The sequence below is a fragment of the Triticum aestivum genome, chromosome 6B (assembly GCF_018294505.1).
Source record: "Triticum aestivum cultivar Chinese Spring chromosome 6B, IWGSC CS RefSeq v2.1, whole genome shotgun sequence".
NCBI classification, from domain to species: Eukaryota; Viridiplantae; Streptophyta; class Magnoliopsida; order Poales; family Poaceae; genus Triticum; species Triticum aestivum.
In genome coordinates this window covers 23,813,397-23,884,567 of record NC_057810.1, presented here as the reverse complement: position 1 = coordinate 23,884,567, position 71,171 = coordinate 23,813,397, and the positions used below count along the sequence as shown (strand labels likewise).

The window sequence follows — 71,171 nt, the reverse complement described above, 5'->3', positions numbered from 1 at the left end:
ATCGGTGGAACCTGTCTCACGTAAGAGTACGTGTAAGGTCGGTCCGGGCCGCTTCATCCCACGATGCCGCCGAATCAAGATTGGACTAGTAACGGTAAGCATATTGAACAACATCAACGCCCACAACTACTTTGTGTTCTACTCGTGCAAAGAATCTACGCAATAGACCTAGCTCATGATGCCACTGTTGGGGAACGTAGCAGAAATTCAAAATTTTCCTACGTGTCACCAAGATCTATCTATGGAGAAACCAGAAACGAGGGGAAGGAGAGTGCATCTACATACCCTTGTAGATCGCTAAGCGAAAGCGTTCAAGAGAACGGGGTTGAAGGAGTCGTACTCGTCGTGATCCAAATCACCGGAGATCCTAGTGCCGAACGGACGACACCTCCGCGTTCAACACATGTACAGCCCAGTGACGTCTCCCATGTCTTGATCCAGCAAGGAGAGAGGGAGAGGTTGAGGAAGATTCTGTCCAGCAGCAGCATAACGGCGTGGTGGTGGTGGAGGAGCGTGGCAATCCTGCAGGGCTTCGCCAAGCACCGGAAGAGAGGAGAAGGGAGAGAGGTAGGGCTGCGCCAGGGAGAGGTCAAAACTCATGTCTTGGCAGCCCTCAAGACCTCAACTATATATAGGGGAGAGGGAGGGGGTGCGCCCCCTTTAGGGTTTCCACCCCAAGGGGTGCGGCAGCCCCAATCCCATCTAAGGGTGGAGGCCAAGGGGGGGAAGAGGGGAAACTTGCCCCCCAAGTTAGGTGGAAGCACCCCCTCCCCAAACCCTAGGCGCCTTGGGCCCTTGTGGGGGGAGCACCAGCCCACCTGGGGCTGGTCCCCTCCCACACTTGGCCCATGTAGCCCTCCGGGGTTGGTGGCCCCACTTGGTGGACCCCCCGGGACCCTCCCGGTGGTCCCGGTACGTTACCGATAAAACCCGAAACTTTTCCGGTGACCAAAACAAGACTTCCCATATATAAATCTTTACCTCCGGACCATTCCGGAACTCCTCGTGACGTCCGGGATCTCATCTGGGACTCCTAACAACATTCGGTAACCACATACAAACTTCCTTTATAACCCTAGCGTCATCGAACCTTAAGTGTGTAGACCCTACGGGTTCGGGAACCATGCAGACATGACCGAGACGTTCTCCGGTCAATAACCAACAGCGGGATCTGGATACCCATGTTGGCTCCCACATGTTCCACGATGATCTCATCGTATGAACCATGATGTCAAGGACTCAATCGATCCCGTATACAATTCCCTTTGTCTAACGGTATTGTACTTGCCGAGATTCGATCGTCGGTATACCGATACCTTGTTCAATCTCGTTACCGGCAAGTCTCTTTACTCGTTCCATAACACATCATCCCGTGATCAACCCCTTGGTCACATTGTGCACATTATGATGATGTCCTACCGAGTGGGCCCAGAGATACCTCTCCGTTTACACGGAGTGACAAATCCCAGTCTCGATTCGTGCCAACCCAACAGACACTTTCGGAGATACCTGTAGTGCACCTTTATAGCCACCCAGTTACGTTGTGACGTTTGGTACACCCAAAGAATTCCTACGGTATCCGGGAGTTGCACAATCTCATGGTCTAAGGAAATGATACTTGACATTAGAAAAGCTTTAGCATACGAACTACGATCTTTGTGCTAGGCTTAGGATTGGGTCTTGTCCATCACATCATTCTGCTAATGATGTGATCCCGTTATCAACGACATCCAATTTCCATGGTCAGGAAACCATAACCATCTATTGATCAACAAGCTAGTCAACTACAGGCTTACTAGGGACATGGTGTTGTCTATGTACCCACACATGTATCTGAGTTTCCTATCAATACAATTATAGCATGGATAATAAACGATTATCATGAACAAGCAAATATAATAATAACTAATTTATTATTGTCTCTAGGGCATATGTCCAATAGCCAAACGTTACAACGTAACTGGGTGGCTATAAAGGTGCACTACGGGTATCTCCGAAAGTGTCTGTTGGGTTGACACGAATCGAGACTGGGATTTGTCACTCCGTATGACGGAGAGGTATCTTTGGGCCCACTCGGTATTGCATCATCATAATGAGCTCAATGTGACTAAGTAGTTAGTCACGGGATCATGCATTACGGAACGAGTAAAGTGACTTGCCGGTAACGAGATTGAACGAGGTATTGGGATACCGACGATCGAATCTCGGGCAAGTAACATGCCGATTGACAAAGGGAGTTGTATACAAGGATTGCTTGAATCCTCGACATTGTTGTTCATCCGATGAGATCATCGTGGAACATGTGGGAGCCAACATGGGTATCCAGTCCCGCTATTGGTTATTGGCCGGAGAGATGTCTCGGTCATCTCTGCATGGTTCCCGAACCCGTAGGGTCTACACACTTAAGGTTCGGTGACGCTAGAGTTGTTATGGGAAATAGTATGTGGTTACCGAAGGTAGTTCGGAGTCCCGGATGTGATCCCGGACGTCACGAGGAGTTCCGGAATGGTCCGACGATGAAGATCGATATATTGGACGAAGGGTATTGGAGTCCGGAAGTGTTCCGGGGGTACCAGACTATGGCCAGCATGACCAGAAGGTGTTTCAGGAGCCCCGACAAGTGTTGGAGGGCCTCATGGGCCAAAGGGGAAGGGGCAAACCAGCCCACTAAGGGGTGGTGCGCCCCCCACACCCTTTCCCACATTATTTGGGGAGGTGGGGCGCCTCCACCTGGCTTGGGAGGCAATGCTCCACCTGCTTGGCTTGGGGGGCAAGTCTCCCTAGGATTTTCCCTAGGGAGATCCAATCTGCTTGGCCGCCGCCCCCTAGGGGAAACCCTAGGGCTCCTCCCCCTCTCCCCTTGCCCCTATATATAGTGGAGGGGTGGGAGGGCAGCCGCACCCTTCCCCTGGCGCAGCCCTCTCCCTCCTCCAACACCTCCTCCTCCTCCGTAGTGCTTGGCGAAGCCCTGCCGAAGAACCACGAGCTCCATCACCACCATGCCATCGTGTTGTAGGAGTTCTCCCTCAACTTCTCATCTCCCCTTGCTGGATCAAGAAGGAGGAGACGTCCCCGGGCTGTACGTGTGCTGAACGCGGAGGCACCGTTGTTCGGCGCTTAGATCGGAATCAACCGCGATCTGAATCGCTACGAGTACGACTCCTTCATCCGCATTCTTGTAACGCTTCCGCATCGTGATCTTCAAGGGTATGAATATGCACTCCCCTCTCTCTCGTTGCTAGTCTCTCCATAGATTGATCTTGGTGATGCGTAGAAAATTTTGAATTTCTGCTACGTTCCCCAACAAATAGTGCTTCCCCCGGACGCGCAACAGCTGCTCACTCTCAAACAAATCCTCCTTCAGTTCTCCGAGATCACATGCCTCACCATCAACTTCCACAAGAGCACTTTCACGCCTATTCACGTGGACAAGAAGCTCTCTGATAGCCTGGCAGCTATCCTAGGATGCCAGGTCGCTTCCTTCCCACAATCCTACCTAGGTTTGCCCCTTTCCACTCATAAGATTAACCTATCGGATTTCTTCTTCATCATCGACTAGGTCGACAAACGTCTAGCCGGATGGAGGGGATTGCTTCTATCTTTGACTGGTAGGGCGGTTTTGGTTCGCTCTGTGCTTCGCGCCCTGCCCATCTATGCTATGAGTGTCCTCTTGATCCCCGCCAGGACTCTCCAGGAAATCGAAAAACGATGTAGAGCCTTCTTTTGGGCTGGCCAAGATTCGGTTGCAGGCGGTAAATACAAAGTTGCTTGGGATCAAGTATGTGCGCCTTTCACCAATGGGGGACTTGGGTTCCTATCTCTAAAGCAAATGAATCTTTGCCTGCTTCTTAAGCACATCTCTAAACTCCACGACGACCAGGCATCCACAGAATCTTCTTACATTGTCTCCCGTTACGGTTGGTCGCCATCACGCGAGGTTGGCCCCCCTGACCCCATGCATTCCCCTATATGGCGGGACATCATCAAAGGGCTCGATTTCTTCCGTTCGATCACTAGGGTACATGTTGGCAACGGGACCACCACATCCTTCTGGCACAATCTTTGGTTACCAAACGCCATTGAAACCCTAGCGCAGCAGTTCCCGACGTTGTTCACCCACTCCGACAGGGTTCACACTTCGGTGGCACGTGCAATGGCCTCGAACAACCTTACCCCTAGGCTCTCCTACACGGCCGAGAGAGAGCTCAATGATCTGCGATCTCTGTTGGCTACGGTTAACCTGAATTTGCAGGCTGCTGACCGACGATCGATGAGGGAGGCTGGGCACCCTCTAACCACTAAGCGGGCATATGAGGCAGTTTGGAGGCACCGGCCTACAGACCCTTTCGCACCGGCTCTTTGGAGAAACTACGCCCCCAACAAATGCAGAATCTTCGCCTGGCTTGCCCACAAGGACCGCCTGTTCACCAATGAGCGGCGTTTTTGCCGGGGCATCACTACTTCGGCTAAGTGCCCCTTCTGCACTCAAGATGAAACCATCGACCACCTGCTCTTCACCTGCAGGAGGCTGGCCCCCCTCTGGGCCGACCTAAACGGCCTATGCCACTCTCCTCAGGGGCTGCTTCAGGCCTGGGAAGGAGATCTAAACAATAAAACCAGGTCCCCGGTTCTTCTGGCCACCCTCTGGAATATCTGGAAAAGACGCAACGCCAAGGTTTTCAGGAACGAGCACCAACAGCTACATCAAATTGCTAGCTGCGCTGCTGACGACCTTCGCCTCTGGTCCTACAGATGCAAAAACATTCAGAAGCAAATCAGTCTTCGGGACTGGGGCTCCATGTTGTTTCACCTTGCTGGGAGATTGTAAACCCTCCACCTATATGTAATCTTGCTTTTTTCCTTTCCTTCCTTAACCCCCCTGTATCTCTGCTACTTGTACTTGTGCTGTTGGTTTTGACAATAAAAGTTCAGGCAGGCGTAAGCCCGCCGTTGACGAGTCAAAAAAAAAAATGTTTCAGCCTTTTTTTTCCAAGAAATCCCTTTGTTATCAGCTTCTCAAGTTTCAGTCATAACCATCTTTTCATGCTTTTTCTGACACATATATTATTCCCATGCTTATATGACTGAATTGACAAAGTTTCTGTAATTTGGTACCTGGATGTTTCAGAGTTTCAGTCGTGAGAAGTTTGGTGCTCTTTTCTCTCACTGAAATGCTACTTTGCCTATTGCTGCTGGGATGACCCGGCTTCGAGGATTCAGAGTCAAAGGAAGTTTGTGAATTGTGAAGTTAATAAACATATTTGCTCATCTTTTTTGTGCCTGCAGTTGCCGAAAATACAAAGGTGAACATGGGTGCGCGAGCACCCACGTGAATAGTAAATTTATAAAAAATACCAGGAAATTTTTAAATTTTCTGAAATTTCTCCGTATGAAACTTAGTCGACCATTCTACTCACGTGTGAAGTTTCATGATGTATTAACAGTTTGACACCCATGGTATTCTTAGTGAAGAAAATACAAATGCGACCATACTATTCATTAAACAATGTTTTTACTATAACTTCGATTTTGTCATTTTTTCTCAGATTACCACGGATGTGATTTCTTCGTGAAACTTCATATGCGAGTATACCGGTTGATTATGTATATTACAAAAATTAATTCAGATTTTTTTGATTTTTTTCTAGCATAATTTTGAATTTACTATTAATAAAATAGAGCGTGAGGAATTGCTGACGCAGCCATTGAGACACCCAAGCAGAGTCTTAAGCAGTCGTACCCATATAATGCCTCTCTTACGACTAATCTCAAAGCATCCCCTGAAGCTGCCGCTTGTGGGAAGGAGATGGATTCTCAGCTCCTGTGCTATCCAGATGAAGTTTCCCATTTTTGGCTTCAGGTAGAATCTGATTCCAGCTGCAGCGTCTAGGCATGGTGCCATATCACATTCCATGATATTACCACAAGCCAACACACAGGCCAAAGCCCACAAGGCTGACAGGACAACAAAGGAAGTGATACCTCTACTGAACCACTACTGTCCCGCTATATTCAGCGGAGTGACATGCATAACTTACTTTATGATTTCATTAAAAATAAATTACTTACAAAAAGGGAAAAAAAATGTCAGCTCACAGGTCTGTAAATGTAAAACTGGGAGCTGCCACTTTAGTAATTCACGGCGACTTTACTGAACCGATGTCTGAATAATTCGACTCTGCCATTGTTTGTTGCAGCCCGTCCACCTTCTGGCTTCAGTTAGCAGACCACAAAAGCCAACCCAGCATCCATTTCCAGCTGCATGTCCCGTGATACCGCAACGGAAAGCAATGAACAATGCTAGCTGAACTTGACAACTTCATTTGATACGATGATGTGCTAAATGCAGTGGGTTCCAAAAACGAAAAACGCCTATTGCTGGTGATAAACCTGGGAGTTACCACTAGATAAACAGTTGTCAAATTAAATTCACGCTCGAGAACAAAGATACATACTAGTATTATTTTTTTGACGCGTCAACGGCGGGCTTACGCCGGCCTGAACATATATTATCACAGCATCAACTAGTTACAAAGAATAGCACTTAGTTACGAGGTGAGTTGAGAGTTTGGGAAGCAAGAAAAAACAAAAAAGGCGATGTGTCCAGGTTAATATGTCCAGGTTGTTGGTGATGTGTCGAACCTCTCCTTTTTCTTTGCATGTCATACATGTCTACGTAGTCCATCCTCTTCCTCCTTAACAGGCAATTGCACCAAGACTCAGTCATGATGCATATCTTAAGGGTAAAAAATAGGAACAAGTCTGTGAGGATGACATCTCTACTGGTTATATCATCAAGATCAATAAGGCACATCTTTAAGATTCATCACTGTTATGCCTTTCTTTTGCACTCCAGTTCCTGCTGCCAAGCTAAATCTCTAAGGAGTACTTCAGGGTTAAAAGGTCACAATGCCGTGGCCCAAGCATGCTTCCAGCCATCATGTAGCCGCTGCAGTGCTCCACGGCATGAGCTGTGCTACAGCTACATTCAGTGCTTCACCAAATCGCAATGACTGTACCGTACTTACCTATGGAAGAAACACCGTGATCACAGATGACACTGTAAGGCCCAATCGAGCTCCGTCTCAGCTCTAAATTGGTTTTTTAGAGGAAAGGCATACGCTCGACTTTATAAATAAAGCCACCAGGCAGAGTCAAAACAGCTCTAAATTGTGAGAGTAGCAGTGCCAGTTTTGGCGGTTGGCACATATGTTAGACTGCTGAACTCACAAGCCTGCCTGAACATGTATGCTACATGTTCTATAGGCCCTGTACCGTTGAATAGAGGGCTATCTGCTCTAACCAGGATGAACGGATTCTTGAACGGTGATGATTGGTGTTTTCCGGACTTGTGAGATGTGGTACTGACAGCAAACAATGTTTGTTACGTTTAACTCTCAATTGAAACAAGCCGAGATGTGGTACTGACAGCAAACAATGTTTGTTACGTTTAACTCTCAATTGAAACAAGCCGAGATGTGGTACTGACAGCAAACAATGTTTGTTACGTTTAACTCTCAATTGAAACAAGCCGAGATGTGGTACTGACAGCAAACAATGTTTGTTACGTTTAACTCTCAATTGAAACAAGCCGAGATGTGGTACTGACAGCAAACAATGTTTGTTACGTTTAACTCTCAATTGAAACAAGCCGAGATGTGGTACTGACAGCAAACAATGTTTGTTACGTTTAACTCTCAATTGAAACAAGCCAAGATGTGGTACTGACGGCAAACAATGTTTGTTACGTTTAACTCTCAATTGAAACAAGCCGACTCAACTTGTTCAGGCCCTGTTTGGAATGTCGTTTCTACTTTGAATACACTTGTAAAAGTTACAGGCCACCGGCCGTCGTTTTCGTTTCCACCTGCAAATCACTACTGGCCGGTAAGATACACTCGTAAGAAAAATACACCTGTATTTATTTACACCGATTCCAAGCGCGGCCTCAGTGTCTTTATGTTTAGCATTCTAATCTAAGTCCGTACAGTTCAGTGGCCTAACCAACCAAAACCACTAATCAGATCACTCAAATCATGGTGCTCTGAATAAATGGACTCTGTCATTCTTTGTTGCTGAAGCCTACCTCAACATGTTCAGTGTCCTTTTTTTTCAGTTAGCAATGCGTGTGTACTGTATGTTCGATGGTACTGCAACACAAAGCAATAAATACTACTCCTAACTAAACTTGACAACCGCATTCAGTTCCAAAAAAAAAACGCACAAAGTCAGCATATCAGATTTGTAAACCTGGAAGCTACAACCCGAGAAATTGTTCTGAAAATTCAGCTCAGTGGGGAGCTGCTGAATTCAGTGTGGGAGAACAAGCAATGAGTTATTCTGCCATCGCGGTATCTACTACTACTACTACTACTAGATCCTTGGGCTCCGAAGGGAATCTATATATGCATACATAGAAAGTTTAGTCCACAATATTCAGTCTGACATGCCTCATATGCTCGGCTACCTGCCTCTGCACCTCTTCCTTCACACTTCCATTGAGAGAAGTAAACCGAATTTCATCGAGGTTGGTGAGGGATGGTAGACACGAGATGTCTTTCAGCTCTGAGCAAAGACCAACTTGTAACAGCTTGAGCTGAGGCATCGTGCCTGCATGAAAAAACACCAACTGGAGGCCTCTTAGTCCAACAAGCTGCAGCACCATGAGACTCGGGAAAGATGAGCTCTGAAAATGGAGCTCTGTACCCGTGAATGAATCAATCATCAGGTGTAGAACTACAAGATTTGGTAGACACCCAAGGGCTTGTATGGCATCATCATCTTGCTTCAACAGGGTATGCTCTAGCTTCAACTTGGAGAGATTCTGAAGCTTATGCAGCGACTGGAAGCTTGCAGGTCGTAACAAACCCTCACCAAAACAACCATCTAACTCATTCCCTTTCACTGACAGAGATCGAAGTTGACTGTGACCAGAGATGGCAGACCATAACTCATTACTGTCTTCCCCGCTGATACCAGCCACTCTAAGCTTACGCAGCTGAGTAAGATATCCGAACTGTTTAATAGTGGAACTTCCGTTTCTCCCAGAAACATTGACGAAACCTAGTGTGTCAAGGGCCTTCAACCTGCCAATCCCTCTAGGAAGGATAACATTTTCTGAACACTCCTTCGAGAAGCAGTGTAGACTGAATAAATCATACCTGTTCAAACAAGCATCTAAAACTTGTGGTCTCAAGAAAAGATCATCTGCATGAAGGCACTGCAGCTCCAGAAAATTGGTGATTGTTGTTGGCAACTCATGTATAAGTGTACCTCTAACGTCCAGTGTTTCAAGGTGCCTCAAATTCCCCAAAGAGTTAGGCAGGGATAAAATGTCATGACATCCTCGTAGAGAAAGGTACTTGAGGTGACGGTGCTTCCCAATTTGATCAAGATGATGATCCCTTAACCCTATTGCATCTTCTAAGTCGAGCACTCGGAGGAACCTCATATTATCGGAGATGAAAAACGATCTCCATTCTCCGAACACGGTCAATGACCGCACATGTGACAAGTCTAGCTTGCTCTCCAGCACATCTTTATCCCTTTTCCAGCTGCGGCGTATGACAAGATGCCTTATTGCATCTTGTGGGTCGCTTAAACAGCATCCTTCCTCCAGTGTGGAAACAAGGTTGTCCTCCCTAGCCTTTGGGATGCATATTGCACGGATCATATCATGAAGCTGCCAAGAGCTGATTTTCTCATGGTAATGGTTTGTCCCTTCCCATGGAAGGATCATACCCCTATCCAGGAGCTCGTCAAAATACATCTGACAAACTTCAACTGCAGTCATGGAACGCATATCCTTTGAGTAACCCTCTGCAATCCACCGCCTCACCAAGCGACCCCACCTCATTCTCCAGTCTTTTGGAAATATGGATAGGTACAAGAAAGGAGACTTGAGATGATATGGCAAACCATCATAGCTCCTCATAAGGATTGTCTTTATTGTAGTAAGTTCTGGATCTGTATCAAATTCAGTGCTAATACAATCATTCATCTTCCTCCATTCAATAGCAGTTTTTGGCCTAGTGGCTAGGAATCCACCAATTGTCAATATTGCAAGGGTATGTCCATGACATTTCTGTACAGTAATTTTTGCTTGCTCCATCATTGCTGGGGTTAAATAATTTTTTTCAGTATTGTTCTTGAATACCTGCAAAGGACACAATTTGACAAAGTCAAGTATTTGGAATAAATAATTATTATTTTTCCTAGCTTCCAGGTGTGGCTTCTCGAAGCCATAGCCCTTATACCATGAAAAATTTCTCTCCTACTTTGATCTAACACTTCTGTTAGAATTCCCATTTTGTTATGATTACTTAGGGATAAGAACTTGAAAGTCTCTGCATATGGAAAATTCACCAAACATTGGAATTTCCTTGTATCTTGGATGTGCACTAAACATTGTCCAGGATACTGCTACAATTCAAACTTGCACCTGGGAGCCTGGGTGTGATAATTCAAATATGGACACAAGAGCACATGTTCCAGATAAAAAAACCATTCTGTACTTTCAAACAAATCTGAAAAAATAGCGAGTACATATTTTCATGTACTTCGCACAATGACCATTTTTTGTTATCGTTGCAAACTTGACTTATGAAATAAAAATATTGAGAACGGAAAAAAAATTGAGAACAGAAAGGTTGCTACTTTAGCTCTTGAAGTTTATACGCATTAGCCAGCTGGTAACATACTGATGGCAGGTTGACAATTTTTCATTAATTTCATGAAAAGATTCACTCAAAACGATACATGCAAAAATAAGACACTTTTATTCCCTATGCAAATAAAAGTATTTTAGCTACTTCACCAGCTTTCCTTAAACAGACAAGTACCACTCCGCGAGTATGGTGAGAGCGAGCAAAAAAGAATGTTAGTTGATTGTTAGGACCAACCTAATTACAATCATAACAAAAATAAGTTGCATTTCTGTGGCATGTGGAAAACAATTGAGGGCACAAAAATGTTACTTTAACTACCAACACAGAATAAATATACTAAACTACTAACCATGGTCGAGAACGTAGATATCACAACACCACACAAAGCCACACTCTACATCTATCGCAACTAACTCCTGAGCTACAAAATGCCATGCGCCCGCCGCCTCATGATGCAGACAATCAAAGCTAGCCAAAGCATGGTCATCGTCCATACACCGCCGACTAGTGGAAGGGATGGCACAAGTTTCTTCATGTTCTGCTCCATTGCCACGTGAAACCACAATACCTACGCACCATAGGTGCTATCATGAACCTGGGAGCTAGATGATGCCCCGCAGATCTAGCGAGCGCCAGCCATGGCTCACATAGCTAGGTGCATCAACATGTTTGCTACAGCCCCCGGCCTCCTCTGGATCTACAGCAACACCACTGGCATAGTCCCAGCAGATTCCACAAACTGCCAGTCCTTGGACATCGCTGGCCCACGACCCCGTGGAGGCCCCAACACGCCGCACATCAGGAGGCTCCACTCACAGTGTCCAAGTCCACTACCCAGTCACACGAACCCACCACCGTGCCTGCCCGGAATTCAGCAGGCCAGTCCAGATCCCATATTTTCCAACATCTATTGGTAGACATTCTCCAAGATCCAATATTTTGGTAGAACTATTAGAGTTTAAACATTTTTTCAAAGAAGACATCAGTTTATATACTTCTAAATTTTGTATCAAGAGAAATGTCAAGCTTACGAATATAATCTTGCGTAAGGCAAAACTTCCATATGAAGAGAAGAAAGGGTACTTGTTATAGAAGTACCTTTTCTATGAAGAGGTCAAGTGCACCATCAGCCATCAGACCTTGAAGACAGTAGATGTTCTTGTCGTCTCGAGAACAATGTTTGGCAATATATCCTTCTCTTGTCGTGACTATGATCTTTCCAGCATTATGTAAACCCTGTTTGACCAAATCCCATTCAGAAGTGAACCATATATCATCAACAACAACAAGGCACCTTTGCCTTATTAGTACCCGAGCTAGCTCCTCCTCCAACTCTTGAAGTTTCATCTCTGATATTATTTTCTTTTGTTCTCCAGTTGCTGTTGATCCAGCACGATCTTCTGGAATAGCATTCCGAAGCTGCAAAGCCAAATCTCTAAGGAGTGCTTCAGGGTTAAAAGGGTGTGATACAGTGACCCAAGCACGCTTCCAGCCACCAAGCTCTTGGCTTCGGTAGACACTTCGGACAAGAGTTGTTTTTCCAAGATAGCCCTTTCCCCAAACTGAGATCACATTAGAGCCTCGATTGCTGTATGGTTGGCCAACTAGTCTGATAACAAAAGATTTGTCTGTTTCTCGCCCACAGAGCACTTCATCAGCCAGTGCCAGTGTCCTGCTGCGATCAAACATCTTTCTAGCAATTCTGCCCAGGACGACCTGCTCCTCTGAATTCTGCACGGCCAAAAAAGAAAAACTGATCTATAAGAATTTATGTATTTGTATCAGACACATTTTCACATTTAATCTTCGTGCATGTCTCTTCAAATATCGAGGATTTCCAGTGCACGGTTTTACTTACAGCAGTATGCCCAACAAATTATCTAAGTGCTATATATCCTCATTTCAACTCCAAAGCACAAGTGTAAATTTTACTAAGAGGCATGTCTTGACATGTCTCGACTATATTTCCCTAAAATTAAACTTAATTAAATATGTTTGTGTACCAGGATTAGCTAATTCATACACCGATATTTAACGCTTTTACAGTATTATCTAAGTTTGTATATATATCCTTGGTTCAACTTCAGAGCACAATGTGTTTTACAGTAGCGTAAATTCTACTAGGAGGCCTGTCTCAGTTTTATTCACCTCAAATTTTAAAGTTTGTTTAATATGTTTGAGCACCAGGAATAGCCAGACCATACGAAATCGTTTAAGCTAGCTAGCTAGATTGCTTGGTTGCACACATGTGTTTGTGTGCATGTGTGTGTGGATAAAAAAACACATTACCAAACATTTATGCAACCCAAATATAATCCATGCATGGACACGGAATTCAGGATTCGAATTTTGATCAGCTGTCGGAGTCCCACATTCAGTTTCTCCTTCTTTACTGCAGCAACCTTCGCTTCGCCGTTGTTGTTGTGGAACATATTTCTAACAAAAATAATACAAGAAAAAGATTTTACCTTCTTGTGGAACAAATAAATAGTTTGATCACATGTCAGCTGCTTGAACTCTGAAACTTGACACGGTTTCTCTATGCACAATCTTGCAATTTCAACTTGTTGTGCGGAAACAATGATTCTACTTTGTTTCTTGTTGTCGGGAAAATACTTCTTAATGCAATGCCACTGCACTATTGTTGATAAGTCATCAATCACAATCAGGTAGCTATTGCTACACAACTGCACATTAAACTCACGAATTAAATCACTTTGATCCATCTTCCTCATCATGGCCAAAACATTAGCCCCGACACTTGTCTCTTGTTCTGCCTCTCCAACCTCATCATGTGAATTTTCATAAAATTGCTTTAACAAACTCTTGAGGAACTCTTGTGGATTGAAAGGATGCATCAACCTAATCCAAGCACGGAATCCAAACCGTTGCAATACCTCATGGTCATCATAAACCTCCTGGATGGCGGTCGTCTTCCCGAGATCACTACAAGTTCCCCACAAGGCAATCACCCTAAGGTCCACATCGTTGCTGGTAATCAGCTGATGGAGGCCCACCTCTGATGAATTTTCAAGCCTCGTCTCGTTGATGCCAAACATTGCCGAAGTGGCAATGCTTGCCTGCTCCCTTGCCGCAGTAGGCTTGGAGCCTGAGCTTTCATTGATGAGGCGGTAGCGCAGGTTCCTGTTGCTCACGTCCTCCACTTTGGCCCTCAGCTCCTTCACCTCCTTGGCGATGCGGCGTCGATCACCCGGATTGCGGGGGATGCACCCCAAAAATGGCTTTTTCTCTGAGTGGAGGCCAAAATCCATGAGGCTGTCCTCCACCTTGTAGGCCAGGACCCCGATCTGTTTCACCCAGGTGGTGAGCACCTTGTTCTGGCTTTGCTCCTCATCCGCCGTCATCAGGAATGACTGCATCATCTGCAGCTCATCCTTGATGAAGTCCACATCGCGCTCGACGCCGAGCTGCAACGCGATTTCCTCCGCCGCCTTCGACTTGGCGTAGCCCAGCGCACCATCAAGCACGGCTTTGCCCACGCTAACCGCCGTTGCCTCCATTATTCTCGGTGTTTTCGTGTTGTGATGAGAGGCGTTGGTGCTATGCTAGATCAGGAGATATTGATCTTTGCCAGTATTCTGTTGCTTTCTCTGCAGAGCTTAACCTTTGAGTACACTGCACTCATTTTAGGTCGCGTGGAGTACGAGAGAGAGCATCTGATGCTTTGCAGAAAGCAGCAAGGAGATAAGATTCGGAGCTTGTGCATCAATGGTCCTTGCAGGCCAGGCAAAGCATCTACTGTTGTCCAAAACAGCATCATTCCACTTCTTTTCCTGCCAAGGCTGTTTTCCCAAAGTGATTTCAAATGATACGAACCAAAGATTATAGCTGGAAACGACGCCAAGTGCTGAACGGATAAAGTAGTATTCCTTTCTTCTTCTTCTTCTTTTGGCTTTTGTTGGTAATAAAGTAGCATCCAGCGTATGCATGATTCGAGCTGCAGTGTATATATGGAGAGCAATGAGTAATACTTAACTTGAGAAGTGCAGAGAGCATTAGATTCAGTAATGTGCTAACTTCAGTGAGGGGATAGACGTGGAGCTGTTGGTTGCAGGCCGGGTAATGCATCTCCAAAGGTCCTTCGAGCTGTGCTAATTTCAGCGAGGGACAGACTTATGTTTGAAAACCCCTTTTCCTTTTTACTTTCGACGAATTGCTTCTCGACAAATACAGGACACTGATCTTGATCACGCTACTCTCCTGCATTAACAAGGTGAGGATCCAGCAAGTACAAGCTGATCAAGTAGATTCCACTATGCTGGCAGGTCAGAACTTAGACGACAACGGCAACTCGATTCAGGCTATAGAACATGCTGCATGTAAGCTACACAACAGACTCCCCGGCACATTGATGGGATGGCAATTAAGCCACAGATCCACTATGGTGCCCGTGAATATGGGCACTTCAGTAAGGCAATTTAAATTACTCTGTATTCTTACTGTCTACAGAGTACAGACCACTGGGAGTTAGTAATTCAGAATCTGAAGGAACCAATTTTTTGACTTGCTTAAAATCACTTGATGAATGGCGCGTGTTCTCCTTTGACACTAGTAGGAGTAATTACCAGACAAATCTAAAAGTTCACTTCTAAATTGACAACCCTACTTTTTAAATTGCAGCTGATGATGAAGAGGAATGAGTTACCGAGGCACTGCAGTGGAGGTTGGACTGAAGCAGAGCAGTGAGTACCTCTGCTTCGTTCAGACGTTCACACCTCTTCTTCGCAATAAGCCATGAGCCCATGAGCGAGGCGGCGTGGGCGTCCGCTCCCGCAAGCCCACTGTCTTGCTGGTCGGGCCGCCGCCACAACCCGGCCCCCGCTGCCGGCGGCGCCCCGTCTCCATCGCACCGACGATGCCGCCGGAATCGAACGCGCCAGGCAGGCCCCGTCGTCGGGCCAAGCTTGGCCGCCGGAAAACCTGACGGGCGTCGCCACCGGCGGATGAAGCCAATCCAGGGGCCGATTTCTGATTTGGCGGTGGGTGATTTCGATGCTAGAGTGAAGCGAAGCGTACTTGGGGCTGGTTGCTTACGCTTCCAGGATCTAAAAGCGTATTCCTCCTCTTTCACTTAGTGACATGCATAACCCAGTTTGTGTTTCTATTATTAACAAATATACTCATAGTATATTAGAGTTGACTGAAGCCAAATTTATAGAAATGAATATAAATATTTAGCATAACCAATCTATATGACGTGGAAGTACATTCAACAATGAATCTAATGGTATTGATTTGTTATTGTATATGTTAATATTTTTGTCTATAAACTTTGTCAAAGTTTGTAAAGCTTGACTTTGACCAAAACTAATATGGATAGTAAATAAAAACGGAAGGAGTACATCAGCTAGTAGTTCTGCAATGCCTGATCACTCACAGAAAAGAAACAAAAAGAAAAAGTTCAGTAACAGATTTGCAAAGCCACGAGTCAATAATGTTCAGTATGTACTTCATATGCTCCGCTACCTGCCTCCCCGCCTCTTCCTTCACACTTTCTTGGAGATGACTATCCAACCGAATTTCCTTGAGTCTTGTGAGGACTGACAGCCGGGAGAATGCATTCACCTCTGCGTCGTGCCCAAATATGTTGCACCTACCAACCTGTAGCACCTCAAGCTTAGGCATTGCATCTTCTTCAAACAACACCGAATAGAGTGTTAATTCAGAGACCTCCAGCAGACCAGCACAATCAGACTCGGGAAAGGTGACCCCTGGAAATGAAGCCATGCCCCACCAAATGGATTAACCCTCAGCCAAGAACTGCAAGATTCGGTAGCACCCCAAGGCTTCTATGGCACCATCATCTTGCCGCAATACCTGCAATGGACATAATTTGACAAATTTAACTATTTGGACATATAATTATTGTTTAAGAATATGAAATAATATGAACTTGTTGTCCTAGCTTCAAGCTGTGGATTCTGGAAGGAAAGCCCTCACCTTAAGGGTAAGCCTGCTATCAAAATTTTGTCTCCGGGTTTGATTTTAGTTTTATTGAAATCCATGTTTTGCTATTGTTACGTAGGCAGGACATGGACATGAAATTCCCTTTATACCGAGAATTCACCAGCAGAAGGGAAGTCTTACGCAGCGGAAAAGTTGTTAACTTGTGACCATGAGGTCATGGGTTCGAGTCTTGGAAACATCCTATTGCAGAAATACAGAGAAAGATTGCATACAAAAGACCCAAAGTGGTCGGATCCTTCTCTGGACCTTAGATACTGCACCTAGGAGCGCGAGTGCGAGATTTTAAATATGTACCTATGGACACATGCTCAGGCTAAAAAGACTATTTATGTACTTTAAAAGGATTCTATTTTTGCTCATAAAATGTAAAAAGAAATGAGGACAAAAAGTTCCCTACTGTAGTTTAGCTCTTGAAATTTATCTCCAACACAAGGTGATCGAGCCTCAAAATTCATGTCAGCAACATAAGTTTATGGCTACCAAAAGGAAACACAGGCTCTTGCAATGCAAAGACATAAAAAAAGACAGGGAAATTCAAGGTTTCATCACCTAGCTGACCTTGACCATGCACTCCCAGTTTTAAAAAAGAAACACCTCAAGTCTCCAAAAAACAAGACTAGATGTACCTTTGGGAATAATATGTGAACAAACAAATGGGGAACACTGAGGTTGATGCTACATTTGCTTCGCCCTTCTGTTTTTCATAGCACACAATGCTACATTTTTTGTGAAAATTCCATGTGTACGACTATCACTTGCAAATACACTGCCTAAAAATACAGTCTACTGGTTAATTTCTAGGGAGAAGGCCATATTCCAGTGGCTAATCAGAAGAACAAAGTCTGAATCTTCTACTCCCTCCGATCCAAATTAATTGCCGCAGCTTTGGTACGACCGTGACAATTAATTTGGATAGGAGGGAGTAGTATAACTGTTCTTCACAGCACAAAGGTTCTGAACCCATGAACTTGCAAGTGATATTATAATGAATTGTACCATGTTGAGTCATACAACCTATGAAGGAATGACCTATGAAGAAATGATATTACAATGACCTACGAAGAAAAATACAAGAAAATTTGAAGTTAATAAATCATTCAAGTCTTGTACATGCCTATTATAACAAAACCTTCCCTAATCTGTTTGGAAACTTCGGAGAAAAGCTCATGAGGGCACATATTGTAATGGGAACAAATTTGACAATTTCAAGCTTACAACAACCAATTTACACGAGTTACTCCTTCTGTCCTGGTTTATTAGACCCCCTCTTATTTTGGGCTAAAATTTGACCTATAAATTTAACTAACAAAATGCAAACTATATGTCACAAAAATCATATTGCCGGGAAGCTCTTTCAAATACAAATCTAGCAGTATAATTTTTTTATAGCATATACTTTATATTTTAGTAGTCTATGGATGGTCAAAGTTTGGCCCAAAATATGAAGGGTCCCAATAAATCCGGATGAAGGTAGTAGAATGTTGTGCCACAAAGTTGGCATTTCTGATGTACCATTTGTGGCAAGAACAAGTCCGTGTATCCACTGCCAGTGAAACGGCTTTGGATATTTCTGTAGTATAATGCTAGTACCATTCAAAAACCCCTCTCCCCTTCAGCTTGACTGACTTGGTGGAGTCTGAGTCTTTGTTACCAACTAGAGATCAGGACAGCAGGGGTAACTTTCTTATTTATTGTGTCCAAAGCCATTCAGTGGCAGGCAGAGAATACACGGACTTGTTCTTGCCACAAGTACTACGTGTTACATCAGAAATGCCAACCTTGTGGCACAACATTCTAACCCGTGGTAGGGGGTACTGAACAGTTCAAAGGCCTTCCCTGCCTTACAAAACCAAGTTTGGAAAATGATACTGCATGCATTTATGGTGGCGTGCTGGTGGTGTTTCTTTTTTTCTCCACAACAGCGATGTAACGTGTAATTCTGTTTAAAAATTGAAGTACGAGAGTGTAATTCCATTTAGCAGAGTGATATTGCTCATGTATATATATGCAAGACAGCCAACGCTGGAAGCTAAATCAGCCAGACGTCCCTCAATACACCATTTCCCCTCGGATACTATGATGATGAAAACGAGGCTCCTCTGCTTGCTCGCTCTGCTGTTGCTATGGACGGCAATGGTGCGAGCATCCGCTGGCGTGCAAGGAAGCCAGGCCGGGAACAGGAGTGCTCTTCCCTCCCTGGCCGGCTGCCAGAAGAACTGTGGCAACCTGAGTTTCGACTACCCGTTCGGCATAGGGGCAGGCTGCTTCCGGCTGCCGCAGCGAGACTTTGAGCTCATCTGCAACAACACCCACGGTGCCTCACAGCAGCCCAGACTCTTCCTGCACGACGGCATCACCGAGGTTGTCAATGACATCAGACCCGGCGACACATCAGGTATTGATGTATCGTTTTCCCAATCCGTCTCCGTGAGACCTGAGGTGGATGCATACAACATCTCCTGGAACCCTGGGAGATCTCTCAGTATCGATGGCGTATTACTAAACTTCACTGGTTGCGACTTCAACATGTATGTGCTCCAGCACGACATAAACAAGATGGTGGGTCAGTGCAGTTCTACATGCCCTGACGAAGATATCACAGATACAATGGCCAGGCAGGACTGCAACGGTACAGGATGTTGCACTGCCGTAGGTTACTCTGAGTTTGGTGTCGGCTTGGACATCAAGTTTGTCCGCCACAAGATTGGAAAGCGGAAGTTCCAAGCGCAGAGTAACCGAAGCTCCATATGGGATACAATTAATGTAGTAACCTCTCATCAAGCGTATATTAGCTGGGCGATCGCCGTTGATGAACCTGGCACAGATTATGCATGTCTCAGCAACCATAGCAGTGGGCGATTCGATTCATCTAACGTCACTTATGTTTGTTACTGTGACCGTGGTTACCGAGGCAATCCATACATAACCAATGGCTGCTCCCGTGACAAAGGTAATCACTGAGATATAAAGCATAGTTTTTTAGTGTAAGAAACAAGAGCCTAGTTTTGTCTTAATATGTACTTCTTTTGTTACAATATGTATGTACAGCAAATTTTCTTCAACAATATTCCCCCCATCCTAAAATTTGCCGTTTTAAAAACTTTTTTATTTTACTGTTCACACATGAGCATATAAGTTCAAGCTTTGTTTCAAATTTGTGCTATCTTAGGCTCCTTTATTTCGTACTCCCTCCGTTTCCTTTTAGTCTGCATATAAGGTTTGGTCAAAGTCAAGCTTTGCTTAATTTGACTAACTTTATATTAAAAAATATCAACATTCACAATATGAAATCAACATTTTTAGATGCACCGTGAAATGTATTTTCATATTATATAGTTTAAGTATTGTAGATGTTCATATTTTTTAATATAAATTTGGTCAAATTTTGTGTAGTTTGACTTTGACCAAAACTTATACGCGGAGTAAAAAGAAACGGAGGGAGTAAGTTGTAGGATTATTCTACCATTTTTATGGTGCGACCTCCGATTTCACCCAGGGTCTTATGACTAGTTTTAACATGCTCCCTTTTACCCTTTTTTTTACATGGGAGGTAAGAAGGTAAGAGTTAATTTGACCACTACTTAATCAAATCAATGACTCAGATCTATTATAAACTCTTACCTCTCATGTGAAAAGGGGAGGTAAGAGGTGCTGACTAAATAGGCTATTTTTTGATTAAATTAATCCAAGAATAAATCATGAGCATGACATAAACAGCAGTAAGCACATACTGATACTTGAACATATTATCGCGTACTAGACATAGAGTAGAAACATCTACACAAACCACTAGTACGTCTAAAACAGTAATAAACAGGAGCGAGATAATCGTGTTATACCCTCCAGTTGGCTAGTTGGCCGTAGCAACAGCATTGGCGGCGGCCCCCTCGACCGCCTTTTGGTCAGCGGCAGCCTTCTCGGCGGCAGCTTTCTCGGCGTCGGATGACATGATGACGATGAAGACGTTGTAGACGTGGGCGATTTAGAGGAAGCAGACGAACGGTGGCAAGCAGTCGCATAGGATGCGCTCGCCAAAAACCTAATCGCCTCTCTCGCACAGGATCCGGAGAGGCGGGGTTTCGAAAGCCTGCTCTCCCGTCGACCGTGTATGCGGAGGATAGGATGGGATCACTGGTGGCAGCAGCGGCAGAAGAACGACAATGGGCATGAGGCAGATCTCCCGTACAGGATCCGAAGAGGCCGGGTTTCGAAGACCTGCTCTCCCGTCAACCGCGTACGCGGTGGATGGGATGGGATCACAAGCGGCAGCAGCAGAGGAATGACAATGGGAGTGAGGCCGGCGGCAGCAGCACCAGAGGAACCACAATGGGCGTAAGGCAGATGTAATCTGTTTCACGTGATGGTAGGGTTGGCAGAAGCCTCACATATATAGGCACGACCGCGTGGGCTGGACCCATGCCCGAGTCGGTAACAGCCCATGATCTGACGTAATCGGGCGGGCGACGAAGGAGGAGGAGCGCGCGGGAACCATTTCTCTTCTCAAACTCTAACAGTATGTGAAAGAGAATCCCTTATAAGGAGGACCAACTCCTCTCCAACTCAATATGAGACTAAACTTTCCACCACACCTAGTGTCATATAACCTACATGGGTCTTAGAGATTCTCTGAAATTGTTAGATGGGCCCTAGGCCCACCCTAATATTTCAACTATTCGGAGCATAGTAAAATTTGCGAGGGCCTTATGGAAAGAGTTGTATCTATGATAAGATACAAATATAGTACATATCTCTCCTTATTTTACAAAGATGTCTCTTAGAGTTTTGTCTGTCTGGCCAGACTAAAAGCATGTACACTTTGAGATGGGCATTGATTTCAAGAAAGCTCACAAGACAATGTTGGTTGGGAGTGCTTGGAGAGGCCTGCCCGTTATCATCAGGACATAAACCATTAGTACCAACGTAACTACTTGTTCATCTAAAAATATATTCTTTTAAAGGATAATCTCCGGCCTCTACATAGATCGATACACGCAGCCACATATTATTTACTGTTAAAATCAATGACAATCAATGCCAAATATTGAAACCGAAAAAATCGGCTTACAGAAAGAAAAAAAATCATGTTCTCAAGGCAGGTTCAGGAAAAACACTCTCCCCTCCATGTCGCCTCCTCCGAGGTGACCCGGAGGCCAACCCTAACCATCGCCCCCCCTCCCTTGCCGCCGCCAAGGGGCTCGGCCGGGCAAAGCCCTGCCATCGCTGGCGGCGGCGGTGCCCTTGTGTCTTCCTGCTCGGGCCGTGCTGGCGCGGGCTGGCACCCCGGGCTGGAACTTGGCACTGTGGCCAGGCTCTATGGTGGCGCGGCGGGATGTTGCGGCGCCTGACGTCTCTGCCTTCCGGTGGCTGGCGGCTAGGTGGGTGGCACGCCTGCGTTGCCTGAGACAACGGCGGCTTGGCCCGGTGCGGCCAGATCTGGCTCGAGGCGGGGTGGCCTGTGGGTGGCTCGGGCTGGTGGTGACCGCCTCTGTCGTGGTCGTGACAGGTGGTGGTGGCGTTGCGGCAATAGGTGGTGGTGGTGCGGGCTAGTGGTTCGAGACGGCAGCCACATCGGCTCTTCTAGATCTGACCTCGCGTCGGCGCGGCCACGGGAGGCTTGGGTTGCAGGCGGCTACCCTGACCGGGGCCCCATCGGCTGGTCGGGGTGGCGGCGCAGTGACGGTAGTTTGACCCCCTCCTTCCGATTCATGGGGCATTAGACTCTTTTGTTGGTGGCGCGTCCGACGAGTGGAGCATGGCGGGTTAGTGCTTCTCCCCTTTGGCTGGCCTCGGTGGCAGGGGCGCTCCGGGTGGTCAGCAGGGGTGCCTCACTTGGCCCCTGTTCGAGAAATGGCGCGGCAGCTACGACGTGGCCGGCAGCTGCCAGTGGCCTCCCCAGCCCTACTCCAGCCGGCGGGGTGCCAGTCTTACCAAAAGGGCCTGCTTTTCCTGCCACTTCGTCGATGGTCCATGTTGATGTGGGTGGGGCAGTCTTGGATGCCAGAGCGGCGACTATGGTGGTGGGAGCGCGATGCTCGTGGGTGGAGCTCATGCTCAGGTGCTGCTCGGTGGCCATGGACATCTGGGCGGTGTGTCGCCAGGGTGTGACGATCGGTGGCCGAGGTGCGGCATTCTTATCTATGTCGGGGGCGATGAGTGTGGGCCGGGATGAAAATTTATTCTGTCTTCGGGCAGGCCGACTGCGGGAATGTTCTTACCCTTCTTGAAGGCGTCGCCGCGGTCCTCATTGCCTGTCATGTTGCTTCAGGGGAAACCCTGATCGTCAGATTGGGTGGTAGCGGCGCTCTGGCATCGTGTCCTTCCTGAAGGCATCGCTTTGGAACTTACGGGTCATCATATGTAGATTCATCTCTTCGCGTTGGCGTGTTCATGATTGAGGACCCCGGTAGCTCTTGTGGTGGTAGGGGTGGTGTTGCTGCGCTCAGCACTGGTGTATCCGCCTTGGGTGTGTGCGTGTGTTGGGGTGGCATGAGTTTGCATTGAGCTCTTAATGATTGTTGCTTTATATAAAAAGCAGGGCGAAAACCTTTTCGGTAAAGAAGAAAATCAAGGCCATCCACATTGAACCTGCTTCACGGCAGCATCTGTGCAGTCCTATCATAAAACCGATGACCATGGACCATAATCAACCAGTATCATAAAACCTATGACCATGGACCATAATCCACCAGTCAAGCCACATGTGACCAAACAAAGGGCGCAAGGCTCGAAGACAACGCCTTCAAGAGGGCTCGCAAGACAATGTTGGTTATCACTCACCCCCAAGTAAAACTTCAAGCCAACAGGTTCAACAAGGAAAGGAGATGCGGAAGTCTGATGCTGCATGATCTAGCTCATATACATTTGGCATACGGTTCTTTCCTAGTACTATCTGGTTAATAAAGCTATAATTCCCTTGAATAGAAACTGACTGTGTTGGTCGTGACATTAATTTGTTGGGATCTTTAGGAGTTGATAACGTGACCCTCTTGTATTGGGTATGATTTTCTTCTTGTTTGAGAGGTAATATTAAAATAGATGTGCTGACCTTTTTATGAAATCAGGGTACCATCCGATACAACGGAAGACCAACTGCTCTAGATGGTGTGGAGAAATCAGTGTCCCTTTCCCATTTGGCCTAGAGGATGGTTGTTCTGCAAGGATGTCATTTCAGCTCAATTGTACAAATTCTTCTTTGTCTACCCTCCAGTTTCTTGACGGGTTCGATGATACAGAATACTCCAGCAATTATGTACAGTATATAAATATCTCAGGGGGGCTAGTGAATGTTAAATACAACATATATGAAGCAGAGAGCCTTTCGGTGCATGTATTTCAAGATCCAGGCCTCTATGTTGCCTCCGGGGGTGTGGTACTACAGCAGTGGGCCGTAGCCAATTTAACGTGCCACGAGGCACAGCAGAATAAGTCCGGATATGCATGTGTCAGCATGAATAGCATATGCTTGAGTGTCAACTCCGAACAAGAATATATCGGTTACCGTTGCAAATGTTCGGCCGGCTTTGACGGGAATCCATATATCGCAGATGACTGCAACGGTACGCACTCCTAAATCATACTAATATGCACAATGTCTCTTTGTTAGGTAAATACCATAATATAAATGGGTGCTCGCACACCTTTTCGAGAAGTGATACTTATATATCTCAAAATAATCTCAAAGTCAAAAAGAACAAGCATAAATGTGCAAAAACGTGCTCAAGCTCGAACTCTATATCTACTTTAAGCACATGGTAACCTGTAAATAAGTTGTCTATGCACAAAAACATGTATGAGTTCATTCTATAATTTCTGTCGTGCCCCTAGTGATTAAATTACCTAAAGCTCAAAATAACCTATGCTAGTATTATGTGCAGGCACTAATGGGTAACTTAATTACAATACTTATGTATTTTAATCTCACAATATACTTATTGTTGCAGATGTTGACGAGTGCAAGACACCAGGCACATGTTATGGGATCTGTCATAACACTGAAGGAGGTCACTATTGCACGGAATGTCCTAGTGATACAGTGTATGATACTACAATAAAGATGTGCACATCAGCCAAAAAACAAAATCTGGTACTAGGTGAGTTCTATGGTACAACCAATTCGACATAATGAGCTACATAAAATCCTGAACAGTGATGACAAGTATAATAATTACAGGTATCGCCATTGGGATCAGCGTTGGTTTTGGAATTCTACTTCTCATATCAATTATAATATTGTTCGTTCGTAGATGTAAAAAAGGCATCAAGAAGAAACTACGAAGAAAGCATTTTCGGCAGAACCAAGGTCTACTCCTCGAACAATTGGTATCATCAGATGAAAATGCAAGTGACAACACTAAGATTTTCTCACTATCAGAGTTAGAGAAGGCAACCAATAACTTCGATCCAACACGTATCGTTGGCCGTGGAGGGCATGGCATGGTTTATAAAGGCATCTTATCCGACCAACGGGTAGTGGCCATAAAGAAATATAAAGTCATTGAGCAAGTTGAGATAAGCCAGTTTATCAATGAGGTTGCTGTCCTCTCCCAGGTAAATCACCGGAATATCGTGAAGCTCTTTGGTTGTTGTCTTGAGACCGAAGTCCCACTGCTAGTGTATGACTTCATCCCTAATGGTTCATTATTTGGAATCCTTCACGCCACTACCACTAGCGGCCTTGTCTTGTCCTGGGATAATTGTTTGAAAATTGCTGCAGAAGCTGCTGGAGCACTCTATTACCTCCACTCAGCTGCTTCAGTATCGATATTTCATCGTGATGTGAAGTCCACTAACATACTCTTAGATGGAAATTACACTGCAAAGGTATCAGATTTTGGCGCTTCAAGGTTGGTTCCTATTGACCAAACTCATGTCATTACAAATATACAAGGCACATTTGGATACTTGGATCCGGAATATTACCACACTGGTATGTTGAATGAGAAGAGTGATGTCTATAGTTTTGGTGTAGTACTTGTAGAGTTGCTGCTCAGGAAGAAGCCTATTTTTACAAGTGACTCTGGGCTAACGCAAAACTTGTCCAACTACTTCTTGTGGGAGATGAGGGAGAAACCACTTGCAGAAATAGTAGCTACACAAGTTCTTGAGGAAGCAACAAATGAAGAGATTAATGATGTCGCCAATCTTGCGCAGACTTGCTTGCAACTACGAGGTGAAGAGGGACCTACAATGAAAGAAGTGGAGATGAAACTACAGTATGTGCGATCTAAAAGGTTGAGATCATGTCAGGTTGTTGTAAGAAATGAAGACATGCAACCCTTGTTAAGTGGACAAAGCCAAGACACTCTTCCAATGTTGACTACTCCGAGTGGTATAGCAGACAGTGTTAATATAGCTTCTCAAAGGAACCAAAATTGCTACAGCTTGGAGCAAGAGTTAATGGCATCGGCGACTCTTCCACGCTAGTCCATTGTGTTCTTAGCATTAATGTTTTGTTGTCTACTTTTCCTATTGAAGTGCTATATCATTTGCCCCTGTGATGGAGAGGGTAAAGTATACGCTACACCATATAGTCCACTAAATAATGGGCGCTTTATACTGTCCAGATTGGAAAGTTTCATTCTTATTCTTGTCTTAACAAAAATTGTAATTGGGCTACAGATGTACCATATTATTATTATTATTATTATTATTATTATTATTATTATTATGTCCTGGATGCATTGTGAATTGTAGCATCCTGATTTTCATGCGTTAAAATAAATAAAAGCAAAGGATGTCACAACATGTTCAAATGAGTAATGTATTTTATTTGGAGTTGCCCAAATAAATCCAAAAAAGTCAATGTATTAATGCAGTGCTACTCCACTTCTAATTATGGTATCTTGTTCTAGCTTTTGGACATCATCAGGGGAGATTCCAAAAAATTACCTTATGAAGCTCCAGAGGAACTCTTGTAGATTGAAAGGATCCATCAACCCTAATCTAAGCACAGAACCCAAACCGTTTCAATACCTTTGGCTCATCAAACCTCCTGGATTGCAGACGTCTTCCGGAGATCAACACAGCGATCATTCTAAGATCCACATAGTTGCTGGTAATCAGCTGGTGGAGGTTCATATATGATGTTTTTCCATGCACCAAGGACCTTGACGCAAAACATTGTTAACTATTCAGAAGACTACAGAACATGCAACATGTGAGCCGTAGTACAAAACAGGCTCGCCAGCACAAATTGATGTGATGGAATGGAAATTAAGGCACGGGTTAACTATTATGGTGTCTGGGGATCAATTCTACTCGACCATTAGGAATAGGATTGAGTAATTCAAAACCAAAATCTACCAATTTGATTTAAAATCACTTGATAAATGAATGGCGCTACGACTACGAGTAATTATAGTGCAATGAGGGGCACTCTGGTACCTTTTGAAGGTTCAACGCGTTGCGACTCATGCATGTGAACGTTGTCCATCCTCTTCCTCCTAAACATGCAACTGGAAAGGATAGTAAGAGCATGTACTACATAGATAGATGCAGCCATGACATTCAAGATATTCAGTCATTGGTTGTGGAGTTGTTTGTAGTTTGGAGTACTATGATGATGCTTACCTTGTTAAGAAAAAGAAAGGAACTTGAATGTTTTAGACTTTTGTTGATGATATGTCTGGGCTGTGATAATGCTTACCTCTGGGCTGTGCCTGTGAGGATGATGATATGTCTGCTGCTTGCTCTACTTGAATGTTTTAGACTTTTGTTGGCTGTCAGCTCCTCAAGGTTCAGTCGGGAAGGAAAACAGAGCAAGGGGCTGGGAATTCAGATCTATTCGCTTTCACTTTTCAACATGAAGGCCCACACGCAGTGGCTCAACACACTGAGGCATTCATTCTTCGGCATGCCAAAAGCTGAGCTGTTACACCGTGGCAGGCAGCCACCTGGTGTATGGAACGTGCTTCAACACTTCAACTGTGAAGTGAAGCCTTGCGTCGACATGTCTGTTTCAGTGTCCTTTCCTCATCATACCAAATCAGTAGGATTCTATTCTGAACAGCCAACCGTTTGCTCTTTCTCCTATACGTATGTATGGTCTCCTCCTGCTCTGCTCCTCGATCGGTGTATACGGGGCTGTTCGGCAACTCACTGCTCCCTGAAATTCTAGGATCTGCAGAGCACCTGTTCCCCCGCTCCCTACTTTTTACCTTCAACTCCACCAACTCCCGGAGCGAGAGCGTGGAGTTGGAGGGATGCCGAACAGGCCTTACATATATGCAGAAATAGGACTCATTCTTCGGTGCTTCACAGTGACCACCGTTGCTAGGGACACCTTGGTACAGCAGCAGGAAGACCGGAGCAGATCAAGCAACACGAGCAGAGTAGAAGCAGAGGATTGGGGATGGGGATAGGCAGCAGTAGCGGCTAGTAGTAGAAATTAAGAGCAGAGGAGATACTTCAGTTAGGCCACATAAGCAATGACATGCCATCATCCATTACTGCAGCAGGAGCCAAAACCAAAAGAAATGCCTATTCGGTCAAAGTAGTGACTCTACATATACATACATATACATATACATATTGCAACAGTACTAGAGGAACCATTACAAGAGCGAGTGCACGCACCAATCTTTGGTCTCCCATGGAATCTACATATACATACATATAAACAAAGTTTAGTCAAACAATATTCACTCTGACGTGATTTATATGCTCCGCTACCCGACTCTGCACCGATACCTTCAATGTTTCACTGAGATCATAACTACCCAACCGAATCTCCTTGAGGCTTCCGAGGGCTGGCAGCCCGGAGAATCCATTCAGATTTTTGCACTGACCAATTTGTAGCAACTCGAGCTTAGGCATTGCGTCTTTTTCAAACAGCGCCGACTGGAGGTTGTCTAACCATTGCAACTCCAGCACTATGAGACTCGGGAAAGATGAGCTCTTGACATGGAGCTGTGTCCCATCGAACGAATCCATCCTCAGTCGTAGAACTACAAGATTCGGTAGAAATCCAAGGGCTTGTATGGCGTCATCTTGCTCCAATCTGCTCCGCCTTAGCACCAACTTGGTGAGATTCTGAAGCGTATTGATCCACTTTGTTACATTGACAAGCTTACCCCACAGATGGAGGCTCTCAAGGCTGTTTGATGGTAACAAACCCTCACCCAAACAGCCATCTAACGCATTCCTCTTGTCCGGGCCACCTATTTGAACTGACAGAGATTTAAGTTGACTATAGCCAGCAATGGCAGACCATAACTCATTGATGTTTCTGCAGCTCACACCACCCACTTTAAGGTTACGTAGCTCAGTAAGCTCTCGGAACTCTTTTACAATGGCATTTCCATTTCTCCAAGAAACATCAACAGCACCTAGTGCATGAAGGGTCTTCAATTTACCAATCCCTTTAGGAAGAATAATGCCATATAGGTTCTCCTCCTGCTGGAAGCGGTATAGATTGAATATATCATTCCTGTTCAAACCAGCATCTAAAACTTGTGGTCTCAAGAAAAGATGACCTCTAAACTTGTGATACTTATGAACTATGTCATCCTCTCCCCTAACACCAATACGATCCCCATAATCATCTGCATGAAGGTGTTGTAGCTTCCGAAGCTCAGTGATTATTGTTGGCAACTCAGATATGCGTGTACCTCTAACATCCAGTGTTTCGAGGTGCCTCAAATTCCGGAAAGAATTAGGCAGACATAAAATGCTCCAACATCCTCGAAGAGAAAGGTACTTGAGGTGACGGAGCTGCCCGATTTGATCAAGATGATGATTTCTAAACCCCAGTGTGTCTTCTAAGTCGAGCACTCGCACAAACCTCATATTGTCGGAAATGAAAAACGATCTCCACTCTCCAAACACGGTCAATGACCGTACGTGTGACAAGTCTAGCTTGCTCTCCAACACATCTTTATCCCTTTTCCAGTTGCTGCCAATGACAAGATGACGTATTGCACCCTGCGTGTCACTCAAACAACATCCTTCCTCCAGCGTCAAAAAAAGGTTTTCCTCCCTAGCCTTTGAGATGCATATTTCACGGATCATATCATGGAGTAGGCAAGAACTGATTTTCTGACTGTATTGGTCTGTCCCTTCCCCTGGCAGGATCATACTCCTATCCAAGAGCTCATCAAAGTACCTCCGACAGAGTCCAGCTGCAGTTATGCCCTGCATATCCCTTGAGTAACCCTCTGCAATCCACCGCCTCATCAAGCGACCCCACCTAATTCTCTGATCTTCTTGAAATATGGATAGGTATAAGAAAGCAGACTTGAGATGGTATGGCAAACCATAGTAGCTCCTCATAAGAACTGTCCTTATTGTCCTAAGTTCAGGATTCATCTCCAATTCAATGCTAATGCCATCACTCATCTTCCTCCATTCATTAGCAGTTTTTGGCTTAGTGGCAAGGAATCCACCGATAGTCGATATTGCAAGGGGCAGTCCAGCACATTTCTGCAGGATAAGCTTTGCTTGCTCCATCATAGCTGGGGCTAAATAATTTACTTCAAAATTGTCCTTGAATACCTGCGACGGACATGATTTGACAAAGTCAACTATTTGGATTAAAGATTTACTGATGCTAAATTAAAAATATGAAATAATATGAACTTGATTGTCTTAGGTTCAACTTGTGGCTTCTGGAAGCCAAAGCCCCGACCCTTAGGGTAACTTTGCGATAAAACTTGTATCTCCTCCTTGGACTTAACATTTTGTTGGAATTACGAAGGGATATTAAACTGAAATTCTCTGCATATGGAAAATTCCCTAAGCATTGGAATTTCCTTGTATCATGGGTGTGCACTAATCAATGTAATCATAAATACTGTTATAATTCAAATATGCACCGTGAAGCACATGTTCTGGGAAAAAAATTATGTACTTCACAAAATTCTAATAATACAACTTTTTGCCCATGAAATGGAAAATAAATTTGTGGACATTTTTTTTGCTACTTTAGCCCTTGAAATTTGTATGAATAAGCCTGATAACAAACCTGATGTCAGGTTGGCAATTTTATTTTCATGACAAGATTCACTCCAAACAATAACAACAAAAGGAAGACATTTTAATTTTCTGACAAGACCCACTCCAAGCAATACCTGCAACAAAAAGAATCACTCCTAACAAAGTAATTTAGCTACTTTGATAACTTCCGTTAAACAAACAAGTACAATTACTTGAGTATGGTGAGAACATTTGACGCTGCAACTAACTCAAGGAGGCAAAACGTATACAACATCGTTTCCAGGGCAAAAAGGAATGAAGTTGATTGCTCCAATCTCAACAAAAATCTTTGTTGCATTTCTGCGGCATGTGGGAAAAAAAATTGAGGGCACAAAATTTGTACTTTAACTGCTCAAATCAACTGCAATCTCTTTATGTAACTTTTTTTTTTCCAAGAGAGCACAAATGCTTTGGTCTTGTTGCACTAATAAAAAGAAATACAAGAGTAAGACTATGCCATTGCAAACAAACACCAACACAGAGGACAGCAGCTGATAACCACTAGACACTCATTACAACACATACTCCACCAAATAAACAACGACATTAATGCCTTCCACACACACACTTGCTATAACATAGACCAGCCGAAACCTGTCATGGGGAGAGAGAACATAGCAAGAAGGGCAGAGCTAGGCCATCCAACCTTGAGAGAAAACGGTTACCCAACAACGACAGTGAATTACCACCTCACACCATCGACAAACGCGCACCTGCCACACCCAAGGTGTATCCTCCCACCAAGTAGGACATATAGGGTGTTACACACACAATGAGGAGGAGGAAGCTCCGGTAGGCCCAAGACAAGCACACAAGAAAAATCAGAATAAAGATGTTGACCCACCAACCGTGGCTGGCAAACTAGCTATGGCATTGCCCCCACAAAGCCCCACCCTACATCTATCGCGACGAACTTCTGAGCTACCAGATGTTGACCGACCATTGAACCATAATGCAGACAACTCATGCTAGCCAAACATGGTTGTCGTCCAGAAACCCTCGATGCACTCAGATACCAGCAAAAATAGGCGTTCGTGCCACATCGACAGGACGGCATGGCACAATTTCCTCAATGAGCCACTCCCTTGTCACGTGAAGCCATAATACCAACACATCGTAGGCGCTGCCATGCACCTGCGAACTAGACAATGCCCCACAGATCCAACAAGCAGCCAGCCATGGCTCACATGGGCATGACAACAAGCTTGTTGCTGCCCTGGCATCCAGCGAATCTACAGCAATGCCACCCGCAGAATCCCGATAGTATTGACAAACATGTCAGCTGATGGCCACCACCGGCCCATCATCAACCACCATGTGGAGGTCCCAACATGCCTAGCCCATCATGGCGCCTTCCCAAAATTTAGCAAGCCGGTCCAGATCTAATGGTGGACATCTTCCTAGATCTAACATTTTGTATGTACAAAACTAATAGAGTTTAAACATTTTGTGCAAAGATGTCATCCTTTATACTTCTAAATCCAGATTGAAAGAAATGCCTAACTTAGAAATATAATGTCACATGTAACTAATGTAACGTGAAGCAGAACCTATATGAAAGGGAAGAAAGTATACTAGTTATAAAATTACCTTCTTCATGAAGAGGTCAAGTGCAGCATCATCTTTCAGACCATCAAGATGGCAGATGTACTTGTCCTCTATTGAACAATGTTTGGCAATATCTTTTTTTCTTGTGGTGACTATGATCCTTCTAGCATTGCCCAAACAATGTTTGACCAAGTCCCATTCAAAAGTGGTCGATACATCATCAAGAACAACAAGGCACTCTTCTATTTTTAGTACATCAGCTACCTGCTCCTCCAAATCTTCAAGTTTCATCCCGGCTAACATTTTCTTTCGTGCTTCAATTGCCGTTGCACTAGCAGGCTCTTCTTGAATAGTATTCTGAAGCTGCAGAGCCAAATCTCTAAGGAGTACCTCAGGGTTAAAAGGACGCAATGCAGTGGCCCAAGCACGCTTCAAGACACCAAGCTCTTGGCTTCGGTAGATGCTCCGGACGAGGGTGGTTTTTCCAAGACCACCCATTCCCCAAACAGAAACCACCTTACAGCCTCGATTCTTTTCTGGTTGGCCAACTAAATTGATGACATTAGTTTTCTCAGTTTCTCGCCCACATAGCACTTCATCAGCCAGTGCCAGTGTCCTGCTGCGATCGAACTTCTTTCTAGCAGTTGAGTTGCAAATTTTGTCGCCATCTGCATTGTTAGGTTTTTGATCTTCCTCCAGTATTTCACCGGCGGGCACTGCTGTGTGTTTCTCACTAGTAGTAACTTTGTTTGAGTCAGAAATGGGCTCAGCAGCAGAACATGATGCATGAATAACCTGAACAAAGAAACAGATCTATGAGAATTTATGTACTTGTGATCTCCACACTTTCACATCTAGACTACTTGCGTGTCATTTTAGATGTTGAGGATTTTCAAGTGCACACGTAAGAGGCATATCTCACATGTCTCAGCTTTGTTTCCCTCCAAAGTTTCTTAAATATGTTTGAGCACCAGGATTAGCTCACTCATACGCAGATGTTTGACACACTTAGTGAGAGCATTATACCCAACAAATTATCCAAGTTCATATGTATCCTCAGTACAACTTTAAAGAACAATGTGCTTTTCAATTAGCGTAAATTCGACTATGAGGTATGTCTCAGTTTTATTTCTCTCAAATTAAAGTTTGTTAAATTTGTTTGAGCACCAGGATTAGCTCGTCCATATAAAGTTGTTTAAGCTAGCTAGCTAGACTGCTTGGTTGCGAACATTTGTGTGCATGGTGCGTGTTGATAAACAGAACATACTGCTGAAACATTTATACAACCCAAACGTAATCCATGGACAGAGAACTCAAGATTTGAATTTCAGAGTCCCACCTTCAGTTTCTCCTTCTCCACAGCAGCAACCATTGCTTTATCGGTGTTGTCTATTAAACTGATCTGTTCCGGTGAAGTCTGCAATTAGACGTGAAATGAAAATAAGAATCAATCATCCATAAAGAAAAAGAAGCAAATCAATAACAGAGACCATGCAAGAAAAATATTTACCTTCTTGTGGAACAAATAAATAATTTGATCATATGACAACTGCCTGAACTTGGACATCTGATACGGTTTCTCTGTGCACAAGCATGCAATTTCATCTTGCTGAGTGGAAACGATGATTCTACTTTGTCTCTTGTTGTCAGGAAAGTACTTCTTAATGCAATGCCACTCTTCTATTGTGGACAGGTCGGTAATGACAACAAGGTAGCTATTGCTACACAGCTGCGCATTAAACAGCCGAACTAAATCACTTTGATCCATCTTCTCCATCTTGGCCAGAACATTAGCCCCGACACTTGTTTCTTGTTCCGCCTTTCCAGCATCATCATGTGAATTTTCATAAAATTGTCTTACCAAGCTTCTGAGAAACTCTTGTGGATTGAAAGGATGCATCAACCTAATCCAAGCACAGAATCCAAACGTTTCCAATACCTTCGGGTCATCATAAACCTCCTGGATGGCAGACGTCTTCCCAAGATCACCACTACAGCCCCACACGGCGATCACCCTAAGGTCCACATCGTTGCTGGTAATCAGCTGTTGGAGGTTCACCTCTGATGATTTTCCACGGTCCAAGGCAGTAAGCCTTGCTTGGTTCATGCCAAACATTGCTTCAGTGGCAATTTTGGCCTGCTCCTCTGCCGCTGTAGGCTTGGAGCCTGAGCTCTCCTTGATGAGGCGATAGCGCAGGTTCCTGTTGCTCACGTCCTCCACCTTGGCCCTAAGCTCCTTCACCTCCTTGGCGATGCGGCGTCGATCCATTGGATTGCGGGGAATGCACCCTAAGAATGGTTTTTTCTCAGAGTGAAGGCCAAAATCCATGAGGCTATCCTCCACTTTGTAGGCCAGTATCCCCACCTGTTTCACCCATGTGGTGAGCACCTTGTTCTGGCTTTGCTCCTCATCGGCCGTCATCAGAAACGACTGCATCATCTGCAGCTCGTCCTTGATGAAGTCCACATCACGCTCGACGCCAAGCTGCAGGGCGATTTCCTCGGCTGCCTTGGACTTGGCGTAGCCGAGCGCGCCGTCGAGAACGGCCTTGCCCACGCTAACCGCCGTCGCCTCCATGCCTCTCTTGTCCCTCTGGCTCTGCTGGAGGAGGTGCAGGTGGCAATGCTAGCTCTTGCGGGTGGAGCAAAATGGAGATCCAGCCAGAGGTGCTGGTGCAATGGAGCAGATGATGGATTGATAGAGTACTACTAGTAATGAATGAGTGGCCCAGACACTGCAGGTGATGGGTTGATGGGGAATAATGAGTGACGGTGACATTGCAGCTGACGGAGTAATGAGCGGCACTGCTTCGTCTCCGACGTTCACACTTGACGTCGCTAGTACAGAGGGTAAAGTTGGATTTCTCATCGTGTACAAACGACGGCAACTCCGGCAGCAATGAGTGACCCGACATTGCAGCTGTTGGATTGAATGCAGAGAAATGAGTGACCGACAGTGCAGCTGGTGGATGGATCGAGTACAGAGATATGAGTGACCGAAATTGCAGCTGGGTTGGGGTAAAACGGACAGCAGCGACGTCGACCGGCCCGGACACTGCCTTCTTGGTTTGGTGGTTGCGCCACCGCCGCGACCCCACCCCCACGGCCGCGCCGGAACGGAACCACCGCAGCGGCGACGCGACGCCATTGGAACCGCCGCCGCGTCCGCGACCGAAGCGCCTGACGCGATAGAACCACCGCAGCTCGCCGCCCGACTCCCACCGCATCCAATCGCCATGGCGCCGAGCTTTGCCGCCGGGACCGGAACCTGACCGTCGTGGCTGGCCCGGGCTGGCGGCGGATCGAACCAATGGAGGCGCCGATTTCTGATTTGGGGGCGGGTGATGCTCCCCTAGCCTAGAGCGGACCAAAGCGCACTTGGGGGGCAGCTTTTACGCTTTCCAAACGTAAAAGCGCATTACTCGTCCTTAGCGTGTTCCCTCCCCGCCGTGGCAATGTTTGGCAGCAACTGCATTGGCTAAAAAGTTGAACTCTATATCTAAGCCTCCTGAATTTCTTCATGTGATTTTTCATGGTTTCCGTATCAAGAGGTTGACAAATGAAGCGTGGGCACCGTGTATTTCTATATCCAGTCTATTTATTATCAATTGTTTGTCGATATCAAACCTACAAGATTTTTTTTGTCACGCATTACATTGTCTTAAATCTGGTTACTTTCTATTTTGAAACGGAGGGAGTAGCATATTTGGAAATTGCTCCATTTAATCTGTGATGAGATGCATTGGTGGTGAAAATTGCAGCAAGTATGGTGGGGCAACCAGCTTTAAGCAGGTGTTCTCCACATCATTGCTTCTTTAGAAAGTTTGTAAAACTTCTTGTTGGAATAGATTGCTCTTAGTGTCTCCTTTTCTGGAGGAGCCAACAAGTTATGAAATAGTTGACGTCTGAAAGATCAGGTACTAAATGAAGGTACCGAATGATTGGTGCTCAATATATCCGAGATATGCATACACAGTTAGGGCGGTTTTGACACATTCACACAACAAAAATTTTGATGGATCCACCGGTGATCAATATCCGTCGCGGTATAGTTGGTGTGTCTATGGATATTGGGCGATCCAGCAAAATGATAATTGCCATGCATTTACATTATCTAACATTGCCTTGAAGGGCTCGCATTGGCAGTAAACATAAATGTGAAATGTACTCGGCATGAAAAAAAAATCCTTTATCATTACTATTCCTTCAACATATATTTTATCATCATTGGTCAATAAAGATGCTCACACCATTTATCATCACTCCCCATGAAAACTAATTACAACCCAAACAAAAGGGAGGCTTGTAACAAAAACACTCTATTCCCTTCTTAAATAATACATGTGGCAAATCTTTTGCCACATTTCAAAAAAATAAATTTGGAACCGGGTCGGCACTTAAAATTGACACCAAGGAGAAGAGTGAACACCACAAAACCACAACTATTGGGGCATAAACTTCTAAAAATCACAAAATTTCTACTTAACCAAACCAATCTACAATCATTCTACTAATATTGTATCACCAAGGTAATGGTGAGACAAATGCCTTATGGATCATTTCATATATTCACTGGCAAAAAAACACAATAACATGTTAATCAGACTGAACTTAATCCTATTATCACCACTGCGGTAATTGTTGCCAATCACTGACAAATAAAATTAAGAAACATCAGATAAGAACATCACAAGAACAATGGATACTCATCAGCAAACCATCATCAGGGAAAGAAAGGTGCTGAAACAGATGCATAAGTGCAAACCGCAACTAGTGTAGATCCTCCTCGTCGCCATACAAAAACACAATAACGTACGTGTGCATCATGTTACACTGAATCAAAGCTAAACTTCAGGTGTTACATTACAGACAAAAAGATGATAAGTTCCAGGTCACATAATATTGTCTACATAAGAGCAAAAACCCAGTATAAAAAAGAGTTTTGGGTGTTTGAAATTAGTCGCCTCCAGCTTCCTTGATGTCGATGGTGAACTCGTACTCCTGGTCGCAGCCGAGGTACGAGTCCGACATCAGGTAGATCATGTAGTCCTTCGTCCCTGGCTCCGCGGCGGCGGTGAACTCGAGCTTCACACGGGCCCTCTTCTGGAGGGTGACCCTCTTGATAGCCAGCAGCTGCTTGGTGGAGCTGTCGCCGACCACCAGCCACCACCCTTCCTCCTTGGTCTTGGGGAACCTGGGGGCGTGAACCGGGCCGACCTCGGAGTTGGGCAGGTTGGTCATGTCGCGCTCCAGAGTCACCTGCAAGGTCACGTTGTCACCGGCCCTTATGTCGTCGCCCTCGCGGACCTCGTAAGTCATGTCGACGTTGGGGAACCGCTTGAAGAACACGACGACATCCTGCAGCTCAGAGTTTGACAGCTGCAACAGGTCCCGCATCTCATCGATGCTCATCTCAGCCAGATCGAAGATGCTCTCGATGGGCTTCGCTTCATTTTCCTGGCATCTCCGGGCCAGGTCCCTCGTGAAGTGTGGGAGTTGGAGCAGCACAGAGTCACGATCCCACATGCCTTGCGTCACCATCTGGCTCAGCTCCATTGCATTCAGAGCCAGAGTGAGCCATCCGCTGCTGGAGATAACATCAACCATCGCCAGGAGCAGCCTATGGGCAGAAAGGAGGATCTCCCGTTGGTCGGCTGCCAGGTTCCCTACCACCGTGTGCCTTGCAAAGTGGGACTGCAGCAGGGCGTTGGCCTTGACATGTGGATCGCCATACTTGGGCTTGTCAATAGAAAACCTCTGGTGACGGACTAGCCTCTCAATGTATTCCTCTTCACCTGGGCGACTTGGAAGCTCTGCATATTCTGATGCCGAAGCTAGAATTTCCAGGAGGCCTTTCATCTTGGTCTTCTGAGTTAGCATCGAACTGAACCGTTCGATAGTGGTGTAGCTGATGTAGTAGTACGCAGCAATGAGACCAAGGTTGAGCGGCTTCAGGTACATATCCTCCTCTACAGCCACACATTTGCTTGACTCCAGGTCATTCAACACTGTCTCGATTAGCTCAGAAAGATGATCTGACAGATGCCTGTGACTTACACCCTGCAGATTGTAGTAGTTGGGGTTCTTGTTCAGCCGCCTGTACATGAAAGTCCATGTGAGATAGTCCACTGCATCTTGTTTGTTTTCTACGACACCCACAACAACCTCGGCATTCATATGATCATGCAAGAAATGGTGGAGATGACTCTCCACAGGGAAGGCCTCAAATAGGAACTTCTTGTAGTATTCCTTCCGAGGTGCATGGCACAATATAACACACTTCCCTGAGTTGTCTTGAAGAGGCCTGCTAGCATGACCCATCATCTGTAGCAGATCAGTGATTGGATAATCAGTATGAGCACTCTCCCGACCATCATAATACTGGGTTCCCATCACAACAACCAAATGAGCAGGCAATGATCTCCCCCAGCACATCGTGCTGCTTGCAACACACACTTGGATCCTCCCACCAAGAAAGAGCTGAGTCACAAGTTCCTGATCAAGGTCACTAAGGCCCTCATGCAAGTAGCCCACACCACACCTCAGCGTATTTTTAAGCGTTTCTTCATTGACACCTCCAATGAAAGTATCCATCTCATCTTGAGACCCAAGAAGGAACGGTGTACCGCCACCCTCAGCACTCGAGTATGCACACAAGTCCAACGCAGTCAACCTTGCATGCTTCCGTGTCGGCACAAACACCAGGGCAGGCTTACCACTCTTTGCATGTTGTGTGATGGCAGTGTATGTTGGCTTTGCCATTGCTTGCATTCTTGCCTCAAAATTTGCTATATCCACACCCTGGATGTGTATTTCCAATGGGACTGGCCGCACTGCTGGGGGGAAGTTGAAAAGACCATGAGCAGTAGCGCCAATCCATTCTCCAAGATCTTTAGCATTTCCAAGGGACGCTGAAAGCGCCACAATCCGGATGTTACTGCCAATATGACTTGAAATACGCCTCATCCGGGAAACAACTATTTCCAGGACATGTCCCTTCTCAGATCCAATTAGATGAAGCTCATCAACAATAAATAAGCTGACTTGCTGGACAGGTTTCCGTTGCTTCCACCGGCGAGAAAGTGCATCCCACTTTTCAGGAGTACTAATAATGATCTCCCCTTTGTCAAGAAGTTTCAAGTCAGCAGCAGTTTCGCCTGTTAGCTCAACTACACGGGCAAATTCACCAAATTTCTTTGACCAGTCTCTGTATCTTTCTTTGGCCAGAGCTTCAATAGGTGCTATATACACAACACGCATGTTGGTTTCCCCAGATACAGCCTTCTGGTGGTTCCTTAGTATAGCAAATTCCGCACATATAGTCTTCCCACTACCAGTTGGTGCAGCAACCAATACACTGTCATCACTATTATACAAGACAGTGAACACTTGAGTCTGGATGGGGTTGAAATGTTTAAAAGCACTATAAAGACCTTCATATCGTGCATTCCTCAATGCAGTGACAGGTAGTGGCTGCAGATCAAGCAATTCAGTTGGTGGAGCATATTTTTCTGGAAGAATCAAGTGCCTAAAGCAAACAGGGAGAATCGTCTGAGAACCAAGCCACTTGTCAGATACAACACGTATAAAATACTGAGGAGGCAGTGGCTCATATATCGGCACTGTAAAGTGAAGTGTGTGATCTTCATCCACGTATTGTTTCTTAAGCATGAAGTACTCATGGTGAAGAATGTACTCTCCATCATTGTCCTCGACTATAACCCAAAAAGGCTCAACATATCCATGTACCTTATCATCCCATAGGAAATCAGGTGTTATAGTCAGTTCGAAACCCAAAACCGTGCGAGTAATGGGTTGAACATGGGCAGAAAGGTTCAACTTCGGCAACTGGTGGATGCACCTGTGCAGCTGCTTCCCCATCTTTTGAAACCGGATTAGTTCACCGATTTCCTGCGATGATAGGTCATAGTACCTCTCCCAGGCCAATTCTTTTTTCTCCAGTTTCATCAGAATTTCCTTTGGAATACCAGGAAACTGGCGCAAGGGTGTTTGGACATTCCACATCTGCTTATCAATCATCTTGCAAAGATTCAGAGCCTTCTCTGCTAACTGAGCCCATCCCCTCTTCAGAACTATCTCAAAAAGTGCTCGTAGAAGTCGGCCAGCACTCTGTAACATTGAGAATAAGAGATGTAAGAATACTAGAAAAAACAAGCAAGCAGTTCAAAGTTCAAACTCAGTTATTGTATGGAACATAGAGAACATGTTACCTGTCTGATGTAGACCATATCAGAACCAAGGGAGAGGCCCTCCAGTTTCAACCTAGAAATATATGCTTGCAACAGCACATTGATCTTTGCACTGGGCTCCTCCAAACTCTCTTTTACAGGAATTGGCACACGATCCAAAAGCTTTGCCAGCTCCATCTTCTCATCTTGTCTGACACTAACATACTTAAACTCTTCACTCAGAGAGAACAATCGACACAGCTCAATATCACCCATCGTGGGCTTCAGATATTCATTGTATGTCGAAATAGTCCCATGACTAATGTAGTAATAACTGGCAATCCTTCCAAGGTCAGTAACCTGAAAGTATCCTGTTTTCCTGTCGTACTTTATCAAATTATTCCTATCCAGCAAATTTGCAGCAGAGTGCACCTGGAGCAGCACACCAAGAATCAGCAGTGGAACAGGCAAGAAGTACAAAATAAAGAGAGCATCTGAAGAACAATATTAACAATACCAATCATAAGGTAACTGCCAACTATGTTTCTCTGGTATTTCTCTTAAGATTTGGGACCAGTATCAAGATGCCCATACAACAAATAAATTAATAAGGAACTCATCCAATGAAAAGCAAATAGCTGAGAATTTCTTTTACTGTCACCACAAAATACCCAATACCACATTACTGATAGGATGAAGCCTCTTCGACCCTCATTTTTCCCAATTCTAAAAACCAATCTCAAGCAAACGCCTGCTTTATTACAACAAATATCCATGATAAATTTTGTATCTACATGCCTACCCATATTTGAACTTTAGAAAAAATTGGAAAATAAATTTCCATTAGAATGCCACATCTGTATGGGCTATGATGCTGTTACTGATACACAGAAATCAAGAAATCAAACAGACACTAATTACCAAAGAGGATATTTGTTCCATATGAACAATCTACAAAATGTGCAACTGCACAACATCTGGCATAAACAATACTAAGACGCAAAAAACTAATACTAGTGGAAGACACTTTCCCCTGGATGCAATTGCCCTAGTCAGGTAGAAACATGTTGCCTAGTCTATTCTCCACATATAAATACTGAACACCGCAACATACAGCAGGCAAATTTAACAATTGCTTATTTACTAAAGATTATATGCTCATGCACCTGTTGAACACCGCAATGTACAGCTAGTCCATATATGTAAGTGCAACACATGAAACAATGCTTGAAAATAGATCACCAAGATGATGGGGTTATGCAGCTTCAAAAAACAGAGCATAGCATGTACTTACCAAGTCAGCTCTCCTCTCATCTAGCGTTTTGTCCGTCTCCATGATATCTGCTGGTAAGCCATACAGCGTTGGATTCCGCAGCATCCGGATGTAGAGATAAGTGTAGCCAAGCCAAGAGCATGCTTCCCGAGCATTCTGAATAGTACCCAGAACAATCTCAGCATTTAACTGATCTGCCAACTTGGATATGAACTGACTCTCGATAGGCAGCTGTTGATTCATAAGGGAGAGATAGTATTGCAATTCACTGTGGCCAGTTAAGATTATTCCCTCTCCGTGTGTGTCATACTGAGGCCTACCTGCACGACCAAGCATCTGCATGACATCCAGAGGACTTAATTCTGTCCAAGCACCTTTTTCCGGATTATAAATCTGTGTGCCCTTTATAATAACAGTATGTGCAGGCAAGTTGACACCCCAAGCAAGGGTGGCTGTCGAAACAAGGACCTGTATATGCTTATCAGCAAAAAGTTCCTCAACAAGTTCACGGTCTACCCTTGCCATCCCAGCATGATGAATAGCAAACCCATACGGCAAGAGGTCCTTGAGATCACTGCTTTTGACAATATCTGTATGACTGCCAAGGATCTCCTGGCTTGCACTCTCATCCTTCAGAAAGCGAGTCAATGTATCATTCGCCAAGGCAGTGTCTCTGATGGCCCGAGCAGTTTTCGATGTCTCCTTCCTGGAGTGCACAAAAATAAGCACCTGATGCTTACCAGCAGAAGCCATTACTTTCTCATAACAGATCTCATTCATCAACTGAAACCTCTGCAGTGGCTTCCTCACAGTGATCCCAATGTACTGCTGAGCAAGAGGGCAAGGCCGGTAACTGTTATCAAAATGGAAGAGACCCTCAGAGCGAACACGCAGGAATACAGCAACATCTTCATAGTTTGGAAGAGTTGCAGAGAGGCCAACTAGGCGAATATGTTCCTTGGTCGTCTCAATCTGCCGTACTGTTCTAGAAACAATACTCTCCAGGACAGGCCCTCTGTTGTCATGAAGCAGATGGATCTCATCGATGATCAGAAGCTTTACCATTTGAGTGTATGTTCTGTCCCCAGATTTCCTCGTGACAATATCCCACTTCTCAGGTGTGGTGACGATGATCTGTGTATCATCAATCTGTTGTTTTGTCAGGTTCTGGTCTCCACTGAGCTCCCTAACATTAACATTGAAGTCTTTAAGCCGTGCCGACAAGTTTCCAACAACTTCAGCAACCAGAGCTTTCATTGGGGCCACATAGACAATTTTGTACTTGCTATTATCAAACTCACCATCCTTCATATGCAAACCAATCTGGTGAAGAATTGTAAGCACAGCCACATTGGTTTTACCAGCACCAGTTGGAGCACAGAGAAGGATGTTGTCTGGTTTGAAAAGGGCAGTATCATAAACCTTGCTCTGGACCCTGTTCAGTTGCTGCATTCCAGCAAAAGCCGGTTGTGCCCACCCTGGGATATCAGATATCTTAACAATCTTCTCTCCAGTTCCATATGGCCTAGGTTTCAACGCTGGCACATGGACTTCCTCATAGCCCTTATGAGGGGTTCTGAATGATCCCTCGGGAAGTTCACATTTCTTGTTGGCCATCAAGAGACCACCTTGGTGGAAGGAGAGGCTATCGAGATCAAGCAGTTGCCTCTGGCCCTTTAGCCATCCACTCTCCGTATCCCGCTCAACTGCCCGACGCTCCCTTGGACCATCAGCGCCAGCACTGTCATTGTTAAGAAGCCTCTTAGCCTCATCCCTGATACTTTTCTCCAGATTCTTCTGCCTCTCCTTTGCAGAGGCTCTCGTTGCATGTAGCTGCTCCAATATTGGAGCTAAGCTTGGGTTATCCATCATCTCTTCCTCTATCTTCTTCCGCTCTTCCTGATCTTCAGCCCTGGCCAAGCGGGTACACCAGACTATCTTGAACCGGTTGCGCAGTACCAACTTAATGAGATCGAATTTCTCATAGTCCAACTCCATGACAAGGCGATTCTCGACATCTCTGTCATCACCCACAGCAATTATCTTCAATATCTCCTCGGCAAGCTTCTGGCTCTGCTGGGGATCAATATCTTCGTATGCTTGTGTTATCTTCCTCTGCAGCCAGTAAGCATCAATGTCCTGCACGTTTATGTTCAGCCCCTCGTTGGAGTTCTGCATATCATCGTCGTCCAACTCGCCGCCCATCTGCATACCACCAGGACGGTTCAACTCAGCCACATCGTCATCATCTTCATCCAAGTCATCTTGCACCTGATCCAGGCAAAACAATGAAGGTTACACACACAAGCATACATATGGTATGTTCCAGTCAGGAACAGGCAAGAGAAATAGAGAAAGACTGTAAGCACAATGGGCTACCGGTATGTACCTGATCAAAATCACTTTCCTCGTCATCTTCATCCTCCTCGAACTCGACAGCAACTCCGATATCATCATCCATGGTCGCGTCCCCACCATCACCAGAAGGAGCAGCAGCAGGGTCACTGGCGTCATGGAAATCAGTGATGAGCTTCCCAATGGAGACGAACTGGTCGAACATGGCGCTGGAGATGGGGTTGAGGAGCTTCTCAATCTCCTTCTTCTTGTCAGGGTTCTTGATCTTGTCATTCTTGAGGACGGCGAGCACCTCATCGGCAGCGCCCCCAAGCACGTCAAGCGGCTGGCCCCCAAACTGCTGCTGGATGACGCTGAGCATGGCCTCGTAGGCGGCGCGCGTCTCCTTGGTCTGCGGCTTGTAGACAACGTCGTCGGCGAGGGAGAGCACGCTCTCCTCGCGCTGGGCGGCGGAGGAGCGGCGCCTGCGCTTGCGGGGCTGGTCGGCGTCGGCGTCGGCCCCGCCAGCGGAGGCGGCGTCGCGCTCCTTCTTCTTGCGGGACTTGGTGAGGCGGTCCTCGAGCTCGGGGGGCTTGGCCTGCACGGCGCGGTCGCCGAAGCTCCTCTTGTCGATCCGGCCCCAGAGCGTCTCGGGCTCGCCCGTGGGCTCGTGCGTGTCCCGCGGCCGCGAGTCGGTGGTGAGCACCAGGCTCGAGTTGGCGCGGTACTCGTACTGCTTGAACCGCGCGTGCGCCTCCGCGCCGCCTCCCAGGTTCGCCATCTCGCCGCCTCGCCGCTGCGGGGTCACGGAGGAGGAGCGGTCAGGCGCGGATCGAGCTAGGGTTTTGGAAGCTAGGGTTCTGAGGGTGTTGTTACCTGTGGGTCGGCCGGCGAGCGGAGCTAGCGGGGGCGGCTCCCGCCGCCTCGGGTGGTGGCGGCGGCGGCCTCGGGCGGCGGCGTCGTCGGCGTCGGGGGCGGGGGAGGAGGGGGGATGGATTTGGGGGGGGAGAGAAGGCGGCGGGGCGGAGATTGGATTGGACTCGGGAATATAGCCTAGGTCATCAGGCCAGGCCGGGTCGGTTCGAGACGACGGAATGAACCGACGCAGATCGGGGCCTGGGACGGCCCGTTTGGGTCAGCTGTACTGGGGCCTGAGAGGGGGATAAGAGGGCCAACCTTCTCTGTTGCATTCGGCCTCGACGCAACGGGTCATCTAGTCGTAGTATAAGGTCACTCAAAAAAAATCTAGTCATATAAGAATCCCTAAAAGAAAAACTAGTCATATAAGATTTTTCTCAAAAAAAAATGTCTAGTCATATAAGATCACCAGTGCCACGTGGACAAAGAAAAATGGTCAAACATGACGTATAGCAGCGCAATAGATCATATACTCTGTTTGGATGTTGATATTCAAGACCATGGAATTGGATCGGGCTCAATTCAAATCTCCCTGACTTTTTCATGTTGACATTGAACCTAAATTCTGTTGTTCAGACGTGCAAAGAATTCACACTTGGAACTCGCATGTGAGAGGCTCAACTTCGAAGCTTGTTTGGATGGCCATTCGCTACGTTGGAATCGCTCATTTTTCATATGAATGTTGTACTTTGATGTAATGTCTAAAACTAAATTATATGTGAATAATTATATATCAAAAATACAAATCTAAGCATCAAGTATTTGTACAACATATGAATCAACAAAATTGTGCAGTCGATCAAGCATGAAAAGGGACCAAAATCAAATTTTGTATCAACATCACACGGCTAACAGACGCACATCATGCATGACCCACATCAAATACTTTGGATCTGCCTGCTGTGGATCCATGCTCAAATACATTGACCTGCAAAAGGGAAAAAATCTCAGCATACAAGCACATACGATGGGCAGTCACTACGGGCGGGGATTAGAGAAGATTAGAGGGTTAGGGTACGGTTGCCATGGGGCTAGAGAAAGAAGCACCCATGGGGGGGGGAAGAGGTTGCCCGTGTCATCAGCCACGGAGGCGGACATGTGGTGGTGGGTCAGGAAGACGACAGCTAGGGGAGGTGAGCGCGCGTGGAGATTGGCGCACGCGAAGGAGGGGCGGATCCGCCGAAGAGAAGAGACAGGAGGGTGGCGAAGAGGGAATGACCTGCGTCGTCAGGAGCTCCGCATCGCACCTCTGTCCGCCTCTTCTCCTGCTCGTCCGCCTGTTCTGTTGGAAATATGCCCTAGAGGCAATAATAAAATGGTTATTGTATTGACCAGAAACTTAAATACATGTGTGAATACATAAACTACACTGTGTCCCTAGTAAGCCTCTACCAGACTAGCTCGTTGATCAAAGATGGTTATGGTTTCCTAACCATGGACATGAGTTGTCATTTGATAACGGGGTCATGTCATTAGAAGAATGATGTGATGGACAGACCCAACCATAAGCTCAGCATTAGATCGTTTAGTTATTTGCTATAGCTTTCTTCATGTCAAGTATCAGTTCCTTAGACAATGAGATCATGCCACTTTCGGATACCAGAGGAATGCCCTTTGTGTTATCAAACGTCTCTTCGTAACTGGTTTTTTAGGGGTAAAACCAAACTTTATTAAGCAAATTCCACAAATAGTGGGATACATGTTTGGTCATGGGGTTCAGTAAGCCACAGGTGGTGACCCCTAGCTAGAAAAAGCTCGCGGTTGCATTTGTGTGCGTGTTAAAATCAAGAAGTGGGTGAGTCATCCAATCTGCATGGGAAGTGGATCCTCTAACATTAAGGAGGGAAGTCGCCTAAGTTACAGTGTAATCTAGTGCAAAACAAAGAAGGAAAGTCAGAGGCACGGTAGTGAATATTGTATTTATCTACTGTAGCAGGTTATGTGAGTGGTTACTGTTCATGTAAATAAATTTGGAATTAATTTTATTATATCATAATTTTGTTTGTATGTAATTTTGTAAATGCATACCATGGATTTGTAATTTACAAATTAATTCAAGTCATTTTGGCCTTAATCATATAAATATGAAGGAGGAAAGTTAGGGAATTGTAGGTTAGGTGACTTTTCTTCTTCATGTTAGAGGATCCACTTCCATCTGCATGGGATGCAAGTGGTGGATGGTGCCACCGGTAAACCATCTCTTGTTTGCTGATGACGACCTGCTATTCTTTAAGGCAAACGGTATGGGTGCCTAATGAGGTGAACCTTGTACTGGATACGTACTATCAAGCGAGAGGACGGCAAATCAATTACTCAAAATCGTCCATATTTTTCGGCAAAGGGGTTCCAGATAATACCATACAGGAGAGCAAAGCCTTGCTAAATGTGCCAAATGGAACACCGAATGAAAAATAATTGGGGATGCCCTCGGACATAGTGAGCTCAAAAAATGGGGCTTTCAAGTACCTCAAGGACCGCTTATGGAGTAAAATTGGGGATGGATAGCAAACACTATGTCCTCGGCAAGGAAAGCAGTTGCGCAGGCATTGCTACTTTTTTCAATGTCATGCTTCAAGCTTCCGAGAGGATGAACCACCCATGCCCAGATCGGGTCCTGGGCCAGTACAATGCGATCGAGGCCTTCCTTGGTGGGCCCTGGAGGAGGGATAAAAGGGCCTAGCTTCTCAGTTACATTTGTCCTTGATGCAACGGGTGGATCCTATTTGACGCTCGTGAGCGTCCAAATGTCGGGGCTTCACTGAAGGCACTCCGAATTGGGCCGGCCCAGGTAGGCGTCGCTGTTTTTCTATTTCTTTTTGCTTTCTTTTTTTGTTTCTTTTTTTCTGTTTTCAATTATTTGTTCTAAACTAAAACACCGAACTAACTTCGGAAAATATCTTTATGCAAAGATGTCCAATGAAATTTGAATATTGTTCAATGGATATCACAAAAATGTTCAATGTGTACTTAAAAATTGTTTATCATGTATCACAAAAATGTTCAATATATATTTAAAAATTGTAAAACGTATGTAAAAAAATGTTCAATGTATATTTCGGAAAAATTCAACGCATATAAAAGAATCAACAAACATTTGGAATTTCAAATTCTTTGTTCACGTTTTCAATAATTGTTCAGGTTTTAATATTTTGTTAGAATTTTGATATTTATTCACGATTTTAGAAATTTATTCGAATATTTTAAGGAAAATCGTTCACATTTGTTTCCAAGAATTGTTAAAAAAACAAGAAAAAAAACAGATCTATCGCAGTACATTGTACTTTAATATTGGCGCTGCAATTTAGCCATACTCAATACCTTGCTCGTGTGGTTGGCGATCTGGATGTTCATAGAAGAACAAGCCACTCGATAAAGAAAGAAATAGGCGATGGAGATGGTGGTCAAATCTTTTGGACCGATGACGGTTATGGTGGTCCCCTGGTGACGTTCTGGAGCCGCGTGCAGCCAAAAGGCCAAACAAATATCCTCCTTTTCTCGCTTCCATCCTTTGCTCGCTCGTGATTTGATAGGTATCAGGCCCACACACAGACCCCTTCATCCTCCGCTAAGGACACCCTCCAACTAGTTGTGCCGTCATTTACATTGCCATTAACTTCAACACTACAGAAGTTCTACTTTTCAAATATATTGTTTATATGTTAACTATCCAGTTGTAAGAAAACATGACCTATTAAAATGTAATATGTGCAGGGCCGGCCCTAGGGGGTGCGAACAGGCGACCGCCCCGGGCCCCCAAAAGTCAGGGGGCCCTCCGAGGAGGTTTGTGTACGTACAGGAGCTCGCCGGCCCTAGGGTGAACTTTTTTTTAGAATTCGGTGAACTTTTTTCCGAATTCGATGAACTTTTTTTGAATTCGGTGAACTCTTTTTAAAATTCAATGAACTTTTCCCGAGGTCAAAGTTGCCTGTACACTATTTGATGAACTTTTTCCTCAAAATCCATGAACCTTTTTTTCAAAATCGTGAAATTTTAAATCAAAATTGATGGACGTTTTTCAAATACGTGAACTTTTTTCAACATCCCGTGAACTACTTTCAAATTCGTGAACTTTTTTACGAAAATCGATGAACTTTTAAAAAAAATTATGAACCATTTACAAAATCTGGTGAACTTTTTTTACCAAAATCGATGAACTTTTTTCAAATCCGTGTTTTTTCCCCAAAATGTCGTGAACTTTTTCCAAATTCATTAATGTTTTCTCAAAATTGTTGAAATATTTTCGATTTTTTTGATCATTTCTTTGAAAATCCGTGAATTGTTTTTCCACATCGATGAACCTTAAAAAAACTGTGGATTCTTTTTCAAATTTACGTGTTCTTAAAAAAAATTGTTGTGGGACCCAGACAAGTCATATAATATGTTTTCGGAAATCGCACATCAAAGTCATCCTAGTGCAGCGGTAAATGAGCCAAGTCAGTCGTGGTGGCGTGTGTGTTTGAATCCCAGTTCTGTCATATTTTTCCTGCTGTTTTGGTTTTTTGAGCATATGGACGTGAGCAGCGCTGGGCCGGCCCATTATTGCGCACCTTCGGGCGCCCTCTACCCTAAGCGGCGCTGAGGGCGCCGAAGAGGAGCTCTCGCCTCAGCCTCTCGCGTCGCCTGCTGCTAGGCCTAGGATAGAAAAGTTAGAGATAATGGGCCGGCCCATGTTTGCGCGTACATGCAAATGACGTGGAGAGGAAAGGAATCGATCAATCCCTGATTGTTTTTTCTAAGGCCGATTCCCAATTCTTTCTCGATCGAACAGGTAACAGGAAATTATTGTCGAAAGAGAAGCCTACAGATTATCAAAAAAAGACAGGAAATTATTGTCGAGCGCTCGAATCATTACACGCACATAGTCAGATTACAAAGAAAGAGAAGGTACTATACTACTATGCGTCTATGCCCTAGCAGGTTTTTTCATGATATTAGATTAAGATCTTTCTTAATTAATATAATATCTCCATAGCTTTGCACTAATTTTAAAAGCAAATTGTTCATTTCAATTGCAGCACGGCCATGTCGGGTTTGGGTAGAAAGTATCCATCGGGAAGTGAAAAAGGAAAAAGGAACGCGGTAGATGAGATGAAAGGAGCATCGAGAGGATCCCTTTTAAATATTATAAGAGCGATACGAGCACTTGAGAAAATCCAGACAAGCTGGCAATAGTTCCTGCAGATGACCGAACTAGTGTTGATGAGGAGGATGCTGGTCATACTCCTATGGAAGACAATGTTGACATCAACATGGATGATACCAATGTGAGTGATCATGAGCCCATATTTAATTCGTCTGTGACATGATCTGTTAGTGTTGATGAGGAAACGGTTGTTACTGTGGATATTTATGATCCAAGTAATTGGGGTAATCTTAATAACAAAGCAAGGGACATATTAGTGGAAAAAGGGGCCTAGAATGGAAGAAGAAAACATTAAATGTTAGGAGAGAATTGTTATCGATTTTTCTTGAGTAATGGCTATCATTAGCGATTTTTGCATCACAAAATGTTAGGAGAGAATCTTGAAGCTAATATATAAAACATTATTTGATATATACAATGATTTTGTATGTACTTAATTGTTTTCTTTGATACAAATTTACACCTTCCCCGGAGGACCCCGGATTGTACTTTCGCCCCGGGCCCCTGATATCTCAGGACCGGTCATCAATATGTGGCCTTGTGCAATGGACCAAAACAAAATAGATAGTCCAAAATTGTGTAGTAACTATCTGAATATGTTAGAAATTTGTATGCACATGTGCAAACAACTTGAATAGGTAGTAAATGTCTAAATTATTATACTCCATATATTTCTTTGCTCATATATTCTTTTAGAGTGGCTTTCATGCACATAGAGCCACATGTCGATAAAATATCATAATTACAACATGCATCTATAATTCTATATGTTAAATGTCTATATTATAATACTCCATATATTTGGTGGTTCATATCTTGGTGCAGATTGGCTTTCATGCAGATCGAGCCACATGTCGATAGAATATCAGAATTGCAGCATGCATATGTATAACTTAACTGTCTACATTATTATACCCCGTAAATTCGGTGGTTCGTATCTTCTTTCAGAATGGCTTTCATGCGGATAGAGCCATATGTTGATAGAATATCAGAATTGCAGCATGCAAGCTTCCTCCCAGGATCGGGACAAAGCTAGGCGGGTGTTGTGGCAAGAGATAACAAAGGCCTAGTGTTCTTCTCTGCTAGCAAGACGATGAACACATGTAAGTCAGTGGAGGAAGCTGTGGGTCAGGCCATCCTATTGGGCCTGACGGCACTGGCAAGGCTGTACAGGGGACAGATCATAGTTGAGATGGATAATGCAATGATGGCCAAGGAGATCAGTGTCAAATGGACTAGTCGATCAGAGTGCTTCTGGATAGCCTACGAAATAAAAAAAATGTGATGCCAATGTTTAGCTCAGTTCAAGTAAAAGCTATCAAAAGGGGACAAAACAAGCTAGCTCATGAACTTGCGGTCAAAGCAAGGAAGTATGGAGACTGTCTATTGATCACGAAGGTGCTCGGCGCGCTCCATTCGCTGATGCTATCTGAATATACCGATTGAGTTATGGGGTTGTTGGGTAGTTATCCTAAAAAAAGAATTGCAGCATGCATGTAGAACTTAATTCATATCTTCTTTCTCAATGGCTTTCATGCAGATAGAGCCACATGTCCATAGAATATCAGAATAGTGATACTTCTTGAGTTTGCGTTGGTTTTTCCTTGAAGAGAAAAATGGTGATGCATCAAAGTAGATATAAGTATTTCCCTCAGTTAAGAACCAAGGTATGAATCCAGTAGGAGGTACACCAAGTCTCCAATGGATGCACCTACACAAACAAACAAATTCTTGCACCCAACGCGAAAAAGGGGTTGTCAATCCCTTCACGGTTACTTGCAAGAATGAGATCTCATAGTGATAGGTATAAAATATAAATAAAAGTGCAAAATAAAGTAAAGGTAAATAAATTGCAGCAAGTTATTTTTGTATTTTTGGTTTTATAGATCTGAAAATAATATGATAGGAAATAGACCCGAGGGCCATAGTTTTCACTAGAGGCTTCTCTATTGAAAGAACGCATATGGTGGTTAAACTAATTACTTTGAGCAATTGATAGAAAAGCGCACAGTTATGACGATATCTAAGGCAATGATCATTAATATAGACATCACGTCCGTGACAAGTAGACCGACTCCTGCCTGCATCTACTACTATTACTCCACATCGACCGCTATCCAGCATGCATCTAGTGTATTAAGTTAACAAGAACGGAGTAACGCCTTAAGCAACATGACATGATGTAGAGGGATAAATTCAAGCAATATGATATAAACCCCATCTTTTCATCCTTAATGGCAACAATACAAATATGTGCCTCGCTACCCCTACTGTCACTGGGTGAGGACACCGCAAGATTGAACCCATCCCAAAGCACCTCTCCCATTACAAGATAGATCAATCTAGTTTGCCGAACCAAATCAGTAGATCGGAGAGAAATACAAAGCTATCTTAATCATGCATAAAAGAGTTCCGAGAAGACTCAAATAATATTCATAGATAATCTGATCATAAATCCACAATTCATTGGATCTCAACAAACGCACCGCAAAAGAATATTACATCGAATAGATCTCCAAGAACATCACGGGGAACATTGTATTGAAAATCCAAGAGAGAGAAGAAGCCATCTAGCTACTAGCTATGGACCCATAGGTCTGTGAAAAATTACTCACACATCATCAGTAGGGCAGCAAGGTTGATGTAGAAGCCCTCCGTGATCGAACCCCCTTCTGTCAGAGTGCCAGAAAAGGCCCCAAGATGGGATCTCACGAGAATAGAGGCTTGCTGCAGCGGAAAAGTCTTTTTTTTGTATGCCTTCTGGTATAAGGGCAATAATTGGGTATTTATAGAGCTGATATTAGGGTTAGAGGGGCTATGTGGGGCCCACAAGCTCATAGGGCGCCCCCTACAGCGCGCCTGGTGAGCTTGTGGCTCACCCGTGGCCCTTCTGGCCACCTCCCGAAGCTTTGCGGGTGTCTTATTGTCCAAGAAAAATCGTCAAAAAGTTTCGTTCTATTTGGACTCCGTTTGGTATTGATTTTCTATAAAAGACAAAAACAAGGGAAAAACAACAACTAACACTGGCACTAGGTTAATAGGTTAGTCCCAAAAAATGATATAAAATAGCATAATAATGCCTATAAAATATACAGGATGGATAATATAATAGCATGGAACAATAAATTATAGATACGTTGGAGACATATCAAGCATCCCAATCTTAATTCCTGCTCGTCCTCGAGTAGGTAAATGGTAAAAACAGAATTTTTGATGTGGAATGCTACCTAACATGGTTATCAGTGTAATCTTTCTTATTGTGGCATGAATATTCAGATCCATAAGATTAAAAACAAAATTTTAATATTGACATAAATAATAATAATAATACTTCAAGCATACTAAATAAAGCAATCATGTCTTCTCAAAATATCATGGGTAAAGAAAGTTATCCCTACAAAATCATATAATCTTGTCATGCTCTATCTTCATCACACGAAGTATTTATCATGCACAACCCCGATGACAAGCCAAGCAATTGTTTCATCTTTTAATGTTCTCAAGCTTTTTCAACTCTCACGCAATACATGAGCGTGAGCCATGGATATAGCACTATAGGTGGAATAGAATATGATGGTGGAGGTTCTGAGGAGAAGACAAAAAGGAGATAGTCTAACATCAACTAGGCAAATTAATGGGCTATGGAGATGCCCATCAATTGATATCGATGCAAGTGAGTAGGGAATGCCATGCAACAGACGCACTAGAGCTATAAGTGTATGAAATCTCAAAAGAAAACTAAGTGGGTGTGCATCCAACTTGCTTGCTCACAAATATCTAGAGCGATTTGAGGAAGCCCATCATTGGAATATACAAGCCAAGTTCCATAACGAAAAATTCCCACTAGCATATGAAAGTGACAAAATAGGAGACTCTCTATTATGAAGAACATGGTGCTACTTTGAAGCACAAGTGTGGAAAAGGATAGTAACATTGTCCAGTCTCTGTTTTCTTTCATTTTTTCTTTTCTTTTTCTTTTTCTTTTTTCTTCTTATTTTTGGGCTCTTTGGCCTCTTTTTTATTTTAAGTCCGGAGCCTCATCCCAACTTATGGGGGAATCTGTTGGAAATATGCTCTAGAGGCAATAATAAAGTGGTTATTATTATATTTCTTTGTTCATGATAATCATTTATTATCCATGCTATAATTGTATTGACCGGAAACTTAAATACATGTGTGGATACATAGACAATAGCATGTCCCTAGTAAGCCTCTACCGAACTAGCTCGTTGATCAAGGATGGCTATGGTTTCGTAGTTAGAGACATGAGTTGTCATTTGATAACGGGACCACATCATTGGGAGAATGATGTGATGGACAAGACCCAAACTATAAGCATAACATATGATCATGTCAGGTTTATTGCTATCATTTTATGCATGTCAAGTATTCATTCCTATGACCATGAGATCATGCAACTCACCGACACCGGAGGAGTACCTTGCGTGTACCAAATGTCTCAACGTAACTGTATGACTATAAAGGTGCTCTACAGGTATCTCCGAGGGTGTATGTTGAGTTAGCATGGATCAAGACTGGGATTTTTCACCCCATATGATGGAGAGGTATCTCAGGGCCCACTCGGTAATACAACATCACAATAAGCTTGCAAGAGATGTGACTAATGGGTTAGCCACATGATCTTGTATTACGGAACGAGTAAAGAGACTTGCTGGTAACGAGATTGAACTAGGTATGGAGATACTGACTATTGAATCTCGGGAGAGTAACATACCGATAGACAAAGGGAACTGCATACGAGATTAGCTGAATCCTTGACATCGAGGTTCGACCGATAAGATCTTCGTAGAATATGTAGGAACCAATATGGGCATCCAGGTCCTGCTATTGGTTATTGACCGTAGAGGTGTCTCGGTCATGTCTGCATAGTTCTCGAACCCGCAGGGTCCACACACTTAACGTTTGGTGACGATATAAGTATAGTTGAGTTGTTTTGGTGGTAACTGAAGGTTGTTTGGAGTCTCGGATGAGATACCGGACATGACAAGGAACTCCGGAGTGGTTCGGAGGTGAAGATTGATATCTAGGACGAAGGGTATCGGAGTTCGGAATTGTTCCGGGGGTACCGGGTTATGGCCAGGATGACCGAAAGGGGTTTCGGTGGCCCCGACAAGTGTTCGGGGCCCTCATGGGCCAAGGGGAGGGAGCACACCAGCCCACTAAGGGGTTGTGCGCCCCCTCACGCCATCCTACAAGACCATGAGGGATGGTGCGCCCCCTTAGGGCTGCCTCCCCCTTCCTTGGGGGCAAGGCACCTAGGGGGGCCACCCAAAACCCATCTAGGGTTGCCCCTTGTGGCCGCCGCCCCCCTAGGGAAACCCTAGGGCGCCTCCTCCTCCCTCCTTCCCCCTATATATAGTGGGGTAGAGGGAGGGCAGCCGCACCCAATCCATGCCACGACGCTTCCCTTCCTCTCCCTCGTAGCCCTCTTCCTCTCCATAGTGCTTGGCGAAGCCCTGCTGAGATTCCACCACCACCACCGCCACCACGTTGTCGTGCTGCCGGAGGACTCGAGCTACTACTTCACCATCGTTTGCTGGATCAAGGAGGTGAAGGCATCATCAAGCCGTACGTGTGTTGAACGCAGAGGTGCCGTCTATTCGACACTTGGATCGAGAGTTCGCGGGACGGATCGTGATTGGACCGCGAAGACTTCGACTAAATCAATTGCATTTCTTAACGCTTCCGCTTAGTGATCTACAAGGGTATGTAGATGCAATCTCTCCTCTTATAGATGTTCATATCCTAGATTAATCTTGGTGAGCGTAGGAAATTTTTGTTTCCAATGCAACGTTTCCCAACAGTGGCATCATGAGCTAGGTCTTTGCGTAGATGACATCAAGAGTAGAACACAAAGGAGTTTGTGGGCGTTGATATTCAAATTTCTTCCTTCCTTGGTCTTTTCTTGATTCAGCGGTACTGTGGGATGAAGCGGCCTGGGCCAACTTTACATGTACACGTAGATGAGACCGGTTCCATCGACTGACATCTGACTTCATTGCATAAATTGGCTGGCGGGTGTCTGTCTCTCCCACCTTAGTTGAATCGGGTTCGGCGAAGGCGATCCTTGTATAAGGTTAAATATCAACTTGCATATCACCGTTGTAGTTTTGCGTAGGTAAGAATCGTTCTTGCTAGATACCCATAGCAGCCACGTAAAACATGCAATAATATTAGAGGACGTCTAACTTGTTTTTGCAGGGTATGTTATGATATGATATGGACAAAGACATGATGATATATATTTGATGTATGAGATGATCATGTTTGTAATAGTTTATATCGACTTGCATGTCGATGCATACGACAACCGACAAGAGCCATAGGGTTGTCTTTAATTATTGTATGACCTGCGTGTCAATCATTAACCATCGTGTAATGCTTTACTTTATCGCTAAACGGCAGAAAAGTAGTAGAAGCATGATTGTCATGAAAACTCCGATGGCAACATGGTGATGAAGCTTCGTGGGTGTCTTATTATCCAAGAAAAATCATCAGAAAGTTTCGTTCCACTTGGTATTGATTTTCTGTGAAAGACAAAAACAAGGAAAAATCAACAACTAGCACTCGACACTAGGTTAATAGGTTAGTCTTAAAAAATGATATAAAATAGCATAATAATGCCTATAAAACATCCAAGGTGGATAATATAATAGCATTGAACAGTCAATAATTATAGATACATTGACGACGTATCAAATAGCAGCATGCATGTAGAAGTTAAATGGCTACATTATTATACTCCATAAATTCAGTGATCCGTATCTTATTTCAGAATGGCTTTCATGTAGATAGAGCCACATGTCGATAGAATATTAGAATTGTAGCATGCATGTAAATGTTAAATGTTTACAGTATTATACTCCATAAATTTGGTGGTTCGTATCTTCTTTCATAATGGCTTCCATGCAGATATAGCCAAATCTTTTAGATAGAATATCAGAATTGCAACATGCATATCTTCTAGATAGGATCACATAATCATTTCTTTGACTTTTTTAGGTCTCATCTTTCGAGGCTATAAGATAGGGTGTGGCCTCTTCTGATGCGTGGATCTCATGCCTGCTTACTTTGGGACTGTTTATTCTTGGAGTCATGGGAGTGGTCAAGATGACAGGACTGTTATGCCTGTTCTTGCTCATGCCACTTTTACTTCCTGGTAAGCGTTGTCTGAAAATTTCACATGAAGAACAAGGAACTTCCTCATTGCATGTTTTATACTTTGTTTCCTCCTATGTGAAATTTGTACTCCATGCCACAACTTTTTATCCCGTTCCTTTGTGGGACATCATAAGATCTAAATTTCTTTTTATACACAAAATTATGTGATTATTTTGTAGGTTCGGAAGCAAAGATGTGCACTCGAGATAGCCGGACCTATACGTCTGTACCATGCAAGCATGATCCTTGTGTTGATGCATGCCGCAAGGAGGGCTTTAACGAAGGGTTTTGTTACCTATTCTACAGAACTTGTACGTGCCAATGGGAGTGTTGAATAAGAAACATGTCGCAACTATCATAGGGTGCGTGTAACAAATAATAATGTTGAGTAGTATGATGACTTGACAATTGAGCAATGCAAGAGGTTGAGAATCTATCAAATATTCCTTAATTCTATATCAATTAATAAAGGAGGGTGCGTTTTTCCAAATGTTTGGATTCTCCCTACGTCACATGTGCCAAAATTATTGATATTGGTCGCGAGCCATGTAAGTGGGCTTCCTTGGCCTGCACCTGGGCTAACAATTATCAATGTCCATGGCGAGCGATGTGAGTGGGCTTCCTAGCAGGGTGGATAAAAAGAGTTGCTTGTGTGGGGGACCGAGCCCATGACCTCCACTGCCGACCTAAAGGTTGTTTATTAATTAATAGTCCCACGTCACTCTTTTACTTTAAATCACACTAACTTATATACGTGTAATAGAGGGCGAGCTATATGTCCCATTTACCGAAGAGAAATCAAGAAATTACCTTCACCTATGGCTGCACATACGAGTGAGAGATTTCGTGGGAACAGACCCCCAAATCGAACATTTTATCTGTCCACAGGTCGATGGGGACCAGTTTGCAGACGATGATGTGAGAGTCGATCATCCAATGCTATACCTTAAATGTTTTTTTATTCACTTAAAAAATAGCAGCAAATAACTTTCCGTCAAATTAGCAGCCTTCCGCGTGATTACATGTGGCCGATATCATCTGCCTACTAGTGATTAGGAGCTTCCACCATCCAGCTATGTGATGTGCACTACTCCATATGTGATTAGGAGCTTCCGCCATCCAACGATGCAAATCAAAGGAGTTTCCGTCATTCATTCCTATGTGATTAGTAGAGTTAGGCGATGTGCGCTATGTGATCAGGAGCTTTCACCATCATGTCAATCTAGCTTCCGCCAAATCCATCATGTGCTTCTGCCAAATTCTGAAGTAGCACTACTAGCTTCCGCCAAATGCTACGCTAATTAGCAGCCTTCCGCCAAATAGCAAAATTTTTAGCCGTGCATACATATGGAGTGAGAGGATGAGTGGTGCCTTATGGTTTGTCAAACGATGTCCGGACTTCCGCAAAGCCTTTCTGGTTTGCTTCCAGTTTGCCGAAAAACAGGGTCTGGATCAGTCCACGGACCGATGGGTTACCGCGTTGGATGACAAACTAGGTCAAACTAATTCCGAATGTATGCAGATAGCTTGAGAGTGCGCGTTAGAGATGCCCTTATTGTGTCTAGAGCACATCATGTATTCTGACCAATCAAAGTGTGCATGCGTATACTGGAATAGGCGAAAGTACTATTAAGCTCCCGAGCTCAAATGCTCCCGAGCTCAAATGCTCCCTCATGAATAGTAAAATCAAAAAAATACTAAAAATATTAAAAAATTCTGAAATTCTTTTGGGTTAAACTTTGACAAATGTTTTCTACATGCTTGCAAAATTTCAACACAAAATGACATTCGTGGAAGGCGTGAAAAAAAAACAGCACTCCAAGATATTTTCAAAACTAGCATTTTTGTAACATCGATTTTGTTTTTTTGCCATGACTTCCACGAATATCATTTCGTGCTGAAATTTTGTAAGCATCGAAATCATTTGTCAAAGTTTACCACAAAAATATTCATTTTTTTAATTTTTAACTATTTTTTTGATTTACTGTTCATAAGGGAGCATTTGAGCTCGGGAGTAGAAATTCCGTATCCTGGAAGAGGAGCATATATTACATATACCAAAAAAAAACAGTAGCCTTTGGGTTCTTGCCTAATTGAAATCAAAATTAAGCTGGCCTAATCACTACTGCAGGAATGCCTAGCAGTGGCGAGCGCAAAAAGGCTAGCAGTGGCTGACCAGGCTCCTAGGGCTGCCCGCCACTGCTATAACCGCATCAGTGATGGGCGCCTGCCTGCCACTGGTAGAGCCCCGTAGTTGCAGGCAGTGAATACATGCCCGCCGCTACTTGCGTCTCTGCAGTGGCGGGCGATGTTCACATTGAAGGAAATATGCCTTAGAGGCAATAATAAAGTTGTTATTTTATATTTCCTTATTTCATGATAAATGTTTATTATTCATGGCAGAACTGTATTAACCGGAAACTTGATACATGTGTGGATACATAGACAAAATAGCGTGTCCCTAGTAAGCATCTAATAGACTAGCTCATTAATCAAAGATGGTTAAGTTTCCTAACCATAGGTATGTGTTGTCATTTGATAAACGAGATCACATCATTAGGAGAATGATGTGATGGACAAGACCCATTCGTTAGCTTAATATTATGATCGTTTAGTTTTATTGCTATTGCTTTCTTCATGTCAAATACATATTCCTTCGACTATGAGATTATCCAACTCCCGGATACCGGAGGAATGCCTTGTGTGCTATCAAACGTCACAACGTAACTGGATGATTATAAACATGCTCTACAGGTATCTCCGAAGGTGTTTGTTGGGTTGGCATAGATTGAGATTAGGATTTGTCGCTCCGAGTATCAGAGAGGTATCTCTGGGCCCTCTGGGTAATACACATCATAAGAAGCCTTGCAAGCAAAGTGACTAACGAGTTAGTTGCAGGACGATGTATTACGGAACGAGTAAAGAGACTTGCCGGTAACGAGATTGAACTAGGTTTGAAGATACCAACGATTGAATCTTGGGCAAGTAACAAACTGATGACAAAGGGAATAACACATGTTGTCATAACGGATTGACCAACAAAGATCTTCATAGAATATGTGTGAGCCAATATGAGCATCCAGGTTCCGCTATTGGTTATTGACCGGAGAGGTGTCTCGGTCATGTCTACATAGTTCTCGAACCCGTAGGGTCCCCATGCTTAATGTTTGATGACGATATTGTATTATATGAGTTATGTGATTTGGTGACCGAATGTTGTTCGGAGTCCCGTATGAGATAATGGACATGAAGATGAGTCTCGAAATGGTCGAGAGGTAAATATTGATATATAGGACGATAGTATTCGGACACCAGAAGTGTTCTGGAGGGTATCGTGTACATATCGGGTCACCGGAAGGGGTTCCGGGCACCCCGGCAAAAGATATGGGCCTATTGGGCCAAGAGGGGAAAGACACCAGCCACCAGGGACTGGTGCGCCCCCCATATGGGCCAAACCAATAGGAGAAAGAAAGAGGGGAAGGGAAAAGGAAAGGGGGGGGGGATTCGGCCTCCCCCTTCCTTCCCTCCTCCCTGCTCTTTCCTTCCTCTCCGGCAAATAAGGAAAGGGGGGTCGAATTGGGGAGAGACCCCAAGTAGGATTCAACCTACTTGGGGCGCCCCTGGATGCCTCTCTTCTCCCCCACCTATATATACATGGGGGGCGCCTAGAACACACAACATCAATTGTTAGCCGTGTGCGGCGCCCCTCCATAGTTTACACCCCCTGTCATATTCTTGTGGCGCTTAGGCGAAGCGCTGCGCGGATTTGAAGGAAATATGCCCTAGAGGCAATAATAAAGTTATTATTTATTTCCTCATATCATGATAAATGTTTATTATTCATGCTAGAATTGTATTAACCGGAAACATGATACATGTGTGAATACATAGACAAACTTAATGTCACTAGTATGCCTCTACTTAACTAGCTCATTAATCAAAGATGATTATGTTTCCTAACCATAGACATGTGTTGTCATTTGATTAACGAGATCACATCATTAGGAGAATGATGTGATTGACTTGACCCATCCCGTTAGCCTATCACTTGATCGTTTAGTATGTTGCTATTGCTTTCTTCATGACTTATACAAAGTTCCTATAACTATGAGATTATGCAACTCCTGTTTACCGGAGGAACACTTTGTGTGCTACCAAACGTCACAATGTAACTGGGTGATTATAAAGGAGCTCTACAGGCGTCTCCAAAGGTAGATGTTGAGTTGGCGTATTTCGAGATTAGGTTTTTGTCACTCCGATTGTCGGAGAGGTATCTCTGGGCCCTCTCGGTAATGCACATCACTATAAGCCTTGCAAGCAATGTGGCCAATGAGTTGGTTATAGAATGATGCATTAAGTAACGAGTAAAGAGACTTGTCGGTAATGAGATTGAACTAGGTATTGGATACCGACGATCGAATCTCGGACAAGTAACATACCGATGACAAAGGGAACAACGTATGTTGTTATGCGGTTTGACCGATAAAGATCTTCGTAGAATATGTAGGAGCCAATATGAACATCTAGGTTCCGCTATTGGTTATTGACCGGAAACAGTTCTAGGTCATGTCTACATAGTTCTCGAACCCGTAGGGTCCGCACGCTTAAAGTTACGATGACAGTTTCATTATGAGTTTATATGTTTTGATGTACCGAAGGTTGTTTGGAGCCCCGGATGTGATCACGGACATGACGAGGAGTCTCGAAATGGTCAAGACATAAAGATTGATATATTGGAAGCCTATATTTGGATATCGGAATTGTTCCGGGTGAAATCGGGATTTTACCGGAGTACCGGGGGGTTACCGGAACCCCCCGGGGGTTAATGAGCCTACATGGGCCCTAAGGGAGAAGAGGAGGGCCGACCAGAGCAGGCCGCACGCCCCCTCCCCCCTAGTCCGAATAGGACAAGGAAGGGGGGGGGCCTTTCCTCTTTCCCCTTCCCCCTTTCATTCTCCTACAAGGCAAGAGGGGGAGTCCTACTCCCGGTGGGAGTAGGACTCCTCTAGGCGCACCCTTAGGGGCCGGCTTGTAACGCCCCGGATCTGATGCGCCAGGTGTCTGCTAGTTATTCGTCGGCGTTGCCATGTCATTTGCTTGCGTGTTGCATTTTATCATGTCATCTTGTGCATTTCATTTTGCATACGTGTTCGTTTCATGCATCCGAGCCTTTTCCCCGTTGTCCGTTTTGCAATCCGGCACTCCTATGTCCTCCGGCGTCCTCCTTTTTGTCTCCTGTTGTGAGCGGATGTTGAACTTTCTCGGAATGGCCCGAGGTTTGCCAAGCGGCCTTGGTATAGCACTGGTAGACCGCCTGTCAAGTTTCGTGCCATTTGGAGTCCGTTTGATACTCCAACGGTTAACCGCGTAGCCCGAAACCCCCTTTTCTCTTGCAGCCCAACAACCTTCCAAATCAGCCTACTAACCCAGCAAACTCCCCTCCATGCTCTCGGTCGTTCGATCACGATCGTGTGGGCGAAAACCGCTCCTCATTTGGACTCTCCTAGCTCCCTCTACCTATATATTTGTGCCTCCCCCCGAAAATCCCACATGAACCCTAGTCTTCTTCCACCTCTCGTCACCGGACATGTCCATCCCGTGCCGGACGTGTCCGCCCGCTGCTCCCGACAAATCGCGCACTGCCACGTTCATCCCCGCCGCCTCGCGCCTTGCCGCCGGCCGCCGCCGCGGGCGCCGCCGCGCGCCACCGCTGCCTGCGCCCGGAGCTCCATATCCTCCGTCGCCAGCTCCCTCCTTCGCCGCCGGAGCCCCGCGTCGCCTCCGTCCGCCTTCCGCTGTCGTCCTCGCGCCGCCCGCGGTCGCCCGTGGCCGCCCCGACCGGAGCAAGCCGGTGCGCGCTTCCCGCCACCGGCCGGCCCCTCGCCCGCGCCTGCCTCGCCTTCCCCAACACCGCCCGGCTCCCTCCGGCCCGCCGTCGATGGCCCGTGCGTCCCGTCGCCGGCGTCCCGCCGCCTCCGCCGCGCCCCAGCTCGCCGGAGTCGCTCCGCCCTCGCCGGAGTTCTCACCGGAGCCGGATCTGAGGATCGGGACGAGATCCACCCATCCCCCGATCCAAACGCCACTCCGTCCCGGAACCCCTCCGTCCACTCTCCCCGAGGTCCAATTTTTAGCAAGTCCCGAAATTGTTGACATTATCATGCCATGTTCATCGCATCATATCTCTGCATCCCTAGCTCCGATTTGGGCGTGTAGCATATCAAATTGTTCGTCTCAACGAGTACTTCATTTCATTCCATTGCATCATGTTCATTTGAGCTCATCTTGATGCCTGAATCTTCGTTGCAAGAGTGCTATATGATGTTGTCTGCTGTCTGTTAACAGAACATGCACTTTTGACATTTTTGCCATGATTGATGTGTGCATCCTATGAGGTTGATGTCTACATGTGTTTTGTACTATGCCATGTCTTCTTTACATAGGTGCTTACCATGTATTTTTGTGATCAATGTGATGACTAGCACAAGCATGTAAACTAGGCTTCGTGATGTTGCTGATTTTAGTCCCTGTTCTGCTGTTATTTTGATGCCATGTAAACATGTTGTTACAGAGAGATCCATGCTTATTTTGAGATACTTTATTAAGGATGTTTTGAACATATGGTTATGATCTATCCATTCATTCCCCTGGTTGCAATTATGGAGTAGTCTAGCATGTCATTTTCGTGCTCTACTTTTGCTACAAAATGTTTCTTGGCAGATTGTTTACATGTTATTCAATTTTGCCAAGGTTGTTGTAGTTGATCCTTGCATGCTATGAACTTGTTCTTGCCTTGGGTTGTTTCATAAACATGTCTTCTTGCTGATGCTATGCTTATCTTGTCATGCAATGACTTTTGGTGAGTGAATCAAGCTTGTTAAGTAGTGTACTCGCTGTTGCTGTCTTGCTAGGCTGAATCTGTTATTTCGTGATGCTATGTAAACCTGCTGCTACAAATCATTCTATGCATAATCTGGAGATGTTCACTAAGGGTGTTTTGTTCTACATGTTATGATCTATCCATCCATGCCCCTGGTTGCATTTATGGCTTGCTGTAGATTGTTGTAATCTTGCTCCAAAGTTGCTAAATAATGTTGCTGTCAGCCTGTTAACATTAAGTTCAATTGTTGCCATGATTGTTTTTAGTGATCCATGCACCCTATGAACTTTCTATTGCGATGCTTAACTTCATAAACATGTGTTCTTCCTGTTGGTTGCCTTTCCATGCCATGTATTGCTCTGTGGTGAGTGGTTCAAGCTCACCAACATGCCTACTTCTCGTTGTTCCTGCCATGTATGAATCTGTCATATAACTTGCTATGTTTACATGGGTGCCATCATATCTTCTGATCCTTTTTGGCTTATGGTCAGTAATGGACTCTTGTTCTATGCAATTAGTAGGTTCATGCCATGCCTTTGTTTTCCATGATAAGTTCCTGTAACATGTTGTTTGATAGCTCTGAACATTGCAACCTGATGTTATTTTCTGCAAAGTCTGAACTGTTATTGTTTGCAATCTTGCCATGTGTGTTTGAGCATGTTCTAGTGATTTCTGGAGATAGCTCAGTGTTCATGTTTTGTTATGCTTTACCTGTACATCATGCCTGTGCCTTTTGTTTTCTTGTTGAGGTCCTGTAGCATATTGTTTTGACGCTTGCAATATGCCTAGTTGCTGTTTTGGACAGATTGTGGCTATAACTTGTATAGTGTGTGTGTTGAACCGTTGCTCCGTTTTGAGTGTGCTCTATATGAAACTTGCTTGTTTTTGTGTGTAGTTTCATATTATCACGTTGCATCCATGTTTTGAGGTGTTTGCTTGATGTTTGTATGCATTTTGCATCAATGCCATGCTTAACTTGTTTTGCTCATATCTTCTAGGCCGTAGCTCCAAATCTAATGAACTTTATATGTAACTTGACTAGAATCTCGTGTAGATCATCTTGGTGCATCTTAACTTGCTGTTTAACAACGTGAACATAAGGTTTATTCAGATCTGGACCAATTTCTAAATTTGCATATGAGGACTTACCGGAATTGTTATATGTTGTTCCCGGCCTCATTTAAACTTGCCTTGATGTGTTGCTCTTGTTTGCATCATCCCTTGCCATGAGTAGCTTCATGTAGCCTGGTCATGCATCATGCTTGGTTGTGCATCACGCCTTGTTCATGTGTGGTGTGTTTACTATGTTGTGTGCTTCTTCTCGATAGTTCACGTTTCGTTGTGATCGTGAGGATTCGTTCCTCTACGCTTGGTTCGTCTTCGTGGCTTCATCTTCTTCATGGACTCGTTCTTATTCCTTGCAGGATTTCATGCAAGATGACCGCTACCATGGATCTCACTATTATCATTGCTATGCTAGTTGCTTCGTTCTATCGTTTTGCTGCGCTACCTATCTTTTGCTCATCAAGCCATCCCAAATTGCCATGAACCTCTAACCTTTGACACCCCGCCTAGCAAACCATTTATTGGCTATGTTACCGCTTTGCTCAGCCCTCTTATAGCGTTGCTAGTTGCAGGTGAAGTTGAAGATTGCTTCATGGTGGACAGGATTTTGGTTGGGATATCACAATATCTCTTATATTATTAATGCATCTATATACTTGGTAAAGGGTGGAAGACTCGGCCTTATGCCTGGTGTTTTGTTCCACTCTTGCCACCCTAGTTTCCGTCATACCGGTGTTATGTTCCCGGATTTTGCGTTCCTTACGCGGTTGGGTGATTTATGGGACCCCCTTGACAGTTTGCTTTGAATAAAACTCCTCCAGAAAGGCCCAACATTGGTTTTACCATTTGCCTCACCACCACCTATACTTTTCCCTTGGGAGTCGCTGCTGCAACCTCACCAGTTTACCCCTTCCTTCCCATTAAGCTTTGCTAGTCTTGATACCTATGGTAATGGGATTGCTGAGTCCTCGTGGCTCGCAGATTACTACAACAACAGTTGCAGGTACAGGTTATGCGATGATCATGACGCGAGAGCGATGCTTGCTTGCGTTGAGTACTTCTTCTGCTTCTTCTTGGATCAGGGATAGGTTCCAGGTCGGCAGCCTGGGTTAGCAGGGTGGATGTCGTTTGAGTTTCTGTTTGTGTTTCATCCATAGTCGGATGGTGCTCTTATGTAAAATGATGTTGTATTCGTGTGGCATTGTATGCCTTATGTATGTATCCCCATCTATTATGTAATGTTGATGTAATGATATCCACCTTGCAAAAGTGTTTCAATATGCGGGTCTATCCTTGGTGGGACCTTCGAGTTCCTTTTGGATAGGGTCGCATATTGGGCGTGACACGGCCGCACCTCCCCCCTCCCTCCTTTATATACGGGGACAGGGGGCACCCCATAACACACAAGTTGATCTTCGTGATCGTTCCTTAGCCGTGTGCGGTGCCCCCCTGCACCATATTCCACCTCGATCATATCGTTGCGGTGCTTAGGCGAAGCCCTACGTCGGTAGAACATCATCATCGTCACCACGCCGTCGTGCTGACGGAACTCATACCCGACACCCTGCTGGATCGGAGTCCGGGGATCGCCATCGAGCTGAACGTGTGCTGAACACGGAGGTGCCGTACATTCGGTGCTTGGATCGGTCGGATCGTGAAGACGTACGACTACATCAACCGCGTTGTCATAACGCTTCCGCTTTCGGTCTACGAGGGTACATGGACACACTCTCCCCTCTTGTTGCTATGCATCACCATGATCTTGCATGTGCGTAGGAATTTTTTTGAAATTACTACGTTCCCCAACAGTGGCATCCGAGCCTAGGTTTTATGCGTTGATGTTATATGCATGAGTAGAACACAAGTGAGTTGTGGGCGATACAAGTCATACTGCTTACCAGCATGTCATACTTCGGTTCAGCGGTATTGTTGGATGAAGCGGCCCGGACCGACATTACGCGTATGCTTACGCGAGACTGGTTTTACCGTCGTGCTTCGCACACAGGTGACTAGCGGCTGTCTGTTTCTCCAACTTTAGTTGAACCGAGTGTGGCTACGCCCGGTCCTTGCGAAGGTTAAAACAACACTAACTTGACAAACTATCGTTGTGGTTTCGATGCGTAGGTAAGAACAGTTCTTGCTCAGCCTGTAGCAGCCACGTAAAACTTGCAGCAACAAAGTAGAGGATGTCTAACTTGTTTTTGTAGGGCATGTTGTGATGTGATATGGTCAAGACGTGATGCTATATTTTATTGTATGAGATGATCATGTTTTGTAACCTAAGTTATCGGCAACTGGCAGGAGCCATATGGTTGTCGCTTTATTGTATGAAATGCAAACGCCCTGTAATTGCTTTACTTTCTCACTAAGCGGTAGCGATAGTCGTAGAAGCAATAGATGGCGTAACGACAACGATGCTACGATGGAGATGAAGGTGTCGCGCCGGTGACGATGGTGATCACGACGGTGCTTCGGAGATGGAGATCACAAGCACAAAATGATGATGGCCATATCATATCACTTATATTGATTGCATGTGATGTTTATCCTTTATGCACCTTATCTTGCTTTGATTGACGGTAGCATTTTAAGATGATCTCTCACTAAATTTTCAAGAAGTGTTCTCCTGAGTATGCACCGTTGTGAAAGTTCTTCGTGCTGAGACACCACGTGATGATCGGGTGTGATAGGCTCTACGTTCAAATACAACGGGTGCAAAACAGCTGCACACACGAAATACTCAGGTTAAACTTGACGAGCCTAGCATATACAGATATGGCCTCGGAACACGGAGACCGAAAGGTCGAGCATGAATCATATAGTAGATATGATCAACATAGTGTTGTTGACCATTCAAAACTACTCCATCTCACGTGATGATCGGACATGGTTTAGTTGATTTGGATCACGTGATCACTTAGATGACTAGAGAGATGTCTGTCTAAGTGGGAGTTCTTAAGTAATATGATTAATTGAACTTAAATTTATCATGAACTTAGTACCTGATAGTATTTTTGCTTGTCTATGCTTGTTGTAGATAGATGGCTCGTGTTGTTGTTCCGTTGAATTTTAATGCTTTCCTTGAGAAAGCTAAGTTGAAAGATGATGGTAGTAATTACACAGACTGGGTCCGTAACCTGAGGATTATCCTCATTGCTGCACAGAAGAATTACGTCCTGGAAGCACCACTGGGTGCCAGGCCTGCTGCAGATGCAACTGACGACGTTAAGAACGTCTGGCAGAGCAAAGCTGATGACTACTCGATAGTTCAGTGTGCCATGCTTTACGGTTTGGAACCGGGTCTTCAACGACGTTTTGAACGTCATGGAGCATATGAGATGTTCCAGGAGTTGAAGTTAATATTTCAAGCAAATGCCCGGATTGAGAGATATAAAGTCTCCAATAAGTTCTATAGCTGTAAGATGGAGGAGAATAGTTCTGTCAGTGAACACATACTCAAAATGTCTGGGTATAATAATCACTTGATTCAGCTGGGAGTTAATCTTCCTGATGATAGTGTCATTGACAGAATTCTTCAATCACTGCCACCAAGCTACAAGAGCTTCGTGATGAACTAAAATATTGTGGCGACCGATTCTTCGAGTATTAATTCCCAGAAAATGGCCCTTGTGCTCATCAGCCCCAGGATAACTGTTAGCTGATGAGGCACCAACTTGATACATAAATTCCAAGCAAAATACAACATATGTAGTACAAGACCATTCTGTCCTGTGAGTACAACAAATGGTTTTCTAGTGGTTAAAGGCGGAAGCGGGTTGTGAATCATCAGTGTCTATGGGACTCCATTTCCCACGGGAACAGCTGACCAGGTTAACTCCTATCTTCGCGAGGCTGCTATCATCATTGCTTAGGTTCTGGGGCTATCAACATGGTCGCTCCTCTCCGCGCAAGAAATCTGGCCAAGACAATAGCCAGGGACAAGCCAGTGAGTACTTTGAATATACTCGCAAACATTATGAACATAGGTATAATATAACAATGAAGTGCTAAAAACATTTTATGCTCATGACGTCAGTCACAAAAATAAATCTCTGATGCATGTAAGTAGGTTATTATAAAAATGCAATAACATAGCAGTATTAAAATTATGAATTAAACAACAAAGAAATGCCACAGTCGGGCGTCTGAGCGACACCACATAAAGGGCTTTAAAAGAAATGCCACAGTCGGGCGTCTGAGCGACACCACATAAAGGGCTTTAAATGAAATGCCACAGTCGGGCGTCTGAGCGACACCACATAAAGGGCTTTAAAAGAAATAATCATAGTGAATATCCCGGAGGTAGAACCATCCTAGAGATATTCGATAATACCAAAAATATCACGGGTTAGCCCACAACAAAATAATAATCATCATTATCACATGTCACAAGTTGTAATATCAGTTCTGGTTTAACAGCTTCACCTCCGAAGACCGACACTAAGATCGACACTTGACCCATCCCAGACTGTAATCCTTAACCATGGATACGGCTATTCGAATAGGTTTAATCTCTGCAGAGGGTGTACTCTTTACCCACGAGTAACAGATTTCTTTAGTCCATCGAGACTAATTCCGTCTACGGCCTTTTTGTTGAAAACACACCTAACTTGCACACACCAGCTTAACTCACACGTGTCTGGAATCACCCACGACACCTGTCAAGCAAACTCTAAGTGGGGAGGCTACAACCTCGCGTAGCATGGGATCAAATTTATATTGCGCGCTCTAAGGGGTGGCCTCCCCTCTCGGTCTCAACCGGAAAACACCCATGCCCCCGGACCAGGTGGCCTGCCTACCAGCTACAACAGGTATCTTCCACCATGGCCTCTCTGTACGGTGTGTGCTAGAAAGAGGTTGACAACTTACTGAACCGTACTCTACTTGTTGTAGAGACGAGTGGTAGTACGAAACAAGTATGGGGGTTACTGGAAGAAGACTCGATCTACGGTCGACTCAGGAGGTTTAAGTATTCCCTGCATGATTAGCATAACAAATATATTTCAACCAATAGAGTCACCGCTCATATTACCTTACCATGCCATACCAGACATAACCGTCCCGACGGAGACCGGCGACAAACTCATGCCTACCCAAGGCAGAGGTTTTCCCGGGTTCCTGCCGGTATGCATGCAAGGTACATGAGGATGAATATCATCACAAGTGTGTTCATTTCCAACAGCATGGAAATCACTAACATGCACCCATGCATATGATTACATCACATGAAATAACAAGTCTCTCCAAAGTGAGGTGATGTTATAAACGTGTCATCAAACACACAAAAATATTATGCCGGGGTTCAGAATGCTTGCCTTCAGGTCATGGGAAGGCAGGGTGCATTTCAAACTCTTGAAATACTTCTCCTCTCTTCAAAAATCCTATGTTTGAAAATATAAATGAATTAACACAAAAAATAAAAACAGCAAGAAAAGTTGTTTTGAATTTTCTTCAAATAAATCTTAAAATAAACTAGACAATATTTGAGAGAGGTAGGAAAAAGAATTAATTCATTTGGAGTTATATCTAAAAAGATACAACAGGTCAAAGTTTGGTCAAAATCTGATATTTAAAATAAAACAGAAAAGAAAAACATTTCAAATAAAACGTGTACACGTCGTAAGCGTATTCGGGAAAGGCGCTTCCACTTACTCCTGCGTGGACAGGCGCTGGGTCACTGACGGTGGGCTCGCCTGGCCCACTGGTCAGGTTTGACCGGCCACGCGCGCGTCGTTCCCCTCCGACCGAACAGAGGCGGAGCTCTGACGAGGATTTGCCGGCGAACGGGGGCGTCCCTTGGAGATCTGAGGACATGGGCGTGCTCAGGGGGTCGAGACGAGTCTGTGGGTACCCGCCATGGTCGCCGATGTGAACGGAGTCGCCGACGACGAGCTTCACGGCGGAGGAGGCATTCAGGTGGATAGTGAGTTTGGGGCTGCGGTGGTCTCCGGCCAAAATCAAGCGTGGGGTTGCGCTCGCGAGAGGGAGGGAGAGCTCTTGGTGGAGAGAATGGAGA

General features: G+C 44.7%; 4 protein-coding genes and 1 long non-coding RNA gene across 7 annotated transcripts; 2 read left to right on the top strand and 3 right to left on the bottom strand.

The window, feature by feature from the left end:
* Positions 1–8,205: 8,205 nt before the first annotated feature.
* On the bottom strand, positions 8,206–15,657 carry LOC123135474 (disease resistance protein Pik-2). Of its 2 annotated transcripts, none has more exons than XM_044554556.1 (5): positions 14,706–15,657; positions 13,136–14,625; positions 11,766–12,398; positions 8,707–10,156; positions 8,206–8,610 (listed from the first exon to the last, which is right to left on the bottom strand). In XM_044554556.1, the coding sequence occupies exons 2-5, from the start codon at positions 14,186–14,188 to the stop codon at positions 8,423–8,425; spliced, it is 3,324 nt and encodes a 1,107-aa protein (XP_044410491.1). In that variant the 5' UTR covers positions 14,189–14,625; positions 14,706–15,657; the 3' UTR covers positions 8,206–8,422. The 2 variants fall into 2 exon arrangements, with proteins under 2 accessions (XP_044410491.1, XP_044410490.1); XM_044554555.1 differs by having other exon boundaries at positions 8,206–10,156; positions 14,706–14,888; positions 15,334–15,657.
* A 3,048-nt stretch (positions 15,658–18,705) lies between these two features.
* Positions 18,706–26,261, top strand: LOC123135473 (wall-associated receptor kinase 3-like). Its single transcript, XM_044554554.1, has 4 exons — positions 18,706–19,605; positions 23,717–24,211; positions 24,596–24,745; positions 24,826–26,261. The coding sequence occupies exons 1-4, from the start codon at positions 18,732–18,734 to the stop codon at positions 26,076–26,078; spliced, it is 2,772 nt and encodes a 923-aa protein (XP_044410489.1). The 5' UTR covers positions 18,706–18,731; the 3' UTR covers positions 26,079–26,261.
* Positions 26,262–28,110: 1,849 nt separating this feature from the next.
* Positions 28,111–35,569, bottom strand: LOC123135472 (disease resistance protein Pik-2). 2 transcript variants are annotated; one of them, XM_044554553.1, is made up of 5 exons: positions 33,685–35,569; positions 33,514–33,591; positions 32,217–32,969; positions 28,420–30,146; positions 28,111–28,382 (listed from the first exon to the last, which is right to left on the bottom strand). In XM_044554553.1, the coding sequence occupies exons 1-5, from the start codon at positions 34,750–34,752 to the stop codon at positions 28,346–28,348; spliced, it is 3,663 nt and encodes a 1,220-aa protein (XP_044410488.1). In that variant the 5' UTR covers positions 34,753–35,569; the 3' UTR covers positions 28,111–28,345. The 2 variants fall into 2 exon arrangements, with proteins under 2 accessions (XP_044410488.1, XP_044410487.1); XM_044554552.1 differs by having other exon boundaries at positions 28,111–30,146.
* A 1,418-nt stretch (positions 35,570–36,987) lies between these two features.
* Positions 36,988–45,002, bottom strand: LOC123135471 (DExH-box ATP-dependent RNA helicase DExH12). The gene is made up of 5 exons (XM_044554550.1): positions 44,847–45,002; positions 44,026–44,766; positions 41,658–43,907; positions 40,406–40,795; positions 36,988–40,304 (listed from the first exon to the last, which is right to left on the bottom strand). The coding sequence occupies exons 2-5, from the start codon at positions 44,749–44,751 to the stop codon at positions 37,131–37,133; spliced, it is 6,540 nt and encodes a 2,179-aa protein (XP_044410485.1). The 5' UTR covers positions 44,752–44,766; positions 44,847–45,002; the 3' UTR covers positions 36,988–37,130.
* A 12,098-nt stretch (positions 45,003–57,100) lies between these two features.
* On the top strand, positions 57,101–57,618 carry LOC123135317 (uncharacterized). The gene is made up of 2 exons (XR_006465920.1): positions 57,101–57,211; positions 57,393–57,618. It is a non-coding gene; the product is annotated as an uncharacterized lncRNA (long non-coding RNA).
* The last annotated feature ends 13,553 nt before the right edge of the window (positions 57,619–71,171 follow it).

Bases quoted from the DNA above. Each gene is read 5' to 3' on its own strand.
- LOC123135472 (XM_044554552.1), bottom strand. From the start codon at position 34,752: ATGGAGGCGACGGCGGTTAGCGTGGGCAAGGCCGTTCTCGACGGCGCG. The intron at 33,592-33,684 runs GTAAATATTTTT...GTCTAATTGCAG, and splicing joins TTTATTTGTTCCACAAGAAG to ACTTCACCGGAACAGATCAG. The intron at 32,970-33,513 runs GTGGGACTCTGA...TTCTTTGTTCAG, and splicing joins TGGAGAAGGAGAAACTGAAG to GTTATTCATGCATCATGTTC.
- LOC123135471 (XM_044554550.1), bottom strand. From the start codon at position 44,751: ATGGCGAACCTGGGAGGCGGCGCGGAGGCGCACGCGCGGTTCAAGCAG. The intron at 43,908-44,025 runs GTACATACCGGT...TGCCTGGATCAG, and splicing joins AGGAAAGTGATTTTGATCAG to GTGCAAGATGACTTGGATGA. The intron at 40,305-40,405 runs GTAACATGTTCT...TCAATGTTACAG, and splicing joins ATATGGTCTACATCAGACAG to AGTGCTGGCCGACTTCTACG.
- LOC123135474 (XM_044554555.1), bottom strand. From the start codon at position 14,188: ATGGAGGCAACGGCGGTTAGCGTGGGCAAAGCCGTGCTTGATGGTGCG. The intron at 12,399-13,135 runs GTAAAATCTTTT...TTGGCCGTGCAG, and splicing joins TTTATTTGTTCCACAAGAAG to AATTCAGAGGAGCAGGTCGT. The intron at 10,157-11,765 runs GTACTTCTATAA...TGTCCTTTGCAG, and splicing joins TTGACCTCTTCATAGAAAAG to GTATTCAAGAACAATACTGA.
- LOC123135473 (XM_044554554.1), top strand. From the start codon at position 18,732: ATGATGATGAAAACGAGGCTCCTCTGCTTGCTCGCTCTGCTGTTGCTA. The intron at 19,606-23,716 runs GTAATCACTGAG...TTATGAAATCAG, and splicing joins TGGCTGCTCCCGTGACAAAG to GGTACCATCCGATACAACGG. The intron at 24,746-24,825 runs GTGAGTTCTATG...TAATAATTACAG, and splicing joins AAAACAAAATCTGGTACTAG to GTATCGCCATTGGGATCAGC.